Here is a 71872-nt window from a genome sequence, read left to right on the forward strand (position 1 = left end):
CTGAAGGCTCTGCTTCCCATTTGTGTTTTAGAAACACTAGTAAGCCTGCATTGTCAGAGTGGGATAACACAGTACTATGGTCTTGAAGGATGTAAAGTACTATATGGGACATGAGAAGCTAATACAGGAGTCCCTGTTGGGCCTGTTGGTGCAGTGTTTTGGATCAACTGAAGGCTTTTCTGGGATATTTTAGAGCAACCTAATTAGGAATTACAAAAGTCCAGCCTAGCAGTAACACATGCATGGAACAGTTTTTCAGTATCATTGAGAAAGGATGCTTTTCATTTTGACAACATCACTCAGACGACAGAAGGCAGCCCTGTTAGCATTACAGCTCATTTAAGGGAGTGAAATTTGCTTAAAAAAAAAAAGACTGCGCCATGTACGTCAAACCTTTAAGTTATCGAGTGTCCAGTTAAATATTTAAACAGGGAAATTCGACTATATTTTATATACAATTTAAGATGGAAGTGTGAGTGACTTCAGTGTGTTAACTTCTCACTGCAGTCTATATGAGGAAAAGGATAGATATCTGTCAAAGTATCTCTTAAAGCAGCAGATCTGCTGAGGCAAAGTCAAAAACAAGCTGCAGGCCATCAAACAGCTTTCACCTACTCCGTGGTATTTCCTGTGGAGATACAAAGGAAATCCTGACTTCCTCATCATATTTTATTGTATACCTGTAGATATAAAACCGTTCTCACTTCATTATTTCACAGATCATAAAAAAATGTGTTGTTATGCATTGTTGCTTAATGGGCCATAAAGCAAGTCTTTATTACGTTCATCATAACTAACAGTAATGGGATTCAGTCCATTTATCTAATTACATGGTGTTGCACTTACTGTGATTATAGCACAGCCTGTATAGAGAGCCTTTTTTTTTGGCTTTGGTTCCTTCTGTACTAGTTTTGCCCACGCTGTGAGTCAGCAGCTTCTAAATTGCGAGGTTAAGGTCAAGATTTTCACCCAGCGGACTGCAGAAGGAAGAATGAGGATTCTAAGGGAATCACTAACTTTATTGTATGCTTGTGTGATCGGCTCTTTTCCTGCCTACCTTGGATTGCTCCCTTTTTTTTAGCCATCACTGTACTGCTCCTTTTGATCTTCTACAGCATTCTTATTGGCTCGTGGAGTCATGTCACTTCAGTATACATAACATTACACTGAATACAGGTGCTAATTAAAACAATTTGAAACATACATTATATTGCCGAAAGTATTCAGTCACACATTATATGAGTAACATCCCATTCTTAATCCACAGCGTTTAATATGATGTCGGCCCACCCTTTGCAGCTATAACACCTATAACTCTTCTGGGAAGGCTTTCCACAAGGTTCAGGAGTGTTTATGGGAATTTTTGACCATTCTTCCTGAAACACATTTGTGAGGTCAGACACTGATGTTGGAGAGAAGGCCTGGCTCACAGTCTCTGCTCTAATTGATCCCAAAGGTGTTCTGTCAGGTTGAGGTCAGGACTCTGTGCAGGCCAGTCAGGTTCTTCCACATCAAACTCACTCATCCATGTCTTTATGGATCTTGGTTTGTGCACTAGTGTGCAGTTATGTTGGAACAGGAAGGGGCCATCCCCAAACTGTTGCCACAAAGTTGGGAGCATGAAATTGTCCTAAATGTCTTGGTATGCTGAAGCATTAAGAGTTCCTTTCACTGGAACTAAAGGGCTGAGCCCAACTCCTAAAAAACAACCCCACACCAAACTTTACACTTGGTACAATGCAGTCAGACAAGTACTGTTGTCCTGGCAACCGCCAAACCCAGACTCATCCATTGGATTGCCAGATGGAGAAGGGTGATTCATCATTCCAGGGGACACGTCTCTACTGCACTAGAGTCCAGTGGCAGCCTGCTTTACACCACTGCAACCGATGTTTTGCATTGCGCTTGTGATGTAAGGCTTGGATGCAGCTGCTTGGCCATGGAAACTCATTCCATTAAATTCTCTGTGCACTGTTCTTGAGCTAATCTGAAGGCCACATGAAGTTTGGAGGTCTGCACTATGCACCTCAGCATGGCCTACCACTTTGGGGCTGAGTTGCTGTTGTTCCCAATCGCTTCCACTTTGTTACAATGCCACTAACAGTTGACTGTGGAATATCTAGTAGTGAGGAAATTTCATGACTGGACTGGTGACATCCTATCACGGCACCACACTGGAATTCACTGAACTCCTGAGAGCGACCCATTCTTTCACAAATGTTTGAAGAAGCAGTCTGCATGCCTAGGTGCTTAGTTTATACACCTGTGGAAACACCTGAATTCAGTGATTTGAATGGGTGAGCGAATACTTTTGGCAATATAGTGTATGTGTGGGTGTTAAACACTTGAATTTGTCAGAAAATAAGTATCATAGTATGATATAAATCACATCTATGATTTAAAACTGCAACATCAGTAGCCCAAAGTATATGCATGTCATAAATGCAATAACTCTAGAGATAGGTTACATAACAGGGTCAGAATGTTAAAAATAAAAATCTAATAACAGCTTGTGATTTTTTTTTTAAACACTATTTGATTGCATCCACACCTTGTTCAGTAACTGGCTTCCTGAAGCTGTCAGATCAAATCAGTCCTAACAGCTGCGCGGTTTATGCTCCAGCACATTCAGATCACATGTGTAACTATGTGAAAGAAAAAAATAAGGCCGTTGCTTTAATCAGGTGCCATAATAATAAAGATCTGTATTTTTCCACTGAGTTACACACACCCTGGCTGAGGTGAATTTTAGAAGAGATTTGCTGAAAAGTGTAAACGCTGGAAAAGCCTGGCGTTCACAGATCAAGCTGCTGATGGTTTTTATGTGCTGCTGGGCTCTACAGGGAAAATCATTGACTGCATAGCAAAAATAACTGTTACGTATTACAGCCTCAGTGCAGCCACATACATTTGGCACATGAAAATAATAACTGGAGACTCAAAGGCTGATATATTTTTTTTAATGTTCATCCAGTGACACTTAAAATACATTTAGATTAGCACAATTACAAATCTACGACTCAGCCTCCTACACAGTGTCATTTCTGCTCTACAGCAGCTAGAAAAAAATATATACATACAAAAAAACATACAAAAAATATATTTTTTTGCTTTGTTTTATTAGTTAGCTGTTTTTACTGTCTTACAGCATTTTGATGTTTTTATCTTCTGTGTTAAGCACATTGAGTTTGCATGTAATGAAATGTGCTATATAAATAAAATTGCCATTTCAGTGCAAATGTGCATGAGATTTACAGCACAGATAGATAGATAGATAGATAGATAGATAGATAGATAGATAGATAGATAGATAGATAGATAGATAGATAGATAGATAGATAGATAGATAGATAGATAGATGGATGTAATATATGGAGGCATCCTGGAGATGGCGACATTTCAGCACATATTGGCTCAATTCCTGCTAAAATGATTCATGTACAACCTAAAAAAAGACTGTTGTCACTTGAGTTTACATATCTACTGTTTTCCTATAGATGTGAACATGATGGTTGTTTTTTTTTTCCTAACATTTCACCCCAAACTGCTGTTCCGCTCCTCGGATCCACCATGAAACTGGACACGATCCAGCACTGAAAGTCATTCTGCCAAGTGACTTGGGAAGGTTTACATGCTGGCTGAAAGCTGCAGTGATTCTGCATTAACAAGGTTTGTTATTAATATACAGAGAGTAGATAGACATGCTAAAAGGAGGCCTGTTTGTTTCCTGTAACAGTGCACATACCCTTGAGTGCTCTCCCTCCATCATCAGGGAGGTGATTTTTCCCTTGGTTCATCGGGAAATCCTGCCAGTTGGATGCTCTCCCGGTTGTCCTCAACAACCCTCTCATTCCCATTCATATCCTGAATTCTTCTTTTAATTTTGCACAACATCCTCACATTGTTTAAATGCTGAATTTTTGATATTGCACCTCTGCAGACCTCCCAACTGACAGACATGTGGCATCACTACTTCCAGTGGAAGCCAAATTATCTGAGTCAGTTGCTAAGTAACTTGAAGATGTCTCTGCCTGCAGTCAGCATCTCGCAGTCACACTTTGGGATGGCATGAGTTTATATTTATATTTTATTTTTGCAGCTGTGGCTGCAAAAAGGTATAGCTTTCAGTCAGAAAACTATACCTCTTTGCTTTAAATTTTACATTTATCTTCAAATGAATTTGTATATCAACTAAATATTTAGTCCAAAATATGAAATCCTGACCAGTAGGTTAGATTTAGGGTTAAGGATTGAAGTGTTTATGTACTTTCCATAAGTGTTGCACTGCTCTGTAATGATATGCTTTACTAAAGGAGCACTGGAATTCTTCAAGGTGTGATGGGAATAAGCTAAATGTGTGACAAATGAAAGGAAACAAGGATGTGACTCACTGGTAAAAATATCTGGCAATTCTTGTAGGTGTTGCCTGCAGAACTGGAGCTTCCAGAAGCATACAGAAAGAGGTGTGTGTATGGGTGTCCATGGGCCTGTTTGCAGATTAAATTAATCTGCATGGACATAATAAGGGTAAAATCTAGTTACACACTGGGGAAAAAAAAAGTACAGATCCTCGTTAGATCTGCTGAAAGGGGTCTCAGTGTTCATGAAACTACATGCATTCATGCTGTGGTTAGTGGAGCTACTTCTCTGCATCTGTAAAAATCAACTCATATTCAGTAGTTACGAATGTGCTGAGTATTAAATGCAGACTATTGTAGTAAAAAGTGGAATATTTCCCTCTGAACCGTAGTGGAATAAGTATAAAATCGCATAAATAGTGCCTCATATTTATATTTAAATACAGCACTTACTTGATTAGGTTAAATTCCATCACAGATGGAAGTAGAAACATGGACACATTAACTCAGTCAGGAGAGCTCCTATAAAAGACATTACAACAACATTAACAATGCAGCAGGCAAAGAGCCGAATTAAATATTCATCGGCATACTTAAATAAATCAATACACCAAAAACGGAACTGAGAGACCGGTGAACTTTTGCACCCCTGAGGCTCTGGCTCTCTCTCTTTCTACAGCTATGAGAGAGCCTTCGTTCCCGGCAGGCTGAGGAGAACAACTACAATCTCCCGCACCTGCCATTTACCAGCATGGAGGAACTGCGGTCATTCAGCGGTGAAGGCTCGGAAAAAAGCGAGTGAAGCCGAGCTCAGAGCTCCCCTCCCTCCCCTTTCAGTCGTGGTGGTGCAAGCAAGCAGCCATGTTGCCGTGAGCCTGTTCCGGTATGAGGGCAGGATCGTGCGCATAGACTGCATTCGGGCGCAGCTCCTCGCTTTTCTCCCCCCCTCCTCCCCGCTGCCCGTGACACGCACCTCCGAGAAAGAAAAGCCCACTTTGCTGATAATGGATTTTACAACTTGATGATTCCTCATTCGGTCTGCGGGTGACTGGAGTATATAGTCGGTGTACCGACAGGACGAACTGGTATATCGCCACACTGCAGTGCAGTACTGGTGAACGACCTTATTCCAATCACGCAACACAAGGAAGAGCGCCGGTGATTTCCGTGGATTTTGAGTTCCGTGGGTTGCTCTCTGGCAGTCACCGCCACTGCGGTCGCTGGGGAATAAGCTAACTAGCTAGCTTTACCTCAAAAGAAACGCTGAATTAGCTAGCTGCATGGGCTAATGTCGATCAGTTAGCTAGCGCAACAAATTAATTTGTGATTCCCACCTGCCATGTGACCATTTTACAAGGTGCTGCTTTTATTTTTAGGATACCCTGCCCCCGGATAACTCGCTGGGAATATCTGAATTTGCTTTGTGCGAGTTGGGAAGGTCGAGAGCTCGCCGGGAAATAACTTTGGCCTGAAAGTTTTGCAGACCTCGGAGCTGGTTTGAGACCTGAAAGGAAACCTCTCTCTGCCACAGAAGGAGAAAGACAAACGGCGACGCTGCGCGATGAAAACGACGCTGTGCGATCGACATTTTCTGTAGATTTTGGCAACAGCCGCCGCTTTCTCAGACCTCACTTAGCGACCTTACAAGTTAGCATGGTAGCCACCTAATTGAGCCTGGTCTTCTTTCAATACAACAACAATTGCCCAACTTTTTTTCTTCAAGCTAGCATAAGTAGCTAGCTGGTCAAAACGTCACAGTACCAGGTAGTTAGCTCGCGTCTGACATCCGTGCTATATACCTCGCTGTTCACCATCGACGCACATCAACTGTAAGTGGGAACTGTGTCTTCACACCTAGTCCGGAGCTGAAGAAAACATTTTTTTTCCTGTTTTCTAGCTGTTGACAAACATGGGACCTGCGGTTGCTGCTGCTAGCTAGTTTCGAGCTAGCTGGCTAACTCGGCTAGCCGCTGATGTGGGTTTCAACTTGTTGATTCACGGGCTGTCTGTGGCGCTGCTAGCTGGCTAGCACTGGACATCTGTTGGAGAGTTTCCACAGCTATCAGCTACACAAGTTTTAAATGATCAACAGAGACTGACGAATCGTTCTCGTTACACGGTTCCTTTCCCATTTTTTTCTTCTTTTTTTGGGACTCAGACTCTTTCAAAAATGTCAACAAGGCCCCCACTGGTTCAAGTAATTGAAAATTCGACCGGGCAGGTAAGATGTCCCTTAAAATCTATCTCAGAAATAATGTTATTGGGGATGTTTGAAGACAGAGCTACTTTATCTTGTGTGGAGGGAGGCCCTTGTTTGCTTTTTACAATGTTTGGTTGTCCCCCACCGGTGTGTCTGTTGTCTTTACCTCAGAGCAGTGATTCACCAGATTGCCTACGCACTAACATTGGATTTCCCTCTCCTTACAGGACGGCAGAGCAAATTTAGGTTTCTGTTTAGTCTGTGTCTTTAGGCATGTCATCCTACTTGACTTTTAGTCACTTTGACCTTTTGCAATGCAGACAATCATAAAGTTGAAAGTGACAGTTTTAACATGTTTATTGGAGACTTGTAGATTTTTTTATTTTATCTAATGCTAATTTGAAACTTACTTGTTCTTCTGGAAGAAAGTCGTGTTGTTTGTGTATGTCAGTCCTTATTTGGGAACCCTGAACGTGGCAGAAAGCTATAAGAACTCGTTTGTTGTCGCAAAGAAGTAGCAATCCTGGCTGTGTTGCAATGAAAGTGAGATTTTGGCGTTTGTATTCCAGATGTGAACTTGCAAGAAAGCTGGCATTTGGATAATTTTATTAATAAAAACTGTTCAGGAAGGAGTCAAGAGTCCTTGTAGATCACAGTTGTATATAACATAAGTAGGCCTGTAGAGGGAATTGAAATCACTCAGGCAGTACAGACAGCAAATATCTTCTGACCTAGTACAAGTCTGCTGACCCTATCCATATGTGAAAGAGCTCCTGAAAACAATAAAAATTCAAATACATCTGTTGCAGAGGCAGTGCTGGTTTCACTATTCAGGAGCCTTTTTTTCTATATATTTGATTAGCAATGGTGTGAGTTGTGTGCCTCAATATTTAAAAACCAAAGAGGACCCAAACTAGGAAGCTGGAACTAAGCACCACCCCTGGTTCCTATATAACACTTTCCTACTCTGCTTGATATACAAACATGCCTCATTCACCCATTCACACTCATTCATAGAAGCACTTTTTTCTACGCCTAAGTGCTTTCTACCTTTCAGGGTCCGATGAACGCTTGGGGGTTCAGTATTTTGCCCAAGAACATTTTGGCATGCAGACTGGAGCAGCCAGGGATCAAACCACCAATTGTCCGATTAGCAGATGACCTGCTTCAGCCACACCCCACGTCCACCCACAGCCACCCATATCTGCAGCATTATTCTTAATTTTAGAGTTTTGTCTTGTCATTATGAGAGAGCCACATTCGCTCAGATGAAAGCTATGATAGTTTCTAGTGAACAGTATGACTGGGGCAGCTAGTGATGAGCATCACGTGGCATTTTTCTCTCATTAAAAATCTCTGAATATTTGGTTGGGGGGGTCTACATATTGACAGTGTAGCCAGTGGATGATGTCAGCGTGTGTTTGATCTTAAACTCACTTATGTATTTGTGTTGCTGGCAATACCTGAAGGTCTGTGAATCCATCTGTGGGGGTGCTTTGTTTTAGCAGTTGGTCAGTAGCTTTGATGAACATGGGAACTTGTATAGAGCAAATGTTCTGATGCGCAAAGAATTTTTATTAAAACCTTTGTGAAAAATTAGATACATTGCTTTGTAACATAAAAGAACTCAATAAGGGGGAGTACTAATGTTTTCCTAAACAGAAACACAGAAAACCCAAATACTAAGTGTGAACTGTTGACGAATGACTCAACCAAAATACAGACCTTATTTCATCAGCCAATAGCAAAGTGTCTTTATAGTAAACATTCAAGGGTTCAAAGATTTTTTTCTGTCTTTACTTCCCATAAAAGCAAAATGCTGTCAGAAGTTGCCTGTTTACCACTGCTCGTCACCACTTTGGTTAAGCCTTTTTTTTTTTTTTTAACTGCAGCGCAGCTGTGAACTTTTCTAGTCATTACCTGACGGAGGTGCGTGTGAGAATGCAAATGTCTGACTCAGTAGGATGTGACAAACTCTTTAACCTGCCACCTTCCTAGTGCAAAGTCCACATGATGTCTCATGGCACCAAAAAGGAAAACTTTTGGACAATTTTCTGACCTGATTTTTCCCAACATTTTCCTGGAGTTCTCGTTTGAGAACAGCTACAGAGTGTAAAGAAAAGCAGACATACACTTATATTCATATGTAGGCAAATAACTATACACGCTAACAGCGAGGCATGTGTATTCTTAGACGGCTACACCCTTATAGGAACAAAGGTCAGCAATAATGCAGCTGAGTTTGTAGACTGTAGCTGCCTCTTGCATACAATACATACAGACAGGGCATTTCCATCTCCAGTGGGATTTTTAAAGTTGTCATAGTTAAAGCTGGGGACTTCTTGAACATATTGTTCTTCTACAAACTTGTACAGACTAATGAGTGTAAGCTTCCTCACCAAATTCAGTGAGACAACCACACTGGCCTCTGCACAGGACCTTGGCAGAAGAGAAGCAGTCAATTAAAACATTAGACCAGGTTCCACTTTAGCTGCATTACAATCTAATATTATCCACTCTGACAGGAAAATGCTTGAAACCATACATAGCTGGCAGAATATGGAACAGTCTTTAGTTTGTAGCACAGGTGGCATAAAGCTGTAAGGGAACTAAATGTTCCTGTGATATTTTGTCAGGCGCATAAGACTGTAAAACCAAACTGGTGGCTTGGTGATTAAGAACCCCTCAAACTGAACTTGTTCTTGTACCCTGTTTGTGTGGCCTTCACCTTGTGTTGTTTTGATGTAATGCTATTGTTGTTCTGAATGCGTCCATTCTCATCCCACAGCATCCAGTAAGGATTTAGGGTTGGATTAAAAAAAAGTTTGGGGTCATGGCAACTTCTTAACTAGGTTTGTAGGCAAAAGGTCATGGATGAATACTTCCACACAAACCCAGTCTGTCTTTAAAGGCCATGTATAGAAAGCCTTTGGTGTCAGGTCTCAAGATATGGGACAAAATGGCACCAGACACGAGTACGGGCTGAGTGTCGACAACTCTCTCTGTGCTTGTCAGAGATTTAAGTGTCGATTTTGATCCGTTCGACCCACGGGCAGGTTGATAAAAGCAGATATCCTTATTCTTGGCTTGTGTCTGATGAAGACTGCTTAATTGTAGTGGTTTATTTTGATATTTTGAGTGACCCTTATTGGGAGCTGGTTTGCTTGGCTTCAAAGTTTGCAAGCCTTTTATTTTTCTTTACACATGACAGCCAGCTAATCTGTGAGTTAATGGTTCTACAAGTCTAGGGGTGGGGTGGGGGTTGTGGCGTAAAGTTACTGACCAACACAGTTTTCCATTCAGTCATCATGAACAGTTGCTGGGCAGGTATAATTAGAGAGCTGTCAAATGTAGAGAAGTGACTTATGACATCCTTCTGACGGTGTGAAATGGCAGATATGTTGAGTGGCTTTGATCGAATGCGTTCCCGTGTTGTGCAAGGCTTCGGGCTGGCTGTTAGTTTGAGGAACTTGTGTGTAACACAAGAGTGCTACACCAGTTCAGTGTTAAATATCAGGATAAATACATGTTTGTTACATCATGTTAGAATGTATTTTGTGATAAACTACCTGATAATAAGATGTCGCATGAGTGCGGTTCAAAATTGGTTTTGGTACATGTTGTCTTATTAACAGGTTCGCACAGTTTGTCCACTTCCCCAGGCAAGATCAGTCTGATTTCCTGTTTTACAGTGTTCTCCCTCTGTTCATTAAGCCACGTCTTTTGACCCACTAATACAGCTAGAAATACTGGTATTCCTCTTCAGTTGTCACGTCACCGTTCATTTCATTGTTTGGGTAGTTGCGCACTTGCTTAGCAGGCCGGATCCTCCGCTCATGGAGGTGTGATGGATCTGAGCCATTCATTTGTCAAAGGTGAGACATTTCCTCATTGTAGATATCATTTAGTGAAAACGCACAGCTAACTAAACTACATTTAGGAAGTTGCTCTGGAGTCTTCATAAGGTTTATTTATACAAGACTTTGTTCACAAAGGACCTACAAGAAAGAACAAGGAAATAAAGCCCAAATAAGAGAGAAAGCATCTGCCCACCCCGAGCCAGATGTAAAAACAATGCATGCAGGTGTCATTTCCTACTCATACACTCCTATTAAAGACATTATAAAATGTGCAGTGAGAATTTTCTCACCTTACTTTAGACCAGAAATGGTGGGCAAATATAATAAGATGTACCAATATAGAGATCTTTGTTGTCTGCTAGCAGTTGCTGCAGACATTTAGATTTATTTGTTGTATCACACTGACTTAATGTTCAAACATAATGGGAAGAACGTCAGAAAAACTTTAAACTGGTTAACCTGTTATTTATTTATATATATATATATATATATATATATATATATATATATATATATATATATATATATATATATATATATATATATATATATATATATATATATATATATATAAAATTATAATTTTTTTTTTCCCTTTCCCAAGTATAAGAAGGAAAAACAAGATAAGCAAACACAAAAACCCACTGGTATTAGCTCTAGGCCAGATGGTTACTTTTAACCATGGTAGTACAGAATATTATAACCCCTTTAATTTCTTTCTGCAGCTGTGATGTACTTGGTTGAGTCTGTTTCAGGGGTGGGTTAATCATTGTGCGTCCTTCTCACATTTGATTGAGATTATGGCAACATCAGTTCGAAGCGTGCCCGTTTGGACGGGGGCTGATTGGAGTTCACAGTATTAGTGAATACTAATAATGACTTTTGTGGGGTCCCCAGCAATATACCTACAAAGCATGACTTGGACCAGATGTGCAGTTCTCTGAACTTAAGTCGTCTGTCCCTTTTTCTTCTGTTAATTATTGTTTATGTACATTATTATTGGTATATATTGAAGGACATTGAAAGACAGTCATCAGTCTTATTTATTATTTTTTTAAACCTCCTTTTAAAACTCTTGTGTTTATCCAGTTCAGGATTGCAATTCCGCTGACACTCTGCAATAGGTGGGGTACACCCTGGACAGCTCTCCAGTCTTTCACCGTGTTAACACAGACTACCATTCGCACCTACAGATAGTTTAAAATCTCCAGCTAATGTAACATATATGTCTTTGGAGTGTGTGAGAAAGCCAGAGTACCCACACAGGCAGAGAGAACATGCAAACAGCTGACCGGCAGGATTAATCCTACTGTGAGGCGACAGTGTAACCACTGCACCACCACGATGCCATTAGACAGTCTTAGTTCTTGTTTTTCAAATTTCATGGTATTCTTAGAGTTTATGATTGACCAAGGACTGAACTTTCTTGTTTAATTTCCTACCTTTTGGTCATATTGCCTGCATTTTGACAGATAAAGGCAGAGAGAGCTGAATATGGGATGCCGCAAAGGTCCCCAAGCAAGTAACCTGTGAAACTTAGCAATGATTACTGTAACTACAACTGCTGTGGTTCATCAGCAGTAATTTCTATTTTAGTTTGACCTTTGTAAACTCCACCAGAACTGAAACAGTGATGCTTGCAGATTCAGAACGCTGTTGAGCGTCACAGCAGCAAACATGAAGGCAATATGAGTAGCGTTGACCACATTTTGATGCGTTTCACCTTAGGCGTATGAAAGAAGGAAAGAAGGTAAGAATCCCTCAGCAAGCTGGTGACCTGGAAATTTAATACAGATGAGAAAGAAGCTGTGTGTGTGTGTGTGTGTGTGTGTGTGTGTGTGTGTGTGTGTGTGTGTGTGTGTGTGTGTGTGTGTGTTGACTTGGGTATCTTGGTGAATATATCAGTGCTCAGCTTTTTTCATGTCTTAATTCATGTTCTTTTTTTTTTTTTTTTTTTTCTCTTTTAAACGAGTCATCATGTAAACAATCTACAGGACATATAGGCTCACACAAGTTGCAGTAATGCCCGGAAACCATAAACCAATGCCGCTGTCTCTAACAGCCATCACTAGGCAGATGAACAGAAAGACAAAGCTTGGCCAGGGCCTTAGCAACAGAGATGCTGCCTTAAATACATACGATCATTTACTCCTTATTTCCCCCTTTACAAGTGAGTACATTCAGTTAATTGCAATTACATTTTTGTCATTTATGCTTGGAAGTCCAAGTGTAGGTGCTATAAAGACATCTACCTACAGTGCAGTGAAATTTAGTGCTCTGTGTGTGTGTTTTGGATTTTGTCTGAGAGGACAGGGTAAAACAGGCCCCACCAGTTGAGCAGAGTGGTAGGTGTGGTGGCTAACTGTAGATGTGCGATTTGAAGGGCCTGACGTCATTTAGGTGAAGGTGTGGGTTTCTTTCACTGCTTCACTGTAATTCAGTCACTTGATATCAGTTTGCTGTGAATACTTGAATTTCTTCCTGTAATTCTTTGTGCCTGTTTTTATGTTGAGGAAAAGTTAGGAACTGGTCAATGTAATTAAATTGTCAAATGGTAGATTATCGATTCCTGAAGTAACGGTGTAACTACAACTATTTATATAGGCGGTTGTCAAAAATTTCAGTTTGCCAGTTTTTAACAAGGGCTTTTAAGTAAATAGTGGCAAGCATCCAACGTGCTATTGTTTTTGCACTCTTGTGTGCATTCATGCTGTTGTGATGTAGCTGAGTATCCAAAACACATTTCCCAAGGCTGAGGTGAGGTGTGCCAGAACTTGCTTTGCCTACTTTACTGTCTTTTGAAAGTGGTTTTCGTAGAACAGCTCAATTTTTTTAGCTTTATACTGTGTTCACCACTCTAACAGGGGATTTTTACATGTGTTAAATTTACACCATCATTACCGCAAACCCTTGTGAAACCCTACACTGTAGCCTGTGTCATAACATGATGTGGATCTCCCTAACAATGTAACTACAAGTTGCCGCAGCCCGCACAGGTATGAATGCTGCCAATGGCGTCAGCCACTTGTGTAGGCTACGTCGGAGGCTCAATGCAGAACAATAATTCAAAGGCTGGATTAGCTCCCTCTACCGGAGTAAAGTTTCTGATCTTCTTAGAGCTGGGTAATATGGCCAGAAATTATATCTCAGTAATTTTAGGCTGATTGCTAATAAAACACCATATACAGTGCTGTGCAAAAGTCTTGAGCCCACCCCTTATTTTTGCTAGGAAAATGGGAACTAGGTGCAGCGATTTACTGACACATGCAAACATAAAGGGAAATACTCTATGTAAGGCAAAACAGAGTTTGTGCAATTCAAACAGGCTTGAAGGTCAGTGTTTGGTATGATTATCTTTATTCTTGAACACAGGCTGAACTCTCTTAGGCAGCTTTCTTCTCATTTATTTTAGTGTTCTGGAATTTTTCTCCAGGCTTCTTGAAAGGCACTCAAAGCTGCTGTTTGAATCTTGGCTGGCCTTTCTCCTGAACTCCTCCATTGATTATTGACCACAATTGGAACCAAAAATTTGGATTCATCACTCCATAAAACCTGTTGCTACTGATTTAGGTGGATCAAATGACTAGCCAGATGCATCTCTTAGGTCCTGCATCTGATCTTTCCTGTGTTTTTTTTTTTTTTTTTTTTTTTTTTTTTTTTTTTTTTTTTTTTTGGGTTGGTTGGTTTCTTTTTTTGGGGGGGTACTTATATCTTAAGGACATGACTTTCACATGCTGTTCATCTACTTTAGATTGTTTTTAGGCCTGCCACTTCTTTTTTCCTCCACTTGTCCAGTTTAATCAAATTTCTCAAGGACACAGAACACATCATGCCATAATATTCAAAGTTTTTGGCTATTTGGGAACCACCTGTTTGGTGTAACAATACTATTTTTATGCCTGCGAGACTCTTATCTTTTTCTTTTTCTGTAGATTTTGACTAAAGAAGTTGTCCTAATTACATGTTTTTGAGATAGACTGTTGGTAACAAAGTCTCTAAGGGTTCATTGCAAAGTTCATTGTAACATAGTGTAGACACAAAATTGGTTTATTCCTTGAGTTAGGTACTTTTTTTTTTTTTTTTTTTTTTTTTTGCTTGAATGATTCATAGGTCAGTTTTAAGTGGCTTAACAAACAAACGAGCAAAAACTTTCCTCTGAAAATGGTCATGTTATTTTGGATCTGCAAAGTGAAATTACGTCTTTTTAAGACTGATTGAAAAGAACAAATTCTTCATCAGTGTTATTTCCACAAATCCACAAACTTTATTGACTTTTGCCACATATCAATTTGAAACAATTGGTCAACAAATACACTTTCAGAGTTTTTTTTTTTTTTTGTGTGTCCTCAATATTGCAGAGGAACTTTGCGAGTGGGCATATCAACGTGTTACAGCATTTTCAGCACGCATGAAAACTTGTATTTCATCTACATGTAACATACATGTAACCTTCAGCTCTTCCAACTAGCCACCCTGTGAAAGCTACACAGACCTGTTTACTCTGGTGGCTCACACACACACACTGCTCACACCCAGTGTTACATAGCAGCAAGAAGGAGGGTGCACAAGGAAGTGTTATGGCGTGTGTCCCAACTGTGACAGCAGCAGTGCAAACACAAGCTCTGAACTGATTTGACATGTACACACACACACACACACACACACACACACACACACACACACACACTTACCTAGGAAGTTCCAGCATTAGAGAACACACACAACACTGACAGCAAACTGAGTCCAAGCATGACACCACCTTGCTAAAGTAAGGGGCCTCTCACAGATTTATTTGGCCTCATGCGTGGTGTCAAGTTTGTTTGGCTAGTATGGATATAGTAGCTGTACTGTACATTACGTTACCCTGCAGGGTTTTTAGAGGAGGCAGCAAAGAAGCAACATTAACCAGTGTAGTAATATTAAAATCATTTTTTGTTATCCAGAATGGATAGTTAGAATGGAGCTCCACCTGGATCTGTGCATTACCACTTCAGCTGTACCGTTGCTTAGCAGTCTTTCAAGTCACATCATTGTTGCCTTACACCCTGAAGTAGGTGTTTAAACTACTTTTTTTTTTTTTGGTCACCTGTGGATTTAGTTGGTTTTTCATACTCTTAGGATTTACTCTCTTGCTCTGTGAGTGAAAATTATTTCTCTCTTGAACTGGAATGGCTCATGTATTCAAAAAATTTGCTTTGAAATATTGTATGTGCTTAACTAACTATAGTTAAGCACATACAATATTTCAAAGCAAATTTTTTGTAAAAAGTGCCTTTATTTCCATTCCTTTGCCAGCAAGTTTTTAATGCAAAGCCCCACATCTCTGTCCTGTTTAAGTGGCTGTCCATTATTTTTTTTTATTTATTTATTTTAATCAAATGAACCATCCATTTAATTTAAACTTTATTAAACTGTTCTTAAGTGAAGCCTTTTTCAGATGCTGGATATGTAATGTCATTATTCTGTGATAGTGACGTCATTCAGTCATTCAGACATTCAGACATGGGGCACTTCTGTTCCTTGTGTCTTTATCAACACTTTCCCATAACAGTGATGTCTCCATGTATTCTGCAGCGAACTGCAGAACTTTATAGCTGCTCTCGCTGCTGGCACACAGGCTGAGATACAGATCCCTCTTCTGGATTTTGAACAGCAAAAATTCATCGTAAATTATATTTTAATCTTATTGTAAGTTAGAAGGGGGCACCAGACACACATGAAGTCAGGATATTGTGTGTGCGCATGAGGTAAGACTGCTGCGTTGAAATGCATTGACTATTACGAAAACACGAACAGGCTATTCATTCAGGCGTGACGCATACAGATTCTGTCAGATTAATATTAAGAAATGCAATGTTTATACTGTCCATGGCCTGAAAGCTCTGCAGAAAACACCCAGAGGTTTTTGCGGTAGTTTATTACAGGGTTGCTAACCCTCACTCATGTGTGACATACACCTTTTGTGTTGTGTTAAGCACTACATTTCAGCACCAGATCGTGCACTCCAGTATCTGAGGAACTGACCTCGTGAATTGGCTTATTTCCAGTAGCCATGTCCCCACAACAGCAGGGAAACCACTATATATTTTTCTGCAGCTAACGTTAAATCTGTTTGTTTCTGTGCTTACGTCCACTGTATTTGCAACCAAATTCACAAAAAACTATTCTCATGTATATGTGCTTATTTTTCTTTTTTGGTTGTTATACTGCCCATTAAGACTAATATAAGCCAGCCTTTACTTTTAATATATTGTCTAACCAACTTCAGCACTAAAGCCCAGATTTTATAACAAAGAAACTGTCCAATAACACCCCCATTCACATGAGTTAAAGCGTGTAAAGGTCCAGTTCACCAAATGTCAGGTGAGAAGATTGGACATATTTTGGTTGACAAGGACTCTAAAATGTAACTCTTAGGATTACACAGCTGTTTATTTTTGCCCTAAAACTTGTGTATAACGCTGACAGTGAAGCTCTTATTAATCTTTGCCTAAGATGGCCCACAGCTCCGTGCAGTTTATCATGTAGAATTTGTGTTTAATCTATTTAGTAGTATTCACCAATAACAAGGAAAGGGATAAATTTCTGTCAAATAACCCAACCAAGATTGATTGCAGGCAGATCACCTTTAGTACCAAAGACCCATTCTTAGCTAGGAAAAACCCTAAATATGGTAATTAGATAATAACAGCTTGCTCTGTTTAGGTGGATTTTTTTTGACACTTCTGACAGTTATGATACACAAAATATTCCCATCTAAGGACAATAAACTCTCTTTGTAACACATACTTTTTATGGGCATTGATCTTACGGGAAAGAGGAAGAGAGCAGAATGGGTAATAAAAGAAGGATGAACCAGAAGCCAGCATTAAGATAGATGGCAGGATTTAGGAAGTGACAAATCTCCATGGTAACACAGCCATCATGACTTCAACTTTGTGTGTGTCTTCCCTCTCACTCACAAATTGGAAATAATGCAGCTTCTGTTTGTAGTTCTGTTTCCAGTAGATTTTGTCCCACATGCAGCATTTGTTTGGCTTTGTTTGCAGAAATATCTCTTTTAACCCTATAACGCCAGGCGATCACTGCTGAAGCGCCGGTTATTTGCCCTTACTAGCGGCGAACAGCTGGTTAGGATGTAGAGTATCAGCGCTGTAACTCCACGACCGTTTGTCCTATCGGGAAAAATTCGAATGGTTCCTGAAAGCTCAGGAACTGCACTTCACAGCCATATAGGGGTATAACGGTATTTGTTGCCGAAGTCTGCGAACGGCGGCACTTTTGAAGTACGCTGTGTCGCGTTTGACACGTTTGGAGGTATGAGGTTACAGGACAGAGTTAAAATGTTGTTGGGGGATTGAACCCTTGTTTGAAATGGTTATGAATTTAATTCCTGTTTAAAGACTTGAGTCACATAACTTTCCCGTACATTGCATCCTTTTTACTAGAATTTTGCATAACTTGTCAACTTGACATGTAAACATTGCTGCCTTTGCTAGTCAGAACCAGAAATACTAGTTGGATGAACTAAATTTTTTCTCTCTCTCTCCTTTGTAATGACCGTCAGCTGCTGAGTCTCAGATGCTCCGTAGCAACTTGGTACTTGCTAGAGCTGCAGCTCTGCATGTTGTCATCAAGCAAGGTGGAAAATTGTGACTGATTACAGCTGTGCAAACCAGCGTGTTCCTGCAGGCTGTGTCAGAGTAAACTGACCTGTGACCACTTGACAAGAGCAATGCATAATTAAATTCATACCTCAAGCTGCAAGTAAAGAATGCTGCTGGTGCTAGCATTGCTAACCACACTTAGCAAACTGGCCTGACATGTGTGCGTGCGTGTGTGTGTGTGTGTGTGTGGGACTGTGCATAGCAAAAAGTGCTGCCTTTTTTTATTGTAATGCAATTGTTTCAAACAGGTCTTGAATAAGACACCCCCCCCCCCCCCCCTTGCTGGATGCACCTTTCTGATGCAACTCCAAAGAAATTTCTGTGCTCCCAGGATTGAACTGGGAATCTTATTAAGCAAATGTGTAAACCACTACACTGTGAATACGCAAGCAGTATTTGTAAGGACACATTTAACCTTGTCCATTAAACTTGTTTTCTTACTTCTAGCTAGCTGACTAGTCTTGTCATTCTTTTTCCTCATCCTGTTTAATCAAGTAGTAAATTAGTCAGTAGGAACATCCCTAATTTTCACCATTGCAGAACTTTTAATATGAAAAATCCATTATAAAATCTTAAATCATTCTTAGAGTAACACCTGTAGTACATAAACCTACTGTATAGCTGTCAGGGATATTGGTGGTGAGCAACTGAGGGCAGAAAAGTATAGCTGTTTCTTTTTAAACGAGTATGACCACTTGAAGTTAAGGCCATTTCCCCATTTAATAAAGATTCATTTGGACAACATTATTAAGGAGGACTGCTCTCATTAACTACGTTCATCTTGCTGCCAAATTATAGCAAGCGGTTTGTTACAGGCAACAAATTTCCTTAGGTCCTCACACAGTAAATTGGCTATATGAAGGATGCTTACAAGTCTGTTGTAAGGTCACAAGTAGCTGATATTATAGCAGCTCTTTTAATGAAGCCAGAGAATCTGGCTGGGCTTGAAGCGTTTCTGTTTTTCCTTTCTCGTTTGGATGTATAGTCTTCCAATTAGGGCTGAGTATCGATGTAAAATGTCTTATAAAATTGGGGGGAAAAAAAGGAGAAAAAAAAATTCTGCGCTCTGATTTAATTTAACTCCAACAGGTATTTGGAGCTATAATAAAGAGATGTTACTACTGTTAAAATTGCCCAGCTCCTGAAAAACAACCCCACACCATAATCCCTCCTTCACCAAAGTTCACCTTTGGCACAATGCAGTCAGATAAGTACTATTGAACTCAGACTCATCCATCCGGGTTGCAAGATGGAGAAGTGTGATTCATCACTCCAGAGAACACATCCTGGTGATGTAAGGATGCAGCTGCTCAGCCTTGGAAACCCATTCCACGAAGCTCTCTATGCACAGTTCTTGAGCTAATTTGAAGGCCTCGGGAAGTTTGGAGGTCTGTAGCGATTGACTCTGCAGAAAGTTGGTGACATCTGAACTATGCACCTCAGCATCCACTGACCCCACTCTGATTTTATGTGGTATACCACTTCATGGCAGAGCTGCTTTCATTCCTAATCACTTCCACTTTGTTATAATACCACTAACCGTTGACTGTCGAATATTTAGCGATGAAATTTCATGACTGAACTTGTTGCACAGGTGGCATCCTATCACAGTACCACCCTGAAATTCACTGAGCTCCTGAGAGCGACCCATTCTTTCACAAATGTTTGTAGATAGACAGGAAGGGAAAGAGGTGTGAATTTGTAGTTAATCATTTCAAATGAGGTGGAACATTATAACATTTAATTGTTAACAGCAGTTTGGGATGTGGCATTTATAAAAGGCAATCTGGAAAGAAATATTATTTGTTGCCAAAGTTGGCAACAAAGTTACTGTATTTTAATTGTGTTGCATTAGTAACAAGTCTTTATCGTTCTGCTTATTTTAGAAATTAAACTTGCATAGTTTTGTTATACTCTGCAGATATATATATAAAAATGGTGTCTCTCTTCTAATTGTTTCAAACTGTTTCTCTAAGTACTAATAAAGTTTCAGTTGTGATTGCATTGTAAAGTAATGTCCTTAGTAGGGTCAAAATAGTGAATGCCTAAGCAGTTTAGTAGTTGATAATTGACATCTGGTAGTAGTAAACTGGATGGAATGAAGTGTTCTTGTTGCGCTTAATGTGTTGCAAGTTGCGTGTTTTTCATCTTAGCGTAGTATGTGATGATCATTTTTCCTCCATGTGTTTTAAGCTCACCTGTTCCTTTATTAACCCTGTTGTCTCTCTGCTGTTTAATGTCAGTTAGGCAAAAGCAGGAAAACATAGGCCAATCTCATATTTGGTTTCAGCTATCTTGGTATTAGTGCATAACACATAATTCATGTGCAACCCTCCCTTACTTTGATAACTGCACTGTTGTTTTTTTTTAAAGGCTGTGTCTGAGTGGCTTCCTCCCAGAACTCAGATTGGTAAAGGTCAGTGATAGGGAGTCAAAACACAGCCAGTACGTCCTGTCAGTGACTTTTAATTTTGAGCATGTGCTGGGAGCGGGCGGTCTCAGTTGGGCTGGATCGGAACACTATACTACCGTTATACAGAGGTTTCAGAACAGGGCTGTCCTTTCTGCACCTTGGTTGAGACGCAGTAGACAAATAAAAATCAGGCTCAGAGTTTTGTGGGTGGCTTATCGTCCTCCATTTACTTTGCTGCAGATGTGTAGCAGGTGGTTGAACTTAATACACTTACAGCCAACTTTATGCCAAGCAAAACAATATGAAACAACCAAGTTGTAAATTAACTAAACAGTAATTTTACTAAAACACAAATTTTAAACCTACCACGGTTATGTGGTCACTTTGTTACATATATCACTTAAATAATTTTAAATGTATATTTCTAAAAATATGTTTGCTTGTCCATCTAATTGGTGTTCTGTCACCCTTACTGCACCAGCAAACAATTACCATTCATTAGGCTTTAACAGTTTCCCCACAGTCTCGATGTGAAAGTGTATCAAGATAATTGAACAGGACATTGAAAACTTTGCTAGTTAATGATTTTAATAACTCATGTTCTGTGTATTTTAATTATTTTATAAAAACCAGAGACTTCTGTAAAGGTCTTAGTGTTCAAGAAAGCAACATACAAAGCTGTCCAGGGATAAGCATAGGAGGCGTGTCCTTTTGGTTTATAGCATTCTGCAGTTACCAGAATGCAGTCTGCACAAAAGGCTTTAACCAAAAAATAAGTAAAAGTGATTTCATGGACCAAAGGTTTGGAATATTTGCTGTCCACACTGTCGTCTTCACAATTCTGTATCTAATCTCAATCTCAGCAAAATGAAAATGGTCATAAATTTTTTTTTTTTCCATGTTTATAGAGATTGTCCCTTCATGTCAGGATTTGTAAGCATTGTATTTCAGCTGGAAGCATGTTGTGGCAAACACTTTCTTTATCCAGAGAAAGTCAGGAGGCATTCAAGAAAATGAGGCTTTAAAAGACGTGGCAGTTGTTGTATTTTAACCCAAACCATGACTGTTTTGTAAACCTAACCCAGCAGCTTTTAATGCCTAAACTTTACTAAGTTGTTTTTCATGTTCAAACCTGAACCAGTGTTTTGTAGTACCTATACCTGACCAGTTTTTTTTTTCTTAATGCGTAAACAGAATCAGACAACATCTTTAATTTATATAAAAATGATGTGTGAAGATCTGACATGTATGACCTGAATTTGTGTCTCTGGTGTGATGATTACCTCCACCAACACCCTTCAGCCTCCAAATGCTGCCTATTTTTTTCTTTTTTATTGTTCATGTATATGAACAGGAATCTATACATATGGGAACAAACTGATGTCAGTACAAAAAAAGTGAAACTTGTCCAGAAACACAAATCATTAGTTTGAAAAGGCATAATTTTAAAAGTGTGACTATAAATGTACAGCTGCTTTCACTGGTCTCTTAAGTAAAGTTTAAAATCATGCCTTACTTTCTGCCCTTAGTTGAGTGTTATTTGTGAGCTTTGTTGGGATTTTTTTTCCTCCAATTTACTACTAAATATCATACCACTGAGTATAAGATCAACTCAGTATTCAACTGGCATCTGATGGTCTTGGCGCAGGTGAAAATTTAGATTTCTTTAAGATCACACTGAGTCCTTAAGCGGTTAAACTGTATATTAGTAGTTCCACGTTGGTATTCATGAGTCATAATCAACTTTACTGAGTAATTTGAGTACAAAACAGTGGTGTCACTTATTGTCCTCCGACACGTCTATAATTAAAACTGGGGGAGGTAGGTGTGTGTGTGTGTGTGTGTGTGTGTGCGCGCGTGTGTGTGTGCGCTCATACTGGGGGGAGGGAGTTTGCATGGTCTGCAGCTGCCCAAAAATGAAGGAAGAATCAGAAGACAAAAATAGTCAGACATGAAAGAGGATAGGCGAGAATGAAGACTAAAGAGTAGAGGGGTGTAGGAAGCGTGAAGGAACTCTGAGGAAATGCGCTTCAGTTGTAAAGGCCAGTGTTTGCCCCCAGAACTAGTTCAGGATGTGCTATCCAAGCAGAAATCTACAGCGATTGTAGCTGTTTAGAGCAGCCACAGTCCAAAGGCCGAGTGAAAAGTCAGTCAGTGTAGATGTGATACTGTTAAAAAGCCCAGCTAATTGTGCACATTCATACTCTGTACTTGGTGGTTCACATGAAAAAGGCCACAAGCACAGTAAACAGGTAACGAATGTAGTACGATGCCCAGGTCTCTCTCTTCATCTGGGTGTGAATTTCACATGGTGTCACCCTCACGTTAAGTTTCATACTTCACACTGCCTTGGTTAGCACGTCTAGGATATTTTAAATATGCTTTAATATTCTTCTGACTTCTGTTTTTTTATGGGTCAGTTTCTGTTTAAAGTATCAAACAACATGGTAACAGCAGGGTGCACACTAGCCTTTTGAAATCTCTCACACTTACATTAAAACAATAATGTTAATGTTTGTGGGTAGGTGCTCACCTTGCAACCGGAAGGTCACTGGTTCAAGTCCCCGTTTGAGCGCATGCTGTCATTGTGTCCCTGGTCAAGACACTTAACCCACATTGCCTAAGTGTGAATGTGGTTATGTGGTTGGTGTTTGGTGGTGGTCGGAGGGGCCATAGGCTCGAATTGGCAGCCATGCTTGTGTCAAACTGCCCCAGGGCAGCTGTGGCTACATTAGTAGCTTACCACCACCAACTGTGATTGAGGTGTGAATGAATAGTGCATGAAATTGTAAAGCGTCTTTGAATACCTTGAAAAGCGCTATATAAGTCTAATGCATTATATTATTATTGTTGTTGTTTTTGTTGTTATTATTATTAACTAGTGTTAATAAAGAAATCAGAATAATCCTCACAACTCCAGAAGATTGTACAGAGTTGCTCTTTCACACATAGATTGTTCATCAAGCTTGGGCTCACCTGAAATACTGTTTTTTAGAAAGGTGCTGGCCCTTGAATCTAACAGCATAGCCACTTGCTCACCTCGACTTACGTGGACAGTTGCATTGTAGCAGGGAGCTGGCAGTTCAGCATTTAGACATTTCCATTCTCACAAGAGTTGAGGGCTGTAGCAGATGTGTGAAAAGGGCTTAAAAGTGTGGGAAAACATCTTAATGATAAATTGTTCAGGCGTAACCTTATAATCATCTAGATTTTTCCTCGCCTACAACAGGAAAACCTAAGGAGTCTCACTGCCACACACTAAACTTGTGCCATTTGCAGTCTCACAGAGTTCATTGTGTGCTTGCTGTTTAGTCAAAAAAGTTGCCACCCAGAAATTAAACGGCGTGAACGGCTCCTGCTGCTGTCGCTCTAGCCCGCACAAATTGTCATTTCCTTTACTGCTCAGTGATCGTAATTACAAACCTATCCCAAATTTGCATTGTCACTGTAGTGACCCCAAAATGTGCACAGCTGAACAGCGGCACAGTTGGGGTGCTGCTGTGCTGCAGCTGTGTTCAAGATGCAGTTTCCATTGGATTCACAGAGCATTTCCTCCCTGATCGCTCCTCTATCGCTGGATCTCCACATGTGCATCTTTAACAATTTGGTTCTTTTGTTAAATGCAGGGGGGGGGGGGGTTTCCCGATGATATTGTGGAAATTCCAAGTTTGCCAAAGTAGTTCTTGCCTGTAGCTGGTTTTTCAAGCATGTTTCTGTGCAGCAGTTTTGAATTTTATTCTAGCAGCCTTGATTGTTAATTCATTGCACCTGTGTGAGGTAATGGTTTAGTTGTCAAGGTTACAGGGCAGCTGTCCACTTGTTGTTTGCGACATAAGCCATTTCCGGGCCCAAATTCTTCCTGATAGTAGCTACAGAGCTATGGTTAGGCTAATTACACATGAACACATTAGCACAGGGAACATGCAGGATGAAGGTTAAATTGATCTCAATAAGAGATCATGTGACAGGAAGAAGACACAGAAAACAGACAAAATATCTGAGACGACCTTATCCACAGCACAAGGTTAGTCATTCTAGGTTGCTGTGTGATTAAAATCCTGATCCTAAGCTTAGTGTGCACACTGAAATCTTAGATTGCTTAATAGTGATTATTTTCTGAAGTGTTCAAATATTTGATGTCTGGAACACCATGATAAACCCCCCCCCCCCCCCCCCCCCCCCCTCTCTGCAGTAGTTGATTGTAATGCAGTCTGTTTGTGTGCAGTTGTCATTTATTTATTTAACACTGAACGGTTGATTTGTCATCTTAGGCATTGTTGACAGTGACAGCTTTACCTGTCAGTCTGGCAGGAAAATGCAGTTTTTTTATATCCTCTGCAGTAAAGCTAAAGCACAAGTGATTGATTTGTACAAATAGCTCAGCCATGGAAACATATTGTTTCCTCTCTGTTAAAGCAGATTATTAATTAAAGCTGAAAGTGCACTGAGAGAAAAGGCCACAGAGACACAATTTCATATGTACACGTTGGCTATTTTCAAATAAGAATAAGAACTGTTCTCAACTGTTATAACAAACCCAAAAGGATGGCCTGTCACTTTATTGGAAACTCTTGAAAGGCTGAGGGCAAACTATGACCTGCAGGCACTATTTTGGACAGTAGTGTTCTAGTGAGATCAACGCAAAGCTGAGTGACAGAGGGAGTTGGGTTGCATTGACCTCTATGAGGACAGCCCTAGCTGGTGTAGAAATCGGCTTTGTACGGGTAGATTGGGCCTCATTGTCTCAAGTAGAGCCCACACTGGACATTTTGTCTGTCTCCCTCTCCCACATGTTCCAAAAATAAAAATCATTTGCTTCACCCCTCACATAAGAGCACATAAGCCCCTTCTCCTGTCCTTTGGGCTTAATGTAGCTGTCATTTGTTTTTAATCTCAATTCCCCCGATTGTATTGAAGCTTAATCTGGCCTATTACATGTTATGCAGGTCTGCACTGTCAGGATGAGGATGCTTGAACGTGTGTGTGTGTGGGGGGGGGGGGGTGTTTGTTGGGATGCAGACATTAGATCATACCATCTGGATCAAGGAACACAAACATAACAAAGTAATCATGGTTATCTTTGTTTTCCCATGGCCTAAGATTTGCTAACGGGGACGACAGTGTTGATAAAAATGTGGTCTGTGGGTGATGTGCGACAGAACGACAGCCTCTCATGTGCTCAAGCCAGGGGAGATAATTAGGTGAATAAAATGAGGGAAAGGACAAAGGAGAGTAAATTTGTACCAGCCCCTTCACTCATTACCAACAGTGTGAATTACACCTGACGGTTTCTTCCGTTGGTATCAAATCTCTGAGAAATGTGTGCAACTCACACCTGCACCTTTTGTGTGTATTCTAGTATATGTGCGCCGCTGGTTGTGTTAGAGCCTATGTGTGTTTGCGTCTCGTCACCCTGGAGCCAGTCGTTCTCTCCTCTGACCCTGATCCCCGTCACCTGTCTGCTCAGATCACACACAGACACACAATTGCTATGACCCTTTCCTGGAGTTGAAATCCAATCGCAGTTGCCAACCATGCAAAACTTGCCAGCACAGCAAGGTTTTGTTTTCCTTCTTTTTTTTTTTTTTTTTTTTTTTTTTTTTTTTGCATTTGAATCAAAAGACCTACTTTCTGTGAGATGAACGAGGACAATTTTACTCTGTACTAACAATAAAAAAGCTTAAAATAACACATGCAAAATTTACGTTGACCTTGAATGAAGTCGTTCAAAGAACGGAGCTGATTTATAACCCTGTTTCCAAGAGTTTGGAAGCTAACTAAAGTGTACATACACAAAATATCAAATGTTAAAAATTCCTCAATGTCATTTTTTTCTTTAAAAAAAAAAAAGTCATTTTTAATTTAATACCCACAATAAACAAATCAAACAGGAGCAACAAGACTGTAAAAGTTGTGTGTGTTTAAAAAAAAAAAAAAAAAAGACAAAATAATCCTGATGGAGAATTTTACAACTAATTGGATTCATTAGTAGTGTTTATTGGGTTTAAAAAGACCATCCCAAATCTTTTAAGAAGTAAATTTGGTGAAAGCTTCACCACTTTGAGACACACTGTTTTTCAGCATATTTGCAAAAAACTTGGAAGTCCATCAACTACATTACATATTATCATTAAAAGATTTAGAGAAATCTCTGTATGCAAGGCTGAAAAGCAGTATTGACTGGTCACAATCGTCATGCAGCACTGCATTTAAAAACTGATATGTTGCTATGGGCTCAGGAACACATGGAGAATCTTTGCAAAATGGATCAGTACTTTACTATAAATGGTGCTTCGCTGCTCTGTTTGAGCACTGCTAGTCTTATTTACCCATTCACTCAGCCATAACTGCCTCAATATAGTTCACTGTATCCACGAAAGCAAGTTAAACTATGCAACGAAGGGGGGGGGGCCCCAATGCCTTCTCCAAGCCCGTGATCATGTATGCCAAGCCCTCTGGGTTAAAGATGAGAAATGCCATCTTCTGTGACGTATTGAGTGAGGAATGCAAAGGCCATGGGTAACTTATACATCTTTATAAGGCAGAGTTAATGCTGAACAATTTCAGTGCACCTTGCAGATGTTCAGGCAATGGCTTTTCATCAAGTCAACCCCTAATAGCATGCTAAATGTATTTCAAATGCATGGCAAACATAGTGGTCTGGGTGCTAAACTGGCCTCGCTGCAGTACAGACCTGTCACCAGTTGAAAAGTAGGCCCCAAATTATGGAGAAGCTGAGAATATTTTAATGTGTTGAGCATGGAGAAAGCATTTAGCTTTCAAGGATTCTACTCAAGTGTCACTTTAAAAAAAAAAAAAGGAAAAAAAAAAAGGCAACTTTATGCCTACATGTTTTTGGAAAATATGTTATTAAATTCTTAATGAGCTTAGATTTTATTTTTAACTAGTGAGCACTCTTGAACTGATGTCGTGTGTTTTTATTTACATTTTAAAAAGTCTTCCCAGCTTTTTTGGGGGAACAAGTTTGTAATTTTACGCCTGGTTTCAAATTAAAGACAGAGTTTCAAAAAAAGCAGAGGTAAAATATTTTTATCTCGAGTTGTTTGAAGCCCAATATGAACATTTTACCAGAGTGGACTGTGGTGTAAAACATTAACCACAGTGACAGTAGGACCATCATGACTGTGGCCTCGATTATACTTTCCACATCTGTGAGCCCACCAGGGTCTGCTTGTGTGTTAGTGACGTAATTTTCAGACTGTGAGTGCAAGGGGTTTTTGTTGTGCAGATATTCACATACCAGGTTTTTGTGACTTGACAATGCAGTAACATCACCCCAGGCGACAGGCTTGATGCAAACTTCAAAGAAGTATCACAGGAATGAGTGCTCGGCCATCATGCCTCCAGCTGTCTGTGCCCACAATAATTAAGGCTTAGTACAAAAAAAAGAACTAGTGTATCTTAGTTTTAGAGTTTGGCAGTTCTCTTACTGACATCTACACATACCTAAATATGAAGCAATATCATATTGTGGTACAGACTACAAGGAAAACCATGAATTTGAATCTTACTGGATGCTAGAAATGGTGTAACATGAACAATCCAGCTGCAGAATTGGCACCTTTTACAAGTTTAATAAGACAAAACATTCAGATTCTCCATTTCTTGCTGGATTTTTAATCAGTATTTGCTTCCCAGCTATTTACAGATTTTCTTACATATGAAGCAACAGATGTGGTGTTTTTCGCCGTAATGGTGACAGCTGTCAGACGAGAACGGTTTCCAGTTACAGGTCTAAGTTTAAAAAACTTTATTACAAGTTTTTTTTTTTTTTTTTTCCTCAAAGTTCAGAGTGATTTAAAAAAAATTCTTTAGCAAAGTCTGTCTGTAGTTTTTAAAGAAGTGCCTTATGCACTGTTTGTAATGTGTGTATTTGTGATATTTATTATGTTTCACTTTGATAATTGTTACATAATGACTGACCCGAATGCTTTGAAGATTCAGAGCTTGTATTTTACTTTAAAGGCGTTGTCGTCTCTGTAGGCTCGACTTAACCCTCACTTTATCTATTATTGATTCTGGGTTCTTTCAATTCTAAAGTCACTAAAAAGTAGAAATGGGCTGGTCAGTGGCACTGAAAGAAAAGCACATGAAATGAAAAGCCATTAAAAGCTGCATATGTCCTATAATTTCTGCTGTGTTACATTTCCCAGTTAAATTTCTGTTGCCTTGTGCTTGCCAAGTCATCATGTTGTCTTATGCTTACATTGTCTTGCATTCCCTTATTCTCAGGAGTCCAAGTCATCATCTGGCCGCTCCAGCATGTCGAGATGTCGAAACTCCGTTGCCACGACCACATCAGATGAACAGCCGCACATTGGTAACTATCGGTTACTGAAAACCATCGGCAAAGGCAACTTCGCCAAGGTCAAACTGGCACGACACGTCCTCACCGGAAAAGAGGTAGGCATGCGCATGCGCGCGCGCACACACGTGGTCTAGATTGGGCTGTAAGCTTTAATCTTATGCTGTGGTTCCACATACAGAGTCCTTCTGACTTTATGAACTTCAGGCTTTTATTTTTAGCCACTTCAGTCACATTCGGCAGAAATGCACAACTGTTGAGTCTTTATTTAACCAAAACAGGCTTGTCAGTGCTTCAGTAACAAACAGGCGATGCTAAGGAAACTGCTGTGACATGCTGTGATGTTGCGATGGGATCACTGGTAATAATAATAATAATAATTTAGTTGTTGATAGTGTATCTGATGATATCTGGCAGTTTTCTTACCAAAGACTGTTTGGTGTAGAAAAGAAGCCTTTTTTTTTTTTTTTCCTTTAATTTAAATTAACCAGCATGGTAAAAAGCAGGGCAAATGGCTGATCTCTAAATGTTAATCTGTCTTCCTGGTTGCTGAGTGTAGGGGAGGGTTCATGCTGTGCTAAACAGTAGGTTTGGTCTGAAGCTTGCATGGCTTTGGAGACAGTTCATCTGCTGCAGGAGATTAGTTCACCATTGTCAGCTTGAATAGAGAGGCCCTAAATGTCTCTGGCTTACTTTGAATTCCAGATGTGATGTAACACGGTGATCAGTCCCTTTAAGGGAAAAGCTGTGACTGCAGTGAGCCCATGCTTGGTTTTGTCTGTTGCCCAGTCAAGTCAACTCTGGGTGTGTGTGTGTGCGTGCGTGCGTGCGTGCGTGCGTGCGTGCGTGCGTGCGTGCGTGCGTGCGTGCGTGTGTGTGTGTGTGTGTGTGTGCGTGTGTGTGTAGGCTGGGCGGGCTCTGTCAATGTGTGACAACTCTGCCTGACACCCTGATAACACTCCATGTGACCTGCTGGCTGGTGCATACACACTCTCGCACAAAGCGAAAACAAGGGATAGTCAGAGGGCATGAAGGAGTCAGATAGACAAGCACAGCGAGAAACAGGAGTGAAAGAAAGACGTTAGTTGACAGTGAAAGACAATAATTGGACAGAGAAGTAGCCCTCCCTTTTCCGTGTCCTTTTGAAGACACGATTCTTTGTTCCCCAGCCTTCATGTCCTCTCGCCTCATTTTCTGCTTTATCCCTTTTTCCTGCAGCTCTCACTTTGAATCCATCCCATCTGTGCATTTCTCTCTCTATATATATATATTTCTTTTTTTTCTTCAGCTTCTGTTTTGATTCTTTCCCCTTCTGCCTTTTTGTTTTTCAGTCTCCCTTGCTGGGGACTGCTGTTGCATTATGAGCTGTAGGCCCTTAACATAGTGTGGCTAAAAACCATGTTTCAGCTCCGAGTGTGTCTCTCCTTTTTTCTATCCTATTATGCAACTGTCACCTGCTGCGATTGTGTGTTTATCACTTAATGCTGTGAAATTGTATCATTCCTTCTGTGTATGTTTCTGTGTGTGAGATGTGGCCCAAAAGATAGCGTGTGGATATGTGTGTTTGTGTGGTGCTGTCACAGGCTGTGGTTGTGCGGGTTTGTGTGAGCAAGATGCTCCAAACCCAATGCAGTTAGTGTAATAAATGAAGAAAAGTGTAATGACAAGAGAGCATGTGCTTGTTTTACTTCTAGGTGGCTGTAAAGATCATAGATAAGACACAGCTCAACTCCTCCAGTTTGCAAAAGGTGAGTTAGTTTTCTTGATTTATCTCTCTCTCACTCACACACACACACACTCTCTCTCACACACACACACACACACACGCATACAGAATTTAAAACCTCAGTCCTACTCATCCCTTTTCTCAGAAGTCATTTTGAGCCATTCTCCCTGCCCTTAGTGTCTTTTTCTCTCTTTCTCCCTCGCTGTCTCTGCCTTTCTGAAGTGGTCTAGTTTTCGGAGAGAGTTTTAATTACAGGAAACAAGCTGCAATTACTTCCTTTGATCGTGGTAGGGTGGGGTCTGTCCACTTACACGCACACTGTCTAACCATGTATACGTGCACACTAAACGCACACACTATCCATTCCACATACATAAGGCGCAGAATATACACTTCTGCAAATGCGGACACACACATGAGAAAATGTCAAGACGGTGCAAAAAGGTCACATGCCCCACGTCAAAATGTAAATCCATCTAAGTTGTGGACTATTTTACGTGGCGGATTAGTACTCATTTGGAGTCCATGGCAATGTGGCTCAGGCAGTTAATATAGGTTAGAAAGATAAATGTACTGTTCTGACTAGCTACAGAGCACACCTGGCAACAGTGTAGCCTCTTCAAGTTAACATAAGCATGAATTCATATAATGTTTTGATGTAATGTTTAGATTACACTCAAGGACAGTAGATGTCTTTTTGAAGAAGGTAACACTTGTAACAGAGCAGTAAATGTTTCACAAGGAGCTGCTGCTTTAGTGATGCATTTAGGGCTGTTTGTAACTTTAATAGCTCTTGATTTGCTCAGCCACAAAAAGCCCTTTCCCTGACATGAAATATGCAATATTTTGTACCACACGCAGGATTTAACAGTACAGTCTAACACATTGGCTCAGACCTTTTTATCATTTGGGGTCTAAAATTTTGATATTTGGTTACTGTGATAATTAAAAAGGCCACATCCTATATGTAGTTATGTGAATGCGCTTATTACAGCCTATAAATAGTCTATGTACTGATAAAAGACTGCTTAACATATGGCACTGTTTTTAAATAAAGGAGTGATTTTTAGGCTTCCATAAGACGTGTTTGAGCAAAGTGAAACCGAAAAGTAGGTTTTCATGTTTTTTTCCTCTTCAGGGTTCAAAAGCAAGCTGAGCTAAACAACTCATAGAGATGCTGGAGAAATACATGCACTGTAGCAGGCTTGCCTGTTCCCAGCTTTTAAAACTAACAGTCAATTTGGCCGTGTTGGAACTAATACATAAATGTTATTGGGTTTGATCTAGAAAGCTTGCTGTTGTGACTTCCTCAGAAAAGTAATTGTTTCGACATGTTCAGATACTGTCAGATTAGGCGAAGCGCATGACTGAAAAAGGCCTAAAGAGATGTCTTCAACTCATCGTGTTTGTTTACCTATGAAATCCTAAATTGTACCAGAATTTAGCTTGAAACCAGTATTACTTTGATCTCTGGTATATCATCCCTAACTGTTTTTGTTTTCCTTCCTGCTCTTGAACAGGAAGTGAGTGTTTGTGTGCCAGTGTCATTTTACCCACCACAAACGTAGATTCTGAAGTCTTTGTAAAGATAGGAAATTACAATGCTGAACGTTCTTTTCTCTCCCTGTCATTTGGTGTGCATACACATAATCAAATGATATACATTTACTCTGGAGAATGAACAGGATAAATATACGACACAACAAGAGCACCTCCCTCTACGCTCTAATGGTGTGTTTGACGCAGAACTCGGTCTGTCTTGTTTCTCACAGCTCTTCCGGGAGGTGAGGATCATGAAGATGTTGAATCATCCCAATATAGGTGAGTCACCCTGAAACATGAGTGTCACCTGTGTCACCACTCGCTGGGAGCCAGTCTTTTTAAAGGCCATGTAGCCAGATGATAATAATCCCTGTGCTTTGTTTGTCTTTTACCTTCATTCTTGCTCTTTCCTCCGCTTCTCCCTTTGTTCCCTTCTTGTTGCCTTGCCCCATTGCTCCTTCCACTTTACTGTTTCCTCCTCCTCCTCCTCCAATCCTCTTTCTTTGCTTTTCTCTCGCCACCTGCAGTCAAGCTCTTTGAGGTGATAGAAACAGAGAAGACTTTGTACCTGGTAATGGAGTACGCTAGTGGAGGTAAGTGTGTGTCCCTGTGAAAAGATTCCCCCTGGTCTGAGAGAGATTTTTTTTTTTTTTTTGTAGGCAGGGTTTCTAGCAGAAATTTGTATAATTTATTGGTAGATTTCTGAAAATTACTGCCACTGTAAGTGTCATTATAGCAATCTATTTCTGCTAGTCTTATTAAGTCAGAGTCATGACCAGATTGGTATTGATTTGGTGTGAAAACATGAAATCGGAAAAGAATAACAGACTGCCAATTGGTACTACTATCGTATCATTATAAGTCAAGTCTGTAATAAAAATGTCTTTCCATAATTAAAAACTCTTGGTTTCTTAAAGGCCAACATTCAGTTTAATGTCCCTCTGACCCTTTACTCTAGAGAAAAGTATCTAGTTCCAGCACTAAATCTGCTCTCCTCTTTCCATCGTCTCCCAGGAGAGGTCTTTGATTATCTGGTGGCTCATGGCAGGATGAAGGAGAAAGAAGCCCGTGCCAAATTCAGACAGGTGTGTGCTGGGTGGAAAAAAAAATTAAAAACTCACGGCTAGTAGTGCAACTTTTATGCGTCGTATGTTTCAAGCCAGATTGGACTGATATTAAACGTGTACAGGTTGTACTAAATCTTGCATCGCTAGCTCCATCTCAGAATTGCTTTTGGATGAAATCCTAATGAAGAGCTCACCGTTTGAACCTATCCATCCTGTCATCCCTCCTCTCCCCTGCTTCTCTCTCTCTCTCTCTCTCTCTCTCTCTCTGTCACTCTCTCTCTCTGTCACTCTCTCTCTCTCTCTCTCTCTCTCTCTCTCTGTCACTCTCTCTCTCTGTCACTCTCTCTCTCTCTCTCTCTCTCTCTCTCTGTCACTCTCTCTCTCTGTCACTCTCTCTCTCTCTCTCTCTCTGTCACTCTCCAGATTGTGTCAGCTGTGCAGTATTGCCATCAGAAGTGTATAGTACACAGAGACCTCAAGGTGAGAACACACTCAAAGGCATTATTGAATTACAGTTGGTGTCAAAGCAGCCCCCCCCCCCCCTTCCTTTTCTGCCACTCCACATTTAAACTTCATACACTTTGACTCCTTGTGATTATTGTCCGGGTGACCCTGGGAGTTCATCTCAAAGGCTGAAATGCACACATGTATACATCTGTATAGATTTCTCCTCTTCTGTCATCTTTTGGATCTTTTCTCTGTTTTTTGTTTTCCTTATTCCATGCAGTTCATCTTAAATGGTTTGAAAAACAAAGTGCAACGTGCGCACAGGGATCCGAGGCTTCCAGGTCAATTTGGTTCATAGTGTTAGGTAGATTTTTAAATCCTCTTTTTTTGTCCCACCAGACAGACTTGTGGTCGAGACATTATTATGATGAGTGTGACAGGATCCTCCTCTTTCAGAGTTGTTTTTGGTTTATTTTTGGCTTTTTAATAAAATTTCCCCTGCCTTTATCAAGGTCATGGATTTTCCACACGTTTAGCAGCGACTGATGGTTGTCATTTAAGCCACAAAAAAAAAAAGGCAATGTGAGAAATAAGCTGTTTCTGGTGGACACAGGAGGATTATTATAATGCTTGCCTTCTTTCACATTAACCCAGTCACTGTTGATCTGGGGGTTGTAATATAAAAATCCAGCACTGGCTTATTTTGAAGAAAAGCTCCAGAAAGCTGGTTGTAGACACTGTGGTTTTAGGGTCTGATGATTTATAAGAGAATTTTTCCCACGTGCAGTTGTTACGAAGTGAAAAGTTTTTGGTTTTTTTTGTTTTTTTTTGCTTTTTGCAGAAGGCTGTTGAACTTGGAAATTTTAACATGAGTCTGTTAGGATTGGCCCACTTTTGGACCCACTTGAATGGCTGTTAGAGGAGCTGCAGTTTTGGACACTTTCATGGCTTCATTTTTTGGCCCTGGAGGTTGCTGCTTGGTCCTACGCTGAGAGCAAATTTTGATGAGCGTGCAGACCTAGACTAAAATGACCCTCTTTGGATGCCAAGATTTCTCTTGCTGATGTCATGTTCTGTATGGTTGATACTGCTGTATTTGTGGTTCTTCTCATCAGACATAATATTGTCGATGTGGATGACTAATAGATATTTAATGTCAACAACAAAACATTAAAAACCTGTTCTTTCTATTTTTTTTTCCCAATCAGAGGTTAGAGATGATGTCAGTATTGTATTTAATGTGCATGCAGGCACACACACACACACACTCAAACACACAGACGCTGCAAAGTATTCAGAGCAAGTGAAAAGGAGAGCGGACCTGTTGCTAGGCAACCCCAGCCTCCTTGCTCACTGGTTCACTTCAGGCTTAAAGATACAAACACACAGGGAAAAAAAAACTGGTCGCTCACTTTACCCATTGTGTACCGCTTGTGTGCCTCAGACGATTACTCTGAAAGCTCTTCTCACCCCCCCCCCCCCCCACACACACACACACACACACACATACATACACACACACACACACACGAGAGGTGTTTTAGAAATCTGTCTGTAACAGGATATAATACGCTACCTTCAGACACGTTTTCATGTCAGATCACGTTATATTTGATCATAAGCTAGTCAATTTCTTAATTTAAATTTTTCAGCTGTTCAGTTTTAAACTTTTTGTAGCTCTGATCTTAAAACTTTCATATGTGAATAACAAAATGGCCCATTACCATATCACACAAATCAAATCTTCAGTGTTTGTGTTTCATTTCTTGGCACATGTCATATTCTGGAGAAAATTCATCCCTGCGTGGTTTCTAAATAAATAAATGTCTGTCTTCCTCTTTCCTCTTTCTCTGCCGTTTGTCTGCAGGCAGAGAACCTGCTGCTGGACGCAGACATGAACATCAAAATAGCTGACTTTGGCTTCAGTAATGAATTCACTCTGGGGAACAAGCTGGACACTTTCTGTGGCTCCCCGCCCTACGCAGCTCCAGAGCTCTTCCAGGGCAAGAAGTACGACGGGCCCGAGGTGGATGTTTGGAGCCTTGGAGTGATCCTCTACACACTGGTCAGCGGCTCACTGCCCTTCGATGGACAAAACCTCAAGGTCAGAAGGATGTGTGTGTGTGTGTGTGTGTGTGTGTGTGTGTGTGTGTGTGTGTGTGTGTGTGTGTGTGTGTGTGTGTGTGTGTGTGTGTGTGTGTGTGCGCGCACACATTACATAAGTAGAAGTCTGTATTCTGTGGGTGGTTGTAGTATTTGTCATGCTGGTTTCTCTTCCCTCTTCCTTGCAGAATGCAGAAATTGAACTGTAGAAAGGGTGAAAGTTATTATCTCTCTGCCAGTATTGACTTTCCAAATTTGTGCATGTTGATGTTGTTGTTCGGTGTTTAAAGAGAAGAGATTTAATGCTTTCCTTGCTACCAATCATTCACACACCACCTATCACACTGAGCATTCAGTCAGTACCCACATGACTCACTCTGGAAGTGCAGACACATTTTGGGTGGGCGATATGACATTGAATGCGATGGTATTGATATTAAAATGCCTGAGAAATATAATCTAGGCTTATTGAGCGTGCCTTTTGCTCTACCTCCTGTTGAGTTTTATGAAAATGCAGAGCTCGACAGAATAAGCTCCTTGAGAGCTGGTTTCATTCATTGCAGCTGTGTTAACAACTTTTACTACATGCATTAACCACCTCTGTGTCTGAACCCGTGAACCTTAATAAATGAGCTGAACAAAAAGTGAAATTGTGATGTTGCTGGTAACTAGAAACATATTCAAGTATTAAAGCTAGAGCTGTAGTTGAAATGCCTAGAAGTCCATGAATTGTATTTAACACTTATATCACCCACATACTGTGCTGCAGCTGTGATTGAATCAGAGCTTTTTGAAATGCTAGCCGGCTTATATGAATGTGGTTCCTGTTTAATAAAACTGCAATTCATTTGCAACCATATGTAATGTTAAGCTTGGTTAAGTTGAGCCATATCAGATTGAGGTAGCAGAATACTGATGAGGCATTGAGTTCTTCTTCACATGCATCGCAAAGTGTGCAATTGATAGTTGGCTGCTTCTTTTGTCTGTGTGTTTGTCTTCATTTGTGTGTGTTTTTTTTTAAATTGCCGATAATTGGAGCCCACTGTTGACTTTCCGTACACCTGTCCCATCTCCAGGAACTGAGAGAGCGCGTGCTGCGTGGTAAATACAGGATTCCTTTCTACATGTCCACCGACTGTGAGAACCTGCTCAAAAAGTTCCTCATCCTGAACCCTTCAAAAAGAGGCAGCCTCGAGGTATAACGCGTTGCAGAGCCGCATATACACGAGTCACAAAAAAAAATCCACTTTAATTCAGTTGTTGAATGATCATTTCAGCCCACTGAATGTAACGTATGACTCCTGCAGACATCTTGAATGTAGCTTGTTGCTAAGCCAACTTTATATTTACTAAGAATGGTATTTACAGCTTATATAGGAATGTAAAATTGGACTTGATGCTGATGTGTAAAATGCTTTTTAAAGACATAGTAAATACCTGTTAAGAGTTATTTGATTTGGTTGCCCTAAATGTGGATGGATGGTAACTTGGTTGGATGAAAAATATTACTAAGGTGACAGAGGGCCACTGCAAGCTTGCTGCCAATGCTGCTTGCATTGGCTTGTCATGTTACAGGTTTTCCTATCATAACAAATGTATTTTTTTCTTGATCTTTGATTGGACATGCTGAAGCAACCCTGCAAACTCATGGTTTAGTGTTTAGAAAGGAGTCATGTGCCTGTTCTTTTACACCCACTTGAGAATGTATGTGCCTGAGTGCATCTCAGTCAAACAATGGATGTATGATCTAATCTGCTTTGAGAAGCCAGTGGATCGATAGCTCTTAACTTAACCCTGCTGATTGCTCACAGCTTTTCACAGACATACCGTCTTTCTATAATGCTCATCATCCTGCTCATCATCCTTTTTCTTTTCTTTATTCCTAATGAGTGTACTGTATACGTGATCTTGAGGGCTTCATCCTGAAAATGTTTGTTAGTGGTAGTGTCTGAATTGTGACTCTCTTAATTGTCTAACAGAAGGCTCCTGGTGAAGTAAAACAAAGAAACAAGTACACTACTACTATATATCTGTTTTTCATCCTTCCCCACACTCTTTTCTGCCCTTCAGTCCTTTTTGCCAACTCACGTCTCCCTTCATCCGTTTGTTTCTGGCTTGTTCCCAGCAGCAGATAATGAGGGACCGGTGGATGAATGTTGGCTATGAGGAGGACGAACTCAAACCCTACATCGAACCTCAGCCAGATTATAAGGACCCCAGGAGGACAGGTAGGCAGAGAAACAAAAATGATAAATCTCTGCCCCCTTTTTTTTTGAGTGCATATTCTTTGTTTTGTTTTTTTCTTCTTACATATCACGATAATTTATCTTTAGGAGAAATATAAACTTAATGTCAGCTCACCATTCTAATTATAACATGGTTTAACTGTATGTGCAGACATCATGCTGCAGATGGGATTCTCGCAGGAGGAGATCCAGGACTCGCTGGTGAACCAGAAGTACAATGATGTGATGGCTACATACCTACTTCTGGACTATAGGAACTCTGAGGTTATTCTCACATTCATACATTGCTAAAAAAGCTAGTCGTGGTGTTTGCTTAATACATTTTTCACTGTGTCCAAGGCAGGTCATGACTCATCTTTTATATACATCTTGTTTTTCGTCTTTTTATTAAAACTTCTTTTTTGGTTTTCCCTCAGTTGGACGAAGGTTGCATCAAACCCCGGCCTGGAAGTGATGTAAGCCACAAAAATGCCCCCTCCCCGCCTCATAAGGTATAATGAGAACACATAATGTTTTCTGCTAATGCTTAATGAGGGCCCGCCCAGCTTCAGCCAGTGACACAAGTACACTGACTTGACCACATACATGTAACAAAGGCACTTGACCTCTTTACTTGGATATGTGAGGTTCTTAATCACACACGTAGGTCTTGGCTTCCATATTTACATCCTACTGTGTTTTAAACATGTTAAAAGTACCGTCTCTTTCCTCTCTTAAGGTACAGCGCAGTGTGTCGTCCAACCAGAAGCCTCAGAATCGCAGAGCCACTGACCAGGGTGAGATTGGTGTGTGTCGGAAGGGAAGGGCAAAGCTGGCGTGTGTTAGGTTATGAGAAGAGATGAATGAGAGGATCAAATTTAGCATTTTGGCACATAATTTTAGTTAGTTTTTTTTTTTTTTTTTTATACTGGAGACATGCAGTTGTGTTGTGGACAGGTAAGGTATAGAGGGGAGGACCTGATTTCAGCTGGAATAAAGGTTAATAAGCTGTGGAGAATGAAGGAGGGAAGAGAAGGTTCAGTGGAGGAAGCAGTAGAAGTGACGGTCTGATGCACTGTCTTCGTTTTTCTAGGCTCCTCCTACTCCAAGAGGGGAGTTCAGACAGACAACCGGTCTGCAGGGGAGGATTCTGGGAGGAAGGGTTCATCAGGCAGCTCCACCACCAAGGTGCCGGCCAGCCCTCTGGTGTCTTCCGACCGCAAGAAGAGTGCCACGCCCTCCACCGTGAGACCTAATACCCACACTGCTGTTAGATTTGCATTTAAGCCGTATCAAAAACAAAAAAGGTTGTATTCAGACTCACAAATATGTGCACCAATAACCGCTTCCTCTACAGAGCTGGACTCTTTAGTGAATGCCGTCATCAGCCATAATTTCGCACATGCTATGGCCAAAGATCCAAATAAATCCTAGTTAATTATTAAACTAAATTAAAATGAGTGGCCTTTAAACTTTGAAGGTCTCAGCTGCTCTGTGAAAGTGAAACTGTGTGGAGCTGTTGTACTGTGGTGTATGGTTGGCTTTTTGGCCATCTTGCTTGTTGTCTTTACAGTGTCAGCCAACAAAAAAAAAACAAAACAATGAGAACCTGTTGCGTGAGAGGGAGTTGTATTTGTTTTGATTTCATTAAACTTTAGTATCTTAAAATATGCATAAATATGACACCTGTCAACAAACATTAAAACAAAATGTAACTAGAAAAGTCGAGTATGCATACGAAAAATGTTCTAGAGTATTTAATGTCGAATCATTTTCGTTTAAGGCCCCTGATCACACCACTTCGTGGGACTCTGTGGGCGTGTAAAAACTTTGCTCGATTGACTTCCCTCTCTCGAGATATGTTGCACCCGTCAGGTCGACACACCTTAGATGTTTATAATTCATTTATCTGTGGACTTCGGTGACATAACAGACATCTATTATAGCTCTGCCCAACCTCAAACTGTGCACAGAGCTTAACTGGCATTGTAATGGAAATTGTATGCGTGGGAGTGGAGAGGCTTCAAACGACAATTCAAGAGGAGCAAGGTGAAAATAAATTGTTTCGTAATTGTATCGTTCACAGATAATTTTTGACGAGGTGCATAAAAATTAATTTGATGCAGGAAATTCTCTTGAGTCCTAATTACATGAAGATTTAATTCATATTAGGTCGTTTAAGTTGCTTTCCCCTTTTTCATTGGGAAGCTTGCTGAACCTTGTCAGGCATCATCATTAATCGACCCTTCGTCCTCGTCCGCTTTTTTCTAACATTTTTATTTTTGTTGCTTCTCTTTTCAGAATAGCATCTTGTCCACCGGTACCGGCCGCAGTCGGAACTCTCCTCTGACTGACAGAGCCACTCTCGACCAGAGCATCCAGAACGGCAAAGACAGGTACGCAAACACACACGCTCAACACACATACACACAGAATTACAAATGAGAGAAGACACTCAGTTGTTCTCACAGGCACTCTTTGTCGTCATTTAAAGCCCAACTAGTTGATGTGAGGTAGTGGCGCTTTCTCACTCATATACACATAATACAAACACACTCACCATGGTTTGTGAATGAAGCGCTCCCACAGCTGTCTCAGTGACTGAATCCCAGACCTTGGCTGGTACTCTCCAGAGCTCTGCCAGCTGGCTCAGGCAGGCCCACAGCCTTCCCCCAGGGTGGGGTGAGCCCTGCTGGACATGGAAATCAGGCTCTCTCCGGAATTTAGGCCAAACCTCCAGTAGATTACAGATTACCCATGATGGCCTGATGGAGGCCGGTAGAAAGCCTCGACGTACAGGCGCTCCTACATCCAAGCGTGCACGTTATGCAAGATGACACAAACTTCAAACTCGGCTATTTTCTCTTCATTTTAAAAAAAAAAAAAAAATACCCTTCAAACAAACTTCTCATTCATGCTGGGAGGGTAAAGGTGAAGGAAGGTGCAGAAATTAACATTGATCCTATATAATCCTGAATGGCTAAAAGCAGCATTTAAGTCAAATAGTCAATTATTTGACTATCGGCCTTTTTTATTTATTTATTTATTTATTATTAGCATTAGGTCAAGATTCCATCCTTCTTTTTTTTTTTTCCCTCCTCCTCTCCTCCCCCTTTACTCAATTGGGGCTATTGTGGAGTACGATACCCCCCCCCCCCCCCCCCCCCCCCCACTTTCCACTCTCTAATTTCTCATTTTAAATTTCCTAAGTGTGATTCATCCTCCCAGCTCTCCTCTCATCCTTGACCCCCTTTTTTAAAAGAACGGTCCAGATCCGGTTCCCCTTGGATTATTCTGTGCTAACTGGTGTCACACAGCTCATACGTGTCCATGCATACATCTATACGCACATCACTCATGCTTAACCAACCGTGTGCTTTGTGGGCTTTTTCCATGAGCATTAAACATAAAAACCATCTCTCACTATGATGCAGCGTTCATGGTCATGGTTCATGCTGCTTTGTTACCTGTTCATGTGTCCGTCTCAAATGACCTCATTGTTTCCAACGTGGCGCACCGCCTACAGTATGAGAAATTCAGTTGAAATCCATGTTGAGGCTGTAAAATCTGATAAGTCTCTCCTGCGTTCACAGTTGGAAACGGTCATTTGAGACAGCATTGCTTTTTTAGTACTGTGGGTCTGTTAACGATGGTAGGCTCTGCTAACTTAGTGGTTGTCATCTGCTTTGATTTTAAAGTTACTTTATTTGATCATCACTAATGCTTTGAAGTTTGGGCTTTTTTTTACTTGTTATACCCCACCCGCACCACCCCCTTCTTTTTCCCCTTTCTGCCCTTTTCTAATTTTCTTAATTTGGCTTCTTTTATCTGCTGCTGAGCCTCCCTCTGGAGTCACTCACATTTTCTTGGCACCTCCTTTCTTTGCTTTACTCCTGCTTCCTTTCCCCCCCCCCTCTTTCTTGTCCTTATATTAATCTTTCTCCTTATTTCTTTCTTTTCCTCCCCTCTCTCTAAGGAGATTAGAGACTTGTGATGGAATATTAACTCTTAGTGGCACCATATAGTCCCTGCATTCACCTCCTAATAGGCTTACATACGCACAAATCTATCCACTCACATACTGAGAGGCGACTGTGCACGCACAAATTTAAATCGCACACACTCCAACTCTCACCACACACTGTGTTGTCCAGTTAATATTTTCCATCACCAGTCCTGCTAATCCCTGTTTCTCTCAGCTGTGTGTTTGTTTTCTGTGTAAATGTCCCTCTTTCTCTCACTATTCATTCTTCCGCTCTCTTGAGATATCTCACTCCCGCTCTGTCTCTCTGTGGTACCACTCTTCGCTGTCCCTCTTTTTGTGTGTGTGTGTGTGTGTGTGTGTGTGTGTGTGTGTGTGTGTGTGTGTGTGTGGATTTGTTTGTTTTGTTTTTTTTTGGATAAAGTCAAGTTGAAGCTGTCAGTAATGTGCAGAGATTTATAGCCCATAGCAGCGTTGGTGATAAGCAGAGGGTTCAGGAAGTTGTTAGCATTGTTTGTTTTGTTTTTTAAGTAATTCATAAGTTATGTAATGGTCATAACTTTGTAGATGATAAAATAGATGTAAAAAGTCTGGGGGGGGGGGGGGTGAAATATGTAAGAGTGGTAAATCAGGCATTGCAAGCTGTGACGTGATCTCCTAGTGACTATCTACTTACTCAGCCAGTTTAGTGTAAGAAACTATTGTTAACCTTTGATTTGCTGGAACCTGTGGATTTTTGGTATTAGTGTAGCACATTACTACAGCACATTTAGCATCAATCACTATTATTTAGTGTGTTTTACAAAAGATGAAAATTGAACAAAAACTGTCTTAAAGAGACAACACAATACATTTATCCACTGATTGGAGACTTATGGGACATAAAAGGGTGTCATCAAGTTTTTTTGTTTTTTTTTGTTGTTGTTTTTTTTTTTTTAATAAACAAAGCCGTGCATACCTGATTGAAATTTGGCTGATCTCCGACTAACCCTGAACTCCTTGAGCCTGTCTGGACTGCTTGGGAGTCAGTTTGATGCAGATGTCGATGCCCTCTCTCTGCCAGTTTTTGAGGTCCATGTCGGAATCACAGATGCACACGTGCAGGTGGTCAGAACAGGACTTCAGGGCAGTGAGATCAATATAGAAACTACACTAGAAGAGGTCCAAAGGCTCACAGTGACACAACCCTGAAGGGGCGATTAGCCAGATTTGAATCTGAGTTTATATGTAAATGAAGGCACAGGAGGTAATTTATTTTTTATTTATTTATTTTAATGTAGGCAGAATTTTGTAATTGCACTTTGTAAAGTATGTTTGTTGACTTTATCCACTTTTTAGAAGAGTTGACTGTGTCTCAGCCAGTAGAAACTGTGTGTTAAAGAGTTGGTCTTTTGTGTCAGGTATGTTTTTATATGTAAAGATGAAGGCACAGAAAGCCTTTGATTGTGGTTTGATTTTTTTTTATGTGAAACCACAACGAAGCAATGTTCGCAGCAACAGACCAACCCTCCTCCTTTGTTCCAGTCCTTCTGTTGTGTGAGTGTGTGCGTGTTGCTTTGTTTCTACTTCCTCTGTTCTTCCTCTTGTGTCCTGTTTTCTCTTCTCTCCCTCCCTCCCCCTCCCCCTGCTCCCTCTCCCCTTTTACAGTGTATGATAAGTGCTGCTTCTAACCATACTCCACCTCACCTCCCTGCCCACCCACACACAAACCCCGCCCGGTGTGCCTGTGGATGTCTGATCGTGTCTCTTTTTGGCGTGTCTGTCTTGTGTTACACACGTTTGTGGGTGTGTTTGCATATACGCGTGTATGTGTCGGGCGGGGCATTCCTCCTCCTCTTCCTCCCCGTCCTTCCTCTCAGCCTAAACACTCCGGGTTCCCGCGCCTCCACTGCCTCGGCTGCTGCCGTCCTCTCCTCCTCCTCCTCCTCCTCCTCGCGTCCCCGCCACCACAAGTCCCTGTCCTCCTCCAATCATCCATGCCCCTCTGACCTGCACGCACCACGGCCCAGGCAAGTTTCTTACTCTCTCTTTGTCTTTATCACACACACATACACACACACGCACACCTCTTCACTCACACCGTCATCCTTCTTGAAATGGATGCAGAAGAAAAAGAAGAGATGAAGACGGGATAAAGTGATTCATTGGCTCTGAAACCAACCACAAACTTTTTTTTTTTTTTTTTTTTTTTTTTTTTTAATGATCATTTCACACAGGGACACATCCTGGCACTGGGGGGGTGCCAGCACAATAAAGAAGGTTCTCAAATAACTTATTTGTATAGCACCTTTTATGCAGGGTAGTTCAGTTCAAAGATGACAAATATAATAAAGCACAACAAATAACTATTAAAAATAAATAAATGTTAAAAAGAACAAAGTAAAATAAAAATAAGTCAGCTACATGTACACGAAGTTCAGAGTTAATAAAAAGCATCTTAAAAAACATGAATAAAAGCAATTCTGTGTACAGTTGATTGAAAAGAACAAAAAGCAGAATAAAATATACAGTAATCAAAAAAAGTTGTTCTTTTATTATTTTTTTTGTCTTGATGGATGTAATGTGTGCAGTTTTTTTGGAAGCGTGCAGTTAACAGCCGCTAAAACTTCAATGAAACTCCTTCATGGGAAGTATTATCTCTCATATGACGAAGCAGAACTGTGAAGAAAAGTGCAGCAGCAAACACACTAAATGACACTGGCATTTCTGCAGGGTGTGCTGCTTCTGTTGTAGTATCCGTTCTCTACATGTTCTCACCACTATACCGTAGCGAGATGGTCAACATTTCTAAGACTTGCAATCATAGACTCACCAGTTACTTAGCAACAGTCAGGAAGTACATTGTGGAGCTCAGAAAAGCTGCACCGCTGTGGAAATGTTGACACAGCTCGTCTTTGGCCAGTCACTCACATTCAGAGCTCTCATTTACCAGTCAAGACATAACTGAACAGGCAGGACTTGAGAACAAGATGAGCAGGGAGCAGCTCTGGCTCTGACAGGCCAGAGCTTTTTTTTTTGTACTACTTTTGTTTTCCTCGCAGCATAGGAAACCGTTTATGGACCAGCAAGAATTGCGTTCCCATATGCAGAAGCTGTATTTACAACGCTTCACTTGTTCCACATTTTGTCACGTTGCAGCCTTATTCTAAAACGGATTAAACTGTAGGCAATTTTTCACCTCAAAATTCACTGCAAAACGCCCCGTAATGACAACAGTGAAAAAGGTTTGCATGAAATGCTTGCAAATGTATTAAAAGTAAAAATATAAGACATTGATAAGTATTCACAGCCTTTGCTAGTATTGCTCATACTTTGGCAGCACTTGCAGTCTCAAGTGTTTTGGAGCATGATGGTACAAGCCTGGCACATCTATTTTTGGGCAGTTTCTCCCATTCTTCTTTGCAGAACCTCTCGAGCTCCATTGGTTGGATGGGGGAGCGTCGGTGCACAGCCATTTTCAGATCTATCCAGAGATGTTCAGTCGGGTTTAAGTCTGGGCTCCTGCTGGGCCACTCAAGGACATTCACAGAGTGATTTTTGTTATCTTGGCTGTGTGCTTGGGGTCGTTGTTCTGTTGGAATATGAACCTTCGCCCCAGTCCGAGGTCTAGCGCGCTCTGGAGCAGGTTATCATCAAGGATGTCTTTCCCTCGACCCTGACATCCCCACATTACCACAGGTGGACTCAGTCAAGTTGTAGAAACTTTTCTGACAGTTGATCGGTGGAAACAAGATGCACCTGAGTTCAATATTGAGTGCCATGGCAAAGGCTGTGAATGCTATGTTATATTTTTGTTTGTAATAAATTTGTAAGAATTTTAAGCAAACTTGTTGACTTAGTCATTATGGGGTATTATGAGTAGAATTTTGAGGTGAAAAATGAATTTAATTCATTTTGGAATAAGGCTGGAACGTGACAACGTGGATTAAGTTAAACTGTAAGAAGCCTGGTTTGCTAATCCGGTGATTTTTTTTTTTTTTTTTTTTTTTTTTTTTTAAATACCTGCCTTCTCAGTTAAAAATGTAAAATAGGCAAGTTGAAGGAACTGACAACGCCTATAAATGTTCAATATGCTGTCATTTGGAGGAAATAAAGGAAAATGTGCAGGTGCTCTGGGGAGAACCAGACAACAGGCAGGCGTAGTTTTGTTACTTTGTATTTACATGAAAACACATTTGTATTATCTGTTGCATGCCCTTTATATTTTTTCCATTTGTCATCCATTTGGTTTGATGGTACATTGTGTTGTTTGATGAGGGTTTTCCCCTGCTGATAGAAGTGTGGGAATTAGTCACCTTTAAGGATTCCCAGCCTCAATGTTTTGTTCTTTTTGGGAAGATTTTCCCTCATAATTCTGATGTATGTAATCCTACCTCAGTTATGAAGTTGCCTGGGAAAACCCCATTTTCATCTATTGAGCATTAACTGTGCTCTGACATGTCTTGTTGAGTGAATGAAAAGGAGTACTGACCTGACAAGCTCAATGGTCATCTGTGTGTATTTGCCATCTGAGTCTTTGTTTGTGTGTGTGTTCCTCTGTTGGCTAGCTGCCCTGCGTCACAGTGTTTGTTTCAAGGGCTACTTTAACATTTTGGGCTTTAGTTCAGCCAGCCGTGTCTCACAGTACAAGGTGAAAGGACTGTATGTGTTTCTCAGCTACCTTAAATGCTCTCTGGAGCTTATCTGTTATGCAACTCAGACAGAGAGCACCCCCTCCCCCCCCAACCCTTTTTTGTGATAGCTTTCTACCATTCTTTAAAAAAAAAAAAAAAAAAAAAGACGGCGTAAATGTGAGACTGTTTCCAGCCATGCAAATGTTAAGGTGGCCCGTTGGCTTCATGTGGTTTTTGTCTGCTCTATGTTGAAGTCTTGTTCTGTTGCATGCGTCGTTCAGCAGTGAGCTTGGGCTGTTCAGAAGCTGGTTGGGAACGCTGGAGAGAAGGTACCGCTTCAACACATAGACTGTACCCTGGGTGACAAATAGGCACCTTTTCTCAGAACATAATCTGTGCCCTTAACTCCTGTCCATTCCTGTTTTATCCATTCAGTCTGCAAAACTTTCAAACAAATACCGTGCTCATAAACGTACTGCAAGTGTTTTCATGTAATGAAATGAAGCCGGTGGTGCTGCACACTGAAAGATCCAAATTTATATAAGGTAGGTGCAGACTGTAACATCACATGTGACCATGAAAATGCGTGAGGCTGCGTTAATGTTGGCCCCTGCACCACCTTAGAACATGTCTTCTGTTGATGCTGGCAGAGCGTCACTATAGTCTTTGACTAAATCTGCAGGTGAGAATGAAAATATGTTGAAACCAATTGGAAGCTATTACCAGTCTGATTCAATTTCTCAAGTCATCTTCACAACTAAAATAAGTCACAGTGCTCCCTACTAATCTGCCTGATCCAGCTTTTCTCTCCTTGCATTTGCATCTGTGAGTAAGTGTGTTTCTGTGTATTTTTATAGATACCTTTGATCTGCTGGACAGTATGATCATATCCACATCAAATTAAGCGATACACTTGAGTTGTCATTCGGCCTCACTGTAGGTTTAAATGGAGCCCCCCTTTTTTTTTTTCTTCTTTTTTTTCTTGAATTTAAGGTGCAATAGTGGGATTGTACAGGACCGCTTCGTTTCAGTTGCACCTCAAAATACTGCATTTTTGATGAGTACCACCTGCTCTCACATTATCCCAGCACTCATCCACGCTAAACTGTGATCATACTTGTTACTGGCGACAACTTTCAGGTGGTGCACGACTGTTAAGATCTGCACCTGAAGCATTAGCACGGTCCTGCTGCAGCCCACCACAGCACATCGCCCATGAATGTTCATTTCTGTATTCCTGCTTGTTTGCATTTGCCTCTCTTTGTGCGTCTGTGTGTGTGCATTTGTGCATTTTTTGTTTGCCATCTGCTGCAGGCGTGCTGCAGCCACACTGCCATGAAAGATGCACATCCTTACAAAGCGAATCCAGGCTTTTAGCTCACTGACTGGTTCCAGTCAGCGAGCTAAAAGTATGTGTGTGTGTGTGCGTGCACACAAGCAAGAGCTGAAGGTTTGTGATGCTTTGCCCTTTGGATTAACTGTTTGTATTTGCATGTGTGCCACTGACCTCATGTGGCCCTAAATACTGACTTGAAGGATTACATGAAACATGAGGATGAGCAGACGCTAAGCAGACGTAAATACTTGTGACCTTACGCTGATGTTAATAGCACATCAGAAGGTGATTTTTAATCTTTAATTGTTGGACTAATTTTGTGTTCCTCTTCCACTCTCTTCTTCACTGCAATCCTCTCTATTCATTCCTTTGTTTCTCTCCTCCTGCATCACCTCCTACACTTCACTTTCGTCTGCTTCATCCTTCCCTTTCTTTATTTCCTTTTTTCCCTCCTCTGTTGTCTCCTGTCCCATATCCATCACCATTCTTTTTCATTTTCACCTCCTCGTCTCCGCCTCTTTACTTATCACACCTTCCAACCTTTTATTGCTCTAAAAAATTTTCACACTTCTTTCCTCCTCTTCATGACCACCTCTCTGCTGTCGTTCCCTCCTCTGTATCGCCATTTCTTTACCATCCATCCTTCTCTTTTCCTCCTTTTTGTCACCCTCTTCTGTAGTGCCCCGGCACAGCGGGCACCCGGAGCCTCCCCTTCTGCCCACAACATCAGCAGCGCCGCCGTGTCAGACCGTACCAATTTCTCCAGAGGGGTGGGCATCCGCAGCACGTTCCATGCAGGTCAGCAGCGGGGTGCCCGGGACCAGCAGGGCTCGGCTTACCCCGGCGGGCCTGCTTCTCCATCACTGTCACATGGCAATAGCCAGGCCCGAAGGACACATGGTGCAACAGGGATTTTCAGCAAGTTCACATCCAAGTTTGTACGCAAGTGAGTAACGGGCATAAACGCACAAAAAAAAGTAAAGACTGATTACTTGATTTCATTCTGTGGTGTTAGAGAGCAATTAAAGGAAGTAGAAAAACATGAAGTACAGAAGGGGACATGAGGTTGAAGAAGGAAGTCCATAATTTTATAAATGCAAAGCAGTTGTGATAACAGCTAGTCTATTATCCAGGAGCCAGGGCAGTTTAAAGCTCTATTGAGGTTTCAGCTTGAACCAGAAAATGACTGGGTTTCCATTACAAGTCATTTCATATTCTCTCAGGAACATTGTGCTCTATGGCCATGTCATCACTGAGTATTTCTTTAAAGGGGCTGGTCTCATCTGTCACTAACCATGCGCTGATCTGTAACTCTGCTCAGTAGAAAGGGAGAGGAAGGGAACAGCTGTGCGTCCTCTATAATTTTGCTTGGAGCAGTGGTGACTGAGGAGTAATTTTGGTTGTGGTTCCAGTCTGGCCTAGTTTTCATCTCAGCCTCGTAGTGCAGGTTGCAGCAATGAAACTGCTCTCATGGGTACCTGATTTTAATGAAAGCCAGCACTGTTTATTTCGATATTTATAACTTTCTCTGGAAGTGAAGTCAGTTTCCCAGCTTTGATCGAGCTATCTAACTCTGCTGGGTAAATACAGGAACTAGATGATATTTCGACTAATTGATTTTGCAGGAGAATTTGATGTAGCTGAGACATTTAGTCAAATTGCAGTGAAGGTTTTACAGTGAAGCTGCAATAAGCATGTGTAGTTATTGCAAAATATGGGTTTCGGTAATCAGAGTGAGGCTAATGTTTAATGGTAAATGGGTGATTATTTTTCTTATTTTTCTTCAGAATAGTACAACTTATTGCATTTTTTTGGGGACTACTTTTATCTTGGGATGAACGCACAATTTCTGCTGCAGCATTTACTGCAGCGTGACTCCAAATGAACTACACTCAGTGTTTGTCATTGAAGTGTGGCTCATTGATGTCTTTGCACTGAAGTGTATGAGACCATTGTACAGGTTTAAGATGTCCATCCATCCCTTTTCTTCCACTTATCTGATGCAGGGGACTGAAGTATTCCAGCTGTCATAGGGCGAGGGGCAGGGTAGACCCTGGACAGGTCACCATTCTATAGCTCAAAATATCATTTACTTAAAGAAGTCAGTTTTTACTGTAGCTGCCTCAAAATGAGAGCAAGTGTCAGAGGCTGACATCAGAATGGAAGATGCTCACAACAGGAGGCGACAAAACTGGAAGGTTTTAAAGGGGGTAAGAATGAGGAAGGTCTGAGTGAGCAGTGACAGTAAACAGTGAGAGAGCAGGTAAGGCTCACATTTTCATCGTGTCACTGCTGGAGGTCTATTATAAAATCCTGTGTGTGTGTGTGTGTGTGTGTGTGTGTGTGTGTGTGTGTGTGTGTGAGGAGGAGAGAATATGTATGCTTGTATTTTTAGTCATTTTTGTCTGCTTAAAAAAAGCGAATGATCAGTGTCTTGCCTACATGCATGGTGTTGTGAGCGGGGGGGGTACAGCCACTCTCCAGGCCTCCCACTCAGAGATACTGTAGCTCAGTGGCGACAGTATCCATGGTTACACCGGAGATATCACTTTTCCTTCAACTATAAATACCGCTACTGGGGACACCTTGATACACATGCGCACACACACAAACACACAGTTTGACAGATTGTGTTGCATTTGCACATTTTGACCAGTCTCTTTCTCTCACACACACACACACACACACACACACACACACACACACACACACACACACACACACACACTCTCTCTCTCTCTCTCTCTCTCTCTCTCTCTCTCTCTCTCTCTCTCTCTCTCTCTCTCACGCACACACGCACATGCGCACACACAAAAGTTGTGTGTTTTCTTAACACATTATATAATCTCCCTGCTGCTGTTTCCTGTCTGGTCTGGAGAACGATGATTTGTCTGTCCTGAAGGAGATTAAGTTTCTCAATGTGTGTTAAAGATTAAGTTGTTGCTTAACGTGTGCTTTTATATGTATGTCTTTATTTTCATTTGTATACGTGTTTTGTGTGTTTTATAGGAGCTGCTCTCTCCCCATTTCTCTCTAATGCTTTTTAAAGTTTTATCACATTCGAGCTTTTCACCTCACAAACACTTCTTTTCAGGATCATCCCGGACATCTTTGTAAGGGAGGGGAGGGGGGGAGTATGTTCAGAGAGAGCCCATTAAGTCCCTCTGAGGTGTTGGTTCACACATTCACACCAATAAAGGGTACATCTAAACACATTCAGATTGCACGTCAATGCCAATAACACTTTTTTTTTTTTCTTTCTTTCTTTTTTTTGTTGTTGTTCTTTATTTTAACTGTGGTGTTGTTGCTGCTTCAATCCCAAGTGAGTCTGGACTGTTGTTTGGGGGGGATTTCATTTCTTTTTTTTTTTTTTTTTTTTTTTGTTGAGGTTTGCTACTCAGAGGGCAGCTTGTCTTTTACAACAACGTTATTGATACATGCGTTTTATACATACGTTTTTTTTTTCTCTTTCTTTATCCCTCTTTTGTTTTTGTAGAAATCTCTCGTTCAGGTTTCCAAGAAGGTAGGCAACATACCCAACGTTAAATATAACCCCTTGATTTATATGAATACACGTCTCTTCTTTATATATATTTTACATATATATATATTTATATTTCCTCCCCCTTTGGTGTTTCGTGCAGCTTTTTGTTGAGATCTTCCTTTTGTGCCTTGAGCCTTTATCTTTTCACCTCCTTTTTTTCTGGGGTTTGCCCCCCCCCCACCCCCCCCTTTTTTTTCTTTATTTGATCCTTCTGATTTTGAGTGCTGTGTTATGGCCCATTTTCATTATTTTTTAAATTTTATTTTGGGTTTTTTTAACTAACTCCCCTCCTCACCCAGCCATCCACTCACTTAACTCACTCACTCCATCATCACGTGGCTCATTAACACCTCACCCATATTCCTCTTCGTCCCTCCATTGTCCCTCCCACCCACCTACCTCTACTTCATCCTCACCCTTACATTTACTTTCCGGGCAGATTGTGTGAGAGCTCGTGTTCCACTGTAGAGTCCCCGATTTAGGGCAAGCCTAAAAGACTGATCTGTCATCAAGCTGATCATTTCCCACATTTAACCTTTTCATAGCTTCAGATACAGGTAATGTTGTTGCTCTTTGGAGCATAGTTAAAAAGTAAAAACTAATGAGGTAATACTAAAAATTGTCATCTCACTGACCAAAGTTGATACTAATTTTACTCAGTTTTGAAATAAAAGAAGCACAGTGATAGAATCCATAGTCTAGAGTTGTAACCAGGACTGTTAAATGTGGCTAACCGTTATCCAAGCTAACCAAACCATCATCACCCATTTCACCTTTCTGCTTTCATCAGTTTGGTCTCCGTAATCTGAATTTCCCCTAACTGTGGGGGCTGAAGGTGTCCTGTTGTTAGAGCCCAGTTGGGGAGGTCGCGTGTAATAAGTTCCCGGCAGTAGTTGGTTGTAGATGTGGACGAAGGCAGAGAGGAGGAGGAGGGCCCAGGAGGGACGGGGCTGCACTCTTTCCTGGAGGCTGCACTCTTTTCATTCATTCATTGCTCTGTTCTCACTGTAGCACTAGCTCTCTAACAGCAGCAGAAACACAACTGGATGGCTTTGACCTACTGTGGCTGGAAAAGACCCCTTTTATGTTGTGAATAAACACACACACAGACACGTATGACATTTGATACACATTTACACACGCGTGTCAGAGCATTTGCTCTGACACACCCATATCCCTACATTGAGGTAAACACACACCTTATTTCTATGTACATCTACATATTTGGGCTAAATACAAAATACATGCTGACACATTTTATATTTATATGTACACAAAAGCAGATTTCACATCTCCTACAGTGTATCGGATCATTTTAACCAGCAGGTAGAGCAATTTTCCTTCTTGGTGTGGACCATTGCTCCACCTGGTGGTTTGAAGCTGTAATGTTTTATCATGGTATTATTATATAGGTGTATTATCTCTTAAGCTACTTAATGACTTTTTTTAATCCTTCAATTTGAAAAAGTAGAGGTAGAAATTTTCTAATTAAGTCTAATAATGGAGGTGAAATTTTAACCTACTGCTAAACATACGACTAGATTGTAGTCACATATTTCTGGTGATTATCATACTGTATGTTGTGGACTGTGAAAGTTATCACTAAGTAAGCTGTATTTGAAATCAAATCATCTTATCAGTCCTTTGTTTTCCCTTGATGTCACAGTGTTCCTGCTCTGGGAGCCATTTTGCATCCCTTCATATTGAGTTAAATAACGGCATGCAAAATGGCACAATGATTTTACATTGTTCACCTTTTTACTTCCTATATTTTATTAAGCAAGAATTCCTCATCTACCGTTTTTCTCACTCCTCCTCGTCATATCCCCCTGTGCTATATTTTTAACCATGCTTCTTTTGCAGAAGGTATTTTACATGGTGTTTCTGGTTATTCTTTATCCTTTTGTTTCTCTTCCTTTTTTTTCTTTTTTTTTTTTTTTTTTTTTTTTTAATAAAGGAAAACAGGAATTTTGTCTTTGTCCAAAATGGACTGAATTTTAAACCATGAAGTGCTGAATTTGTCATGTGTCAGTTTTCCTCCCGTTGTCTGCACGTGTTTTGCTGTTGTCTGTTTTTCTGTTTGTCGTCTGCTTTTCTTGCTTTAGTCTCATTTGTGTGTTTTCATTGTTGTCTGCAGGTATGAGAGAGGATGTGTGTGTGTGTGTGTGTGAGAGAGAAATGTTATATAGGCTGCAGTTAAAGTGTTGTTTACAGGGAGTGTGTGTGTGAGAGTTATAAACAGCTTTTGTGTAGGTCAAGTGTTACTAATACAGGTTTTAACGCAGTGCTGGGATTATTAACCTCCTTTAGCACCAGGATTCGCCCTCACCATGCCGACCATTCTGTTCCACACCATTCCATCTTTGATCCAAACACGGTGTTCCTAACATCCCATTTTGTTGGGACTCCGTTCCGCTCCGGAGCGTAATGCCGTTTACCCCGGCGTTCCATACTGTTCCTGCCCATTCCATACTGTTCCATTCTCCTCGGATTACTTTGTTCCTGGTCCACAGTGAGCTGTTCTGCTTTGCTTAATTTTGTTCCACACAAACTTTCTCTCATCCGTCCCAGAACTAGTTAAACCAGCTCTTTAAATTCCAGCTCGTAACCTGGGTGTTTTCCAGGTGGAGTTTTAGAAAATTAAAACAGGTTGCACCACACAAATGAGTCCATAGTGTCACGTTGAGTTGTTATGGAAAAAAGTTTTATATGTATTAACACTAATGTTGGCTCCATATTTTTTGAAATTATTGGACTCTTACTTGTGTAGCTTTGCATAATTGACACCTCAAAGTAATCCTTCCTTGGCCCTCTCTGTAGGACGTCAGTGCACTGAAAGTCTGAAACAGGCCATTTTAGCGCCTCTGCCTTTAAGCCAACTTTCTTCTGATTGGCTGCCCCTCGTAACGAGTCTGAAACTGAGCTTTTAGCAAGTTATACATACTCTCCCCTCATTATTTGAAACTTTGAGCATGTTTGAGTATAAATCATTGAAACTATGGCCGTCTTGAGTTATATTTTACTAAAATAGCTCAGTGTGCCAATTTACACACTACTAAATCTTAGTAACGAGAGCTCTGATTTTTAGTGGTGCATCCCAGTTTTACTTAGTATGTAGCTATTGGGATTATAGACACTAACTTATGAATTCATTTTTTTTTTAAATCTGTTGAAAAGTACAGGAGTCTACTTAGTTGTGGAGCTATGGTCAAGTGTTTGCTCACAGTGGACTGGTATTACCTGGAACACCTGCCACAGCAGTGCATTGTGGGCTGTGGAGTCCTCAGACTCCAGTTTGAGCAGTTGGGGTGGAATTAAACATTTGGCATGACCGCTCAAAGAGACTGGATTGGAAGATTGAGGCAGGCATGGTGAGCAGCGTGACTGTGTTTAGCCAGCTGGTTTCCTTTCTGTGTAAGAGCCCACCTGTTGCCACAAGCCCTCAAAAAAAGACTAAACTTGTGTTGATTTTTTTCGAGGAGTCCGTATGAGGGAGAGGGTCAGGATGATGGGAGCAGGTGAGATACAGAAAACCCACAAAAAAACAAAACACAAACCTCCCAGACTCTACCTGCCAATCAGTAGAGTGGATCCAATGAGTAGATGATCTGAGCTTGCTGTGAATGGTTGGGAGCGGGGAGGGGGTGAGCTGGGATGGATAATTGGTTGGTGATGGTGGTAATGGTTTAACCAATCAGGGGATGGCAGATTAGAGGTGAATGGTAGCATCCTAGAGACTGAGAATGACGGTATGAAGGTTGACCCTGCATGATGGTGTGTGTATGAAGGGAAAATCAGAATCCAAGCGCCCCAATGTGTGTTTGTGTGCAAGTACACATGAAATGCAAACACGCACTCAGGCGTAATTGACAGACGTGCTGGCGATCTGAGTCGTGTGCACAAACACACACGGGGGTGCTCAAATTTTGCTTTTTGTCTTCATTCATTTCCACAAACCTCATAATTTCCCTCTCAATCCTTCCTCTGCATTCCTCCTCCTTCCTCCTTTTGTCTCTGCTTTTAAAATAATTCTCTGAATTCTCACTTTTCCTAATTTTCTCTCTTATGCCCTCCTTCCTCTTTCCTGTCTTCTCCCACTCCACCCTCCCTTCCTTTTCTTCACCCCTTTTGGCCCCACTCTATCTGTCCACTCCTCTATCTCCTCCTCCACCCTCCCATCACTCCACACAGGTCTGTTCTGAGCAGTACTGTAGACAAGTCTGAGAAGACGTCCGGTGGTCTGTCCTCCTCTTCTAACAACGATGAGAACAACTCCTCCCCGGGGTCTGGAAACACTGGTAGGTTCATCACTTTGATCTGTGTTTTCTGCTCAGTCGCCTTTTTCCATTAATTACAGATTTCCTCTGCGCCTTACGTTATAACTGTGGTTCCTCTCTCTCATCATTCCTCAGATCTTTGAAGTGAGCCATTTCTTGAGTCAAACGTGACAGCAGAATTCATTATATACTTTATAATTCAAGTTTTCAGGTTGAAGGAACTGCAGCTGGGCCTATCAGGACTGATAAATGTTGCCTCTGACAAAGTACAGGCAGTTACTTAGATGAGAGCTGAAAGACGCACCAAAGAATGACGACAACACTATCAGACACATACTGTGACTCTTTGCTGTTGAGGTCGTATCTGGTAACGCTTTTACGGTGCCAGCCTTTAAGTAGACTCATGCTTGCCACCTTTCACTTCAACAGCACTGCTAAAATAGTGAAAACTACAATATTGGCCTCACAGTAGGACTTTAAGCGTTATGTAAAGACAGGTGACGTGATGGCTCTGCTGGTGGAGGAGTATGGAGTGAAATTGGCCTCAAAATGTCTATGAAATGATCTACAAGTGTAAAGTAAGATTTACAAATGGGGCTTGTTTTGTGGTGGTGTTAGTTCTCAGAAGTGTGTGCGCTCCAATCCACATATAAATACACAGCAGTTTGAACAATATTTTGCATATGTGTGTATATTGGACACTTTTTCTCTCTCTCTCTAAATAAACAGAACATGTCGTCACCCCTCATCGAGAAAACACATTTACAATTGCAAATGAAGGCTAATGTATGGTTTTAAATAAGCTGTTGGTCTGAGATTAGTTACCATGTACAGTACTCTCTGGGATGTGCGACCCTGACTGACATGTTTTCCCAGCAGAAAGTCCACAGTGTAGCCTTTCTCTCTCAGGGAAATTGCACAGTTGGTTTGGTGAGGAAGGACACATGATGACCACCCACTGACTGAGTTCACTGGGCAGTTTGCTACCTGTGCTTCCACAGGCCAGTTGAGACAACACGTGGACGTCGTGTGAGGGAGCAGGATGAAGTCCGATCTAAGTCAGGGGAAAATGTAGGGCTGCAGTGTAAAATCAGTGCCAGTTTTAACTCCCTGAGTGTAATGAAAGCATGACACTAAATCACTGGAGGACTTTTCACATGACAGATTCATTGATAATGAGTGTAGCTACATTTCCTGAAATTTGATCCTCCCTCAGATTTTAAAGTTTCCTCAATCAGTTACACTGAATCCATCTCTGGTGCTCTTTAGGTCATCACTTCGTATTCAGAGTCTGGTCTTAATGGACTTTTAAATTAGACATGACTGCTTTCATTATCTGTTCAGCCTCATCTTTTTCCTCCCTGTGCCTCTTTGTCTTTTCACTTTGCCATCTCATTCGGTGCAGTCATCTGTTCATCCTCTCCATGACTCATCTTTCTCCTCTCCTCTTCTTCTCCTCCAGGTGGCACTGGCACCCCTCCTGCCATCGCCAGCCAGAAGGACTCGGTCAAGCCGCGCTCGCTGCGCTTCACCTGGTCCATGAAGACCACGTCATCCATGGAGCCCATGGAGATGATGCGCGAGATCCGCAAGGTGCTCGACTCCAACAGCTGCGAGTACGAGCTGCGCGAGCGCTACATGCTGCTGTGCATGTCGGGGAACCCGGCGCGCGACGACTTTGTCCAGTGGGAGATGGAGGTGTGCAAGCTGCCGCGACTCTCCCTCAACGGCGTGCGTTTCAAGCGGATCTCGGGCACGTCCATCGCCTTCAAGAACATTGCCTCAAAGATCGCCAACGAGCTCAAACTGTGAGTGCAGAGGAGCAGCGAGAAGAGATGCAAGGGTGAAGGGGGGGCGAGAGGAGTGATGATGCTGTAGGTGGGATTAGGATGTAAGCTAAAGGGTGGGATCACTTTAAAAGCAACATGATTGTTATGTAAGGTCTGACGCCAGGCTGCCAGTTCTTTGAGACTAGAAAACATTTCTAGAAGTTTTGTTCCATAAGTTCCCCGAGGCGCTCAGATTAGAGACTCAGAGCTGAATTCCTCTGAGTTGTGAAGAACTTACAGACCGGTGTTCTTCTCTCCACCCCCCTGTGGGGGGGAGGGGTTTCTGTCACGTTCTACTTAGACGTTCCACTCTTCTGCATGTCCGATCTTCTTCTCTCTGTTTTTAGGAGTCACACTTTGACCACTCCTGTCATTTCTTCCTCCTATTTATTCTGTTTCTCTGCACGGTTCTGCCGCCAGAAAGGGGTGGGGAGAGGCGGGTGGATGGAGGACAAAGTGAGCGGGGCGGGGGGGGGTCCTTCCTCTGAATGATTACCAGAAAGTTCAGGATGGAACGTGGAGCCTTATTTTGCTGGAAAACTCAAAAGTTTTGACTCAGTTTGCTCTGATTCTCCTCCAAAACCGAGTGGACTCCAGCTGAGCCAGAACACACAAACACACACTCACACACACTCACACACTCTTTGGATGGACAAACTCTGCTGTTAAAGATTAAAGGACCCTCTCCACCTGCCCATCCCTCAAAATGAACATTGAAAATCCACCGACTCCATCCGTCCTCCATCCCCCTCCTGCCCTCACACACTCGTCGCCGTCTTTTCCTCCACCTTCAGACTGAACTCAGCACAAGCACATCCATCTTTTCACCTTTTCACTCCCTTTTCTTCCCCCCACCCCCATGTCTTTATTTTTTTAATATCTTTCACACATTCATGTCCGAGGAGGCCAGTTTATCCTGCGGGCTGCAACTTTTAAGTCCATACTTTTTAGGGTTTTTTTTTAATTTTTATTTTTTAATGAGTTTCTTTAATGGCTTTTAAAGAGTTGTGCACTGGAAAAAAAAAAGTGGCATATTGTGAGAGGGGAGGACTGATGATGGATCTTTTTTTTAAAGTTGCCTTTGTTTTGAAGAAACAAATCTGGGCGTTTGTTTTCGTTGCATATGTCAGCACATAACTGTTCAGATGATTTCTTTTTCTTTTTTTTTTTCTTTTTTTTTTTTGAATGTTGGTATCACTTGGTTGGCATCACGCCTTCATATCCAGAATGTCAACCCAGGACCGACGCGTTTCTCTCCCAGCCCTGTTCCCAGAGAGCAGACACTTAAGTTCAAAGGTGTTGTTGGTATGTGTACGAGAGTGTGCTGTAAGAGATCACTGGAAAAAAATTAAAATAAAAAGCAACAAAAGCGATTGAAGACCACATCAGTGACGATTGGTGAATTATTTTCTTGGACTTTTGATTTGATGATATTTTTTTTTTTTGTGTCGTCGGGTTTGTACAGATTTCCGGGGGCGGTGGGGTGGGGTGCAGACAGGCTGTGGAGGCTCATGTCAGATCTGCGTCATCGCTGCCTTTCTTTTTTTTTTTTTTTTGGTGCACCTTTAAAATACAGATGAACCCAGCCCCCCCTCCAGTGCAGGATATATCGATGTATTTAATGATCTTGATGGTGGTGGTGGTGACGACTACTGCTCGTTCATTTTTTGGCCTTTTTTTTTTGTTTGTTTGTTTTTTTAATTAACTTTTTAAAGGACTTCTTGATCCAGAAGTAGTTTGGAGCAGAGAGGAAAAAGAAAAAAAAAAAAAAAAGCAGGAAAGACTTCTCAGAGCACATGTTCACACTCGAAACCACAAGCAGAAGAAGTCACTTCCTTTACCTGTTTTCTTGTCGCGTTTGATGCTCCAGTTTTGTCAGTGCAGAAGAAAAAAAACCCACACAGACGCAGGGGTCGAAGGAAGGCTGGGGCCCGTCAGCTGGTTGTACCTAACTGAACACTTTTCTTTCTTTTTCTCTCACAATGACACACTGTCGTTTTTTAATTTTTATTTGATCTTTTTTGGTTCTTTCAGTTTTTAATACGTCAAATTTTCCTTTTAAAAAGTTGATCATTGTATTAAGGTGCTGGGTATTGGATTCTAATTATTCTGGCTGTTGCTGTTATATTATCTCTTTCAGGGTTGATTTTATTTGACATAATTTCGTTTTACATTGCTGTAATTTACATTGATTTAAATGTGTTTTGCGCAAACTGTAACTGTAGTGGTGGGTTTTTTTGGGGGCGGGGGGGTTGGGAGGGGTGATCAACTCCTGAAAAATGTATTTTTGTTTTTTTTTTGTTTTTTTTTTTGTTTTTTGTTTGTTTTTGTGCAAAGACAAAATGAGAAATTACAATGATAGTAATAAAAACAATGATATAATGATAGCCTGGCTCTGAAATCCATTATCTGAACAGCAGGATACAATCTGCTGCTGAGGTTTATCTGGTAGCTGCTATGAATTTGTCACATGATGGCGTGTAGATGGAGTCTGTATTTATTTATGTTCAAACTTCATGTTTCATGGCTTTGGTCAGGCCTTTGCTGATGAAACTGCAAGCGGTCATTTTAACAAGATAGAGGATTTTCTGTGCTGCTGCAGCCCCTCCCCCACCACTGTGGAAAGCTTCACTTATTGTTGCGCAGGTAAAGCCTAACGTGCTGGCGTCTGCAGCCCTGTGGCAGCTGCAGGGGATCAAACCTGTTGGGACTAAACAGATGGCATTTTGATGATTTGGCTTTTGGGAAGTGAAGCTCCTATACAGCGGTTATATACTTTGTATAAATTGGGTTATTACAGTTCAGACAGTTCCTTTTAGTGTATATATGCACTCTCACATTTTATTAGATACACCTTGCAGGTAGCAGTTTTGACCTTTTGCCTTAAGAGCTGCCTTTATTCCTTGCAGTGTAGATCCACCAAGAAGCTGGAAATCGACATGATTGCATCACAGTTGCTGAAACGTAGCCTTAGTTTCCTGTGCTTACCTGACAGGAGTGACACCTGGTGTGGTCTGCTGCTGTAGCCAGTCTGCTTCAAGGCTCAGTGTGTTGCACATTCAGAGATGCTCTTCTGCATACCTTGGGTGTAACAAGTGGGTTTTAGTTACTTGCCTATCAGCTCATAGCAGTCTGGTTGTTTTCTTGACATCATAAAAGGTATTTTCACTCACTGGATTTTTTTACACCGTTTTCTGTGTGTGGCCTTATGTCCTAAAAGGGACGAAGAGGACTAAGTAAGTACGCCATCATCTGTAAACCCAGAGATGGCTGTGTGGGGAAAATCCCAGCAGATCCACAGTTTCTGAAACACTCAGACCAGTGCATCAGGCAAAAACCGGTCACGTTCAGATTCACTTTCTGCCTCATTCTGATTGTTGGTTTGAACTTCAGCAGGTCATCTTGACTATGTCTACATACCTAAATGCATTGCATTACCACTGTGTCACTGGCTGGATTTGTATTAGTGAGCAGTTCAACAAGAACCTAATAAAATGAAGAAAAGCATAATTAAACCCCCTTTAAATATAGTTTCTGGAGAAATTGCTTCAAAAACCAACATGAAGAATTTGTTTATTCAAAAGGAAAAATGCCTCAAACACAATTAAGTTTCCACAATGTAAACAACTTGGAAAATACAGTACACACAAATTTTGTTTTGTTTTTTTGTTGGAACAAACACATGTAAGAAAACAAATGAAAAGGCAAACCTCTTTAAAGCCAAACGTAGTGATGGACAGCTTCCATTTCTACTCAGTGCTGCATTCAACTGAAAACTCGAGGCCTCTGCTAACAAAAGGTGATTTGAGGCTACACTAAGGGCAGCACTGGCCAGTTTAAAGAAACGTGACATGACCTCAGAGCTGCATAAAAAGGCAGCTGGACACAATCAGTCTAAGACCTGCAACAGAAATAAGCAACAAAGGTGTCACAGACAAATATGGTTCTGTCATCTACATTTGTTCATCAGGTTGTCCCACACCTTCCATATTTTGGAAGTGCTAACCACAGCACTTCCTGACAGATCATTGGCTAAATTAATCAAGCGGCTGATGCTGCAGCACAGATTTCTTCCACATCTCCTTTGACCTCTGTGCCAAAACAGGACAGGCCTTGAGGCTACTGTGGAGAAAGCTGCCTTAAGTGGTCATTTTTGTAAATTACTCAGACACTGGATCTAACTGAAAGTCACAACTTGCACCGTTTTGTTTACATGAATGATTTTGGCATTTTGGTAAGCGAGCTTTCTTGCAGAGATGTGACTCAAGTGGTAAACGAGGCCGCGCGTGAACGCGAGCACGAAAATTTCCAAAAATGTCAAACTCTTCCTTCGGTTTTTCATACTTCCTGTTTAAGAAACAACCCAACCATGTAAAATGTCAGACTTCTCTGTGATGCTCAACAGCTAACTCTGCTTTTAAAGCAACAACAAAACTTTGGCAGGACTTTTTTTTTTTTTAACTGCAGACACATCAATATTAACACCATTATGTAAACATCAGAGGCTGATGTTTAAAGCTGCACTGCAGAACATCCAAAAAACGAGTTTGGGATTGAGAACTTGAAATATTCCTCCAAAGTAACTTAAAGCAGGATTTGAACACTGAGCGGCTCTGGAAATCTGAGACCAGGTTCATTTGCATGTGGGTTAACAGGCTCTTTTACTCTGTGCTCAATAATTAACATATACACCATCTAATCTACTTACAGTAACAAACTGCCTACCTCTCGCACATCTTTATAACTCTAGTTAAAGCAACAAAAAAAAATAAAATAAAACACCACCACTCCAATTAACAGTAATAAATGGCTATGAGGGAAGATTTCTGTCCAAAGCACAACCAAAAAAATAAAAATAAAAAATTGCCAACAATGAATTAAAAACCAAAAAACAGATTCAGCTTTGTTCACAAAGCCTGATTATTTTGCAGAGGTACCTTTTGCTCCCCTCTGAGAGTCCAAACTTGAAAGAAAACTGTGTGACGTAGACGCCCTCTTAGGAGGAGCATGTCTGGCTCAGCTGTGGACTAGCTACTCTTCCTCTTTCCCTCATCTAGTCATCTTTATCCTGATGGTTGTGTGGATGACTTGCCCAATGGAACTACAGTATATATATATATATAGAGAGAGAGAGAGAGAGTGAGTGTGTGTGTTTATCCACAGCCCTCCAGATGTTCAAGAGTTGCCATGGAGACATGCAGGTGGGTTTGCTCTCTGTGGTTGTGGCTTTCTTCAACGGCTTCATGATCCAGTGTCTGTTGTGTGCATGTAGTGTTTGGAGTTCCTAGCTCTGTCTGCGTGTGTGTGTGTGTATGCTGGAGGTAGGTGTTTGTCATTACAGTAAAGGGCCTTCACGTCACTAATGGGATCCTTGCACTCTTCCAGACACATTTTTAAGACGAGTGATGTCACACTGCGCACCTGAGCGTGTCAATCTACGATGTAGTCATGTGATGGTCCCAGGAGTGACGAGTTCCAGGTTGACTGAAGAGAAGTATCGTGTTTGTGTGATTTTATGCATGCTTGTGGAGTGAGTGTGTGTGTTCCTTCTGCTGTCTTGTATGTCTCAGTGGGAGTTGGGCTGCTCCACTTTAAGCCCGACCAGCGATGGAGGCATCTGAACTGCAGTGGAGGACGAGGAGGAGCTGGGAGGAGAACCCCTAAGACTCCCGGAGGAGGAAGTGGTGGTCACTGCAGGCCGGATGAGCGGAGGTGGAGGGTGGTTGTGGGGAGCTCTGTTCTGGAGCGGGCGCGTCTGAAGAGGAGGTGGCTGACGGAGGAGGCTTGGGGGTGCTGAAGGAGGAGCTGGACGCAGCAGTGGGGGAGGCTGGGAGAGGGAGGATGGAGCGTGAGTGGAGGCGGGGGGAGAGGAACTGCCTGCAGCATCTGAGAGGGAGTCCTCCATTTTGACCTGAAGGAGAGGGAGGAGAGTCAGAAGGAGCAGTAACAGGATGCAGAGAGAGGGACAGAAGCTGTGGATAAATAAAACCTTTACATTTAGTGGCGTCATCAGATGCTTCAGACTGCTCTAAATGCTCCATTTCAAGCCCCACCCACCTGCTGTTCAAATCATATTTGGAAGGGTCAGACAGAGGGGCTCCACCAAGGCCCAGTGAGATAAATCAGGATTGGTTTGAACTGTGAATCACACAAAGTTACACTTGGGTCTAAGAATAAAATACGGAGCTGGATGTGAGCAGAACAGCTCCATTTTAAATCCGTTAGTCATACAGAGGATAGGGTTGGTGGATAAAACCTTAAATTTATTTACACTCAGCCGCTCAGTGCGCTCCTTCTGTACTAAGGCAACAAATGTGTTTATCCACAGCTGAAAGTAGAATACTGAATTACCGCCAGAGATAAAAATCCATTTACAGCCTTTGTAATTTGTTTAATCCTTTATTTAAAAGCAGAAGGTATCATGAAATGAGTGCACCTGATATCCAGGGGTTTACAGAGTCAGTTATTTACAAATGAGTTTGTTTCAAAGTGGAAGATTTCAGTTTAGTCTGCAGTCGAAACGTGCCATTTAACCCTGCTGACACACCGACTGCTTCAGATGAAATACAATATTTAGTTTCGCTGTCCTATAAACCGGTTTCACGTGACAACAAAATCAGAAACTCTTACAGGCACTCTTTGGGTATTCAGGGTCTTGCGTATCCTTTCTGGCCTCACCTCCTCCTCTAATGCGCCTCCATCTGTAGCTGCTGCCATCTCCTCGCCACTCCTCCTCAGGTCTCTCTGGTCTCGGCTGGTGGCCACCTGCTCTGCTGCCCACTCTCTCAGCACCTCGTCCAGGTTGAAGCGACGCCGGTAGCTCACAAAGAATGAGCTCACCTGAGCAAGGCGGGAAGACATGGAGAGTTAGAGAAGACGAGAATGAGGACAAAGTGGTGCTGCTCTCAAGGACACAGAGGCGGACATTGGAGGGCAGAAGACAAATGAAAGCAGGGATAATGGAGATTATAGTGATCCTATAGGGGAAAATGCTGGGCATAGGATAAAAGGGAAAATGGAAAAAAGATGAAAAGCTGATAGGCAGCTCACTCAAGTACACTGATGGATGAGGTCAGAATAAGAGACATTTTCAACATGTGAGAAAGAGGAAGCTCACCTGAGCTGGTGTCTTGGTCCCAATCACTTCAGCGATGGCGGTGAAGTCTTTACCGTAACGACGGATAGCTGGAAAAGAGACGCTGGGTTAATGTCCTGCCATCAATTTACTGCAATCACAAGCAACAAAAAAAATAAATCAGCCAGCTTCCTCTCTCTCCCTCCCTCTCTGTGAGAGCTGTGAGGCAGAGCATGTGAGAGGAGGGACAGGAAGAGCAACGTATGGTGAGCATGTTTACTGTTAACCTCCACCTGAGCTCAGCTGGCTCAGTACACCTGCTCTTTTCCAGGCCAGACCTGCTTCACGGCACACTTTCAGGGTTTTTTTCCCCCCTCCCGTTGGAGCAGCTGCACTAGATAGGAGGTACAAGTATTGCTCAAAGGCACACAGGCTGCAGCTGCTAATTTTACCTTCTGCTTTTGCAGTTGATATGCTGCTGCAATCTTTTCCAATTAATTCTTCAACTAATTCTTATCCCCACCCCCTCAGAAGCTGAAAGTAATGCACGCAATATTTAACGTGTAGTATAATTTCTTTAAGTTCAACCTTAGTTACTGTCACTGCATATAAAATGAAGACAAACACAGAATGCCTTTGTGTACAGTCCTCTGTATTCATGCAGTCCAACCCAGTGATTCTTTGTTGAGCGTGGTGAAGCAGAAGCAGGTTTACGTCACCTTTCAGTGCAGCTGGAATCTAGATTGCAGTAGCTGCACCATATCATCGAAACACGGAAAACACAGGGTTTTTACCTCTAGACTGTATATATACAATGGCGGTAGCTTCTGAGTGAAAAGTAAAGCCCGTGCTGAAGTGCCTGAAATTTGCATTCTGCCTAGTGGCCAGCAGGGGGAGTCCTCTAATGGCAAAAAGGTATTAGATCTTACAGCGGTCTCTTGAAAAATCGCCCTCCCAGCTCCCTTGCTCTTTGACCTCAGTAAACACTTTCCTGATGAGTTTCAGCAGTCAAACACATGTCAGGTCATACTAAATAAAATATGAAGTTCAATATGTAAATTATGGTCTCCACAAAAAGAGAGATAAACCAGGGTATGCTCACTGACCGACAACTTGTGACTAATAAGTGCATCACTCGGTTTCATAGTCAGATCCACCTTGCACTCAAGTCTCATTTCAAAAAGCTAAGACAAGAGCAAAAACACTCAGAGGCTTCACAATGAGACTTTGCTAACCAATGGGTGATGTCATGTTGGCCATGCCCATCTTTTATATACAGTCTATGGGTTTCTCCTGGCTTAGAATGGGGTTTGGGGTGGTTAAGTACACACATCAGCATGAGTCTTACCTTATGCCATTATCCATGTATTTTAAAAGATTTCTGACCATTTACAAAACAAAACCTTACTTAACAAAACTAGTTACAGAAAATACAGTGGAAGGTGGTGAGCATGCGGTACAGTGATGTGTGTTACCACCTGTGGAGGAGAGAGGGGCTTGTTGCTCCAAGTGAAAGATGTATTTAGGTTTATGCTCTGCCTGTTCAGCAGCTGTTTGTTATCAGAGACTTTAACTGATATTTTAACAGTTGTTATTCAAATTAAATCTTTAGTCAAATTCTCAATTCCGGTCTTTTAGCAGCTGATTATTTTCCTTTTGGCTGGGCCAGAATCTCAACGGGGGCCGCTAAAAATCTGTCTATTCTATCAAAACCTTCAGACATAAAAATAAAATCGAGCTCCACTCAATCACTGTGGCTAAACTTAAGCAGAGGGCTACATTTTCAAACCATTTTTATTGTACGTTTTTGCATTAAAGCAGATATTTGTCCTCAAAAGCAGATCACCTACTGAGTATTGCATTTGTTTTATAACTCACTTACTGAATCACGCTAGTTCTTTCTGCCTCACTTTTGCTCAGTTTCTCTCTCTTTTGACTTGTTTTCAGGTAATAAATAAGAAATGTCCCTTTTAGGAACAATATTAATTCCCTGCCGCCTCCAGTCAAAACACCATTAAGGTTGCTAGGATGGGGCTAATTCTCTAAACATTACCATCTATCCTTTGCAAATTTCCAGGCTACAGCAAAATATCCAACAGTAGCTTCTGGAGAAATAATTTTGGAGCTTATACAGTACCGACACGTGTGGAGAATATAAATATGAATGTCTAATAGACATCTGAATGTGAATGGGAGGTAGGAAGAGGAGTGCTGGCAACAAGAGGTGAGTCTCTAGGAAGGGGGAGGAAGAAGAAGCTACAGCCTTTACTCACCCTGCACAGCCAGGAGCTGCTCCTCTGTGGTCCAACGAGAGTTCATCTTGGGGGCAGGCTAGGATGGAGAGAAAGGGAGATCAGACTGAGAGTGAGGTGGGTGGTAAGAAGCAAGGGGGGAGATGGATGAAGATGTCAGCAAGAGCGCAATGAGCAGGTTAAGACTAGAGTCAGTGCCACGAGTTGTGAAATACTATCTGGAGAGGGTTCAGGAAGGGCAGTGTGAATAAATGAGTGGAGAGGAACAAACTGCAAAGATCAGGGGAGGAGAAAATTGAATACAGAGCAAGAAATGAGGCAGAAAATAAGGGATATAGAGACAGGGTTCATACACCTTTTCCAGGATAAAATTCAAGCACTTCTTAAGCACTTTCAAGGTTTTCCAGCACATTAACACTGGGATACATATTTATACAAATACATACATACTCAAAATTATTTCACATTTTTAATAACATTAAAAAGATGGTATTATGCCATAAGTCACTTGACAGAAAACAATAACTACTGATAGTTAATTCGGGAAACTTTATTCTCCAGATTGTGAGCAAATCCGGTTTAAAACAGCTCTTATGTTGCTGCCACGGTGTAACTCGGTCTAACGCAGTAACCTGAACTATCCATCAAAGTGACCAATCACATTAAGCTCTGTTCAAACGGTGAAAAGTCAGTTTCTTCATGGGCGTAGAATTCATAGACATATGTCTATGGTAGAATTCAGCTCAGCAGACACTCGTGTGCGCCGTGTTTCTTTGTGCGCGCGGCTGCTGAGTTCTACGCAAGCGAGTCGTTGAATTTACTCGCGAAGAATGAATACCTGCACTCGCGGAATGACATTATTTGCGCAGATTATATTTTCTTGCGTGTGACTTTAGATCTAAATATAATTCCATACTCATCTTATCCGTAATTGGAATTTGCAGTTTTCCAGCCAACACTCATTAAAACGGCGATTCTCTGTCTTCAGGGAAGGGGCGGGGTCACAAGCAGACTGACAGGTCACATGCAAACATGCAGGCCAGCCGGAGAAATCTTCATTTTAGACTTTCCGATTCATTTTCTTTCTCCATCTCATAAGCATACTATTCAATCAGATTTTTTTTTTTTTTTTTTAATTTAAAATACCCAGGACACACTTGAAAAAGAGATCTTAATCTCAGTGTGTTTTCCTTCCTGGTTAAATAAAGGTTTGAATTGAATTGAAAAATAAAATGGTTACAATTTCAGGAAATGTATCTCTGTTGGATCTGTCTCCTCCATCATTAATCCCTGGATAACTTTTGACAGAGCCGGAATTTAAATAGCCTGTTTGGTTGGTGTAGGTGAAATGTTCAAAACGGTCTGCGTAAATAAGATGTTAAGATGTGAAATGTGAGATGGGACAAAGGTGGACATGTATATGTTGATAAAATTGTTATTGAAAATAAAAAGTTCTAAAAAAAAAAAAAAAAAATGGTTACAATTTCAAGCAGTTTCAAGCGCTATATCCAAAATTCAAGCTCTTTTCAAACCTTGAAAGGACAATATTAAAATCCAAGCATTTTCAAAGATTTCTGTACAAACCCTGCAGAGAGAAAGGAGTGTAAAGACTTACCTCTATAGGTCTCAAGGTATCAACACCTTCAGCTAGGCTCTGCTTCAAACTGCTGTTGTTCTGTTTGATAGACTGAACCTAAGAAAGGCAGGAGGGAAGAAAGAAGGGACAATGAGCCAGGGTTGTTTTTCATCTGGTAGCACTGAGTAGTAGTTTTTGCTGTTGAAACCTGCTTGCTGAACATTCATGTGCATTCACTCCCTATATCTATAATCTGATGACAAAGATGTGAGTGAAGATGACACTGAAAACCCTGGTACCTGTCTCTTGAGTGAAACCAGCTGTGTGTCCAGCTGGCGAATGGTTAGAACTCCAGCATCATGGGAGGCTGACAGAGACATGATGTCTGCCTGCTCCAGGTGCATGCCTTTGGGTGGCCTGCGACGGGCTCTGAGTGGGTGGTGTCTGTACTGAGCGCCAATGTTCTCCTTCTTCACTGGACCAGAGCGGCTGGGGGTGGCTTTGTCAGAGCTGGTGCTGCTTGAGTTCTGTTTCGCCGCCTGTGCGGACATTAAATCACCAATATCATTCAAGTGTCAAGGTAACTCGGCTGTCTCCTAACAAGTTATAACCAACAAAACAAAGACTTGTTTTTGCGAGTGTGCACGCATATGCTTTTTTTTTTTTTTTTTTTTTTTTCTTGAACTATTTCTCACCTCTTTTTTGGCATCAATCTCAAAATCACTGTCACTACCCGGGTCTCCTTCCTCAATCTCATCATTACTGCAAGACAAAAAAAAAAAGAAAGAAATTAAACAAAGCATACCCATGCTTAAAATGTGTGCCCATCCTATTGTTTAAATTTCATCAAACATGTCTGAAATGCTCTAAAATGTCAGCTGAAATGACAAGAAATAATATCAATCCGTCTTATTTATATTCATGAGACTTGTTTCCCAGGATGCCACGCTCATCGAGTGTCATTTAACACAGAAGTTCTCTAAATGTCAGATCTCAGCTGAGCAGTTCTCAGAACATAATGATTTGTTCCTCCATCTCTCTATCCATCCTGCTCGCCCTCTTTATGCTCAGTGAAAGCATCTCAAACCTGTCATCTTTCTCTCTCTTGTTGATCAGCCGCCTGGCCTGTCGGTCCATGACAGAGGTCCTGGTCCTGGTCTTCTTCCAGCTGTAGTAGTATTTTACCAGGCTGGAGATCAGCTTATCTGGAAGCTACAAACAAGAAAAAAAAGTAGATTTTTTTTTCTCTTCTGTTAAATACTCTTTAGTATTTAACCACGTGTGCGCCTCTCAGTCACGCACCATCTGCTGGATGCGGTGGAAGCTCTTGCCATGGAAGCTGAAGGCCTGCTCGAAGAGCACTTTATCCTCGACTGTCCACTCATCTGGGAAAGGGGTGAAGTTGGCCAGGTCGGCCAGTGAGCGCTCGACGTCGTGTTTGTGCCATAATAACATGCCCAGAGCCTGATGGAGACGAAGTCAGGAAACCAGGATAGATGGGATCAGAAGACAGAATTTCAAATAAGCAGGGGGAAAGACATCTAAACATTTGAGCTTGTGTTTCTAATGCACTGGCAGTACCTGCTCCATGTTGTATCCATGTTTCTCTTTAGCCATGAGGATATACTCGTCCACTGGAAGAAGACAAAATAATGGTCACCAGAGAGGAAAGAAACACCCAGGAAAAAAAAAAGGGTGGAGAAAAAAATAAAAAATACACAATAGTGTAAAGAAGGTGAAGGAAAATGGGTTACATAAGAACAGAAAATATGAGAGATGTAGTGGAAAAGGACACCAGAGTGAAAGAACGTAAGTGCACAGGACGAGACAGTGGAGAGTTTTAATTGCCATCCTCCAGTCAGCATATAGCCATTAAACCGAAGGTCAAATTTCTTAGCCCGCACCCATAAACACAAGAGAAGGCAGGTGTGTGTGTGTGTGTGTGTGTGTGTGTGTGTGTGTGTGTGTGTGTGTGTGTAGCTTACACATTGCATCAGAGAGCTGAGTGTTGGGACACCAGACCAACATGCTCCTGTGGTCCTTCTCACTGTAGCGGGCTGGACTGTCTGCAAATGGAAACAAAAAGCACAAAGTGAACACTTGCATCCACATTTCATTTTGAGGTTGTATGTATATTTGATTTCCTCTTTTCCTTGTTCACATCACTTTTATGCCCCTCCTCTCCACCACTTCTGAACTATCAATCAATGCCCAGCATCTCTCTTTTCTTATCCACCTATCCTTGCATGTTTCCATCTGTCTAGAGCTCCCTCTTCATCAGCTGAACTCTTCTGGGAAGTCAACATTTGTGCACTCAAGAAAACATGATGCTGGTTTGTCTGCTTGTCCCCTTCTTTGGTGCAATCTGTTGTACGAGCATGTTGCCTTTTCTCCATGGAGGTTATGACGATTGTTTTATCAGCATCAAGGCATTTTTCACCTACTCAAAGTATCAGGCATCTTTCATAGAGCTCACTTTAATTTTCTCTGAACCTTTTTATTCTGCCTGACTTTCCCTTCAAACAAAAATAAAACACCACCGACAAACAAGCTTAACTCTAAGGTCTGCAGTACTGGACAAAGACGGTGATGGCTCCTCGTTTTCCCCTCTAGCCTTCTCTTCTTTGCATTTTCCTGTTTTTCTACTCTAACATCAGTCATTTGACCTTCACTCCTCTACTAATCTGCATTCACCTCCTTCCTCTATTTCAGTCTCCTCCACATTTCTCCTCACCTCTATGTCTCCTCCCAACAGAAGACACAGAGGTGATTCCCTCCCGCTCTCCCTTTTAACATCAGTTTTAATGCCTTCTGTCATCTCCCTTTTTCTTGTGCTTTTCTCCCTCCCAGCTTACCTGGTTTGAACTCTGGGATCTGAGCCTGGTAGTCTCCTCCCACTCTGATCATGCTGTCTGTAGAGACACACAAACATACGTGAGTTTATATTTCCTTGAGATATGTAATGCAGGGCACAAGTGTTCCTGTAACAAGGCAGAAAATATTCCAAGAAGTTGCGCAACTAAATAAAGACATGAGCTAGGAAGAGAAAAATACAAACACTAAAATAATCATAATGTCAGTTTCATACAAGGATTGAATTTACCTTCCATCTCTAAGACTGCTACTTTAAGCCCTGTATATAAAAGATGGACATAGCCACCATGATGTCACCCACTGGTTTGTGAAGCCTTGACTTGGGCTTTTTGGCCCTAATCATCTTAGCTTTTTGAAATGGTAAATGGACTTATCTATATAGATAACCACTCACCATATTTCATCACATTTACACATTCATTTTGGTACAATATTCCAGCTTTTGTAGCTTGATCTCACACACACACACACACACACACACACACACACACACACACACACACACACACACACACACACACACACACACACACACACACACACACACACACACACACACAAACGAAGGAATCATTACTTT

At 41.4% G+C, this 71872-nt stretch overlaps 2 protein-coding genes across 8 annotated transcripts in view; one reads left to right on the top strand and one right to left on the bottom strand.

Moving 5' to 3' along the window:
- Nucleotides 1-5183: 5183 nt before the first annotated feature.
- On the top strand, nucleotides 5184-57960 carry mark2b (MAP/microtubule affinity-regulating kinase 2b). Of its 7 annotated transcripts, none has more exons than XM_030722561.1 (21): nucleotides 5184-6579; nucleotides 28752-28922; nucleotides 30519-30572; nucleotides 32323-32371; nucleotides 32620-32685; nucleotides 33107-33177; nucleotides 33583-33639; nucleotides 35474-35710; nucleotides 36786-36905; nucleotides 37835-37937; nucleotides 38107-38219; nucleotides 38372-38446; nucleotides 38674-38731; nucleotides 39028-39179; nucleotides 40236-40330; nucleotides 43776-43925; nucleotides 48545-48811; nucleotides 51362-51388; nucleotides 54889-54927; nucleotides 55601-55707; nucleotides 57149-57960. In XM_030722561.1, exons 1-21 carry the CDS (start codon nucleotides 6529-6531, stop codon nucleotides 57496-57498), a joined length of 2412 nt encoding a protein of 803 aa, XP_030578421.1. In that variant the 5' UTR covers nucleotides 5184-6528; the 3' UTR covers nucleotides 57499-57960. The 7 variants fall into 7 exon arrangements, with proteins under 7 accessions (XP_030578421.1, XP_030578423.1, XP_030578424.1 ...); XM_030722563.1 differs by having other exon boundaries at nucleotides 54892-54927; XM_030722564.1 differs by having other exon boundaries at nucleotides 38372-38410.
- A 3278-nt stretch (nucleotides 57961-61238) lies between these two features.
- Nucleotides 61239-71872, bottom strand: part of LOC115775073 (REST corepressor 2-like) — a 15480-nt gene continuing 4846 nt past the window's right edge. The window contains exons 3-14 of the mRNA XM_030722526.1: nucleotides 71274-71330; nucleotides 70404-70484; nucleotides 70000-70052; nucleotides 69721-69882; nucleotides 69506-69630; nucleotides 69114-69180; nucleotides 68718-68957; nucleotides 68458-68535; nucleotides 66864-66921; nucleotides 64633-64700; nucleotides 64194-64355; nucleotides 61239-63426 (exon numbers count right to left, since the gene is read on the bottom strand). Of these exons, the coding sequence (XP_030578386.1) occupies nucleotides 63082-63426; nucleotides 64194-64355; nucleotides 64633-64700; nucleotides 66864-66921; nucleotides 68458-68535; nucleotides 68718-68957; nucleotides 69114-69180; nucleotides 69506-69630; nucleotides 69721-69882; nucleotides 70000-70052; nucleotides 70404-70484; nucleotides 71274-71330 (1496 nt within the window). The 3' untranslated portion in view covers nucleotides 61239-63081. The remainder of the gene's footprint in view (nucleotides 63427-64193; nucleotides 64356-64632; nucleotides 64701-66863; nucleotides 66922-68457; nucleotides 68536-68717; nucleotides 68958-69113; nucleotides 69181-69505; nucleotides 69631-69720; nucleotides 69883-69999; nucleotides 70053-70403; nucleotides 70485-71273; nucleotides 71331-71872) is intronic.

Source organism: Archocentrus centrarchus (genome assembly GCF_007364275.1).
Source record: "Archocentrus centrarchus isolate MPI-CPG fArcCen1 chromosome 18 unlocalized genomic scaffold, fArcCen1 scaffold_23_ctg1, whole genome shotgun sequence".
In the NCBI taxonomy this organism is placed as follows: Eukaryota; Metazoa; Chordata; class Actinopteri; order Cichliformes; family Cichlidae; genus Archocentrus; species Archocentrus centrarchus.

Excerpts from the sequence above, each read along its gene's own strand:
- mark2b (XM_030722561.1), top strand. The coding sequence starts at position 6,529 with ATGTCAACAAGGCCCCCACTGGTTCAAGTAATTGAAAATTCGACCGGG. Across the intron at positions 35,711-36,785 it reads TCGATGGACAAAACCTCAAG|GAACTGAGAGAGCGCGTGCT; the intron begins GTCAGAAGGATG and ends TCCCATCTCCAG. Across the intron at positions 43,926-48,544 it reads CTGCACGCACCACGGCCCAG|TGCCCCGGCACAGCGGGCAC; the intron begins GCAAGTTTCTTA and ends CCTCTTCTGTAG.